The 72,089-nt window shown below is 39.5% G+C and overlaps 1 pseudogene; it reads right to left on the reverse strand.

Moving 5' to 3' along the window:
• Positions 1-30,945: 30,945 nt before the first annotated feature.
• On the reverse strand, positions 30,946-50,301 carry LOC125343108 (annotated as a pseudogene).
• Between the last annotated feature and the right edge of the window lie 21,788 nt (positions 50,302-72,089).

Genomic DNA, 72,089 nt, shown 5'->3' on the forward strand with positions numbered 1-72,089 from the left:
TAAATTTCCTTGGCTATTGAAAATGCACAAACAGAATCCATAATGACTGGATTGTATCCATGATACTGACAGAAGAATAAAAGCAGAATTAATGTCCAGCATAGTTGCAAGAGAAAACTTGACTGTATACAGAATGTTGAATCAGAAATTGAGAAGCTGCAAAATGACAGAGTGTTGGAGGAAAGAGACAATGTTTTGTCTGCTTGCATAAAACAAAAGCAAAACCTGACTGGATGTGGCCACAAAACAGCTGCTCTAAGTGAAGAACAAATCCAGATGTTATCCAGGTTCTCAACCTCAGATGCCTCCTTTTGGCTTCACTCTCTGTGAAGGGAAAATGTACTATGAAAAATCCACAATGAACTTTGACTAACATGAGTATTTGATTGCTCTGCCCCACCTTCAGCAGTACTGCCTCCCAGCTGAGGAGGATGCAAGCAGTGAAGCCAGTTACAAGCTCAAACTGAATGGAGCCTCAGCCAAGCTGTGTGAGCCACATGCACCTGTGAGCAGCTTGCCTAGCATTTCCTGCAGAACTATGTGACCTGACCTCCAAGTTAGCGGGTTGCTGGTAAATACACGGACTATTCAAGAGTTTTAGAATTATTTTGAAACCTTAATATAGCCATCATTTGCTTAATAATACTTCTGTTTCCCTAGCAGCTTCTGTTAAGGGAATTTCTAAGTCAACCCTGATGTCTCCTCTGTTTCTGTAAGAGACACCAAAATGACTTGCCTCCTGGGGACCAGAAAATCCACATGTAAAAGTGAAGCTGAAGTTGTGCTTTTAAGAATAACTGCTAGTGGGGCTGGGAATATGGCCTAGTGGCAAGAGTGCTTGCCTCGTATACATGAGGCCCTGGGTTTGATTCCTCAGCACCACATATACAGAAAATGGCCAGAAGTAGGCGCTGTGGTTCAAGTGGCCTTGAGCAAAAAGAAGCCAGGGACAGTGCTCAGGCCCTGAGTTCACGGCCCGGGAATGGTCAAAAAAAAAAAAAAAAAAAGAATAACTGCTAGTAACAACTTATATCTTGGTATTCCAAACAATGTAGTTCCAGTTTCACATATATACTTTGAAATAAATGGAGTTGGTAAGAAAGGAAGAGAACTATGGAAGTAGTGACATTAATGAAAATGCACTGTACTCATAAGCTGACATGAATTGAAACTCTTTTGTACAACTACTTAAAGAAAACTAGCCCCCACCCCTCCCCCAAACCACTGGCATATATCAAACATTCAGAACAGCTTGAAATAGCTGCACATAGTTCATAGGAAATAAGTGGCCTGCAGAAGCTTGATAATGTAATGTTTGAAAATAAAGATTCAAAAGAAATTTCTTCCCAAGCAATATAGTTCTAACCTACTCAAAAGTAGAGTGTCAGTACTGGGGATATTTTCCATAGAGCTGCAGTGTGAGAAATAAATCATCTCTCCTGGATCCTAGAGCTTTTCTCTACAGCATGTACTATACCCTGACATTGGTTGGACTCCAACATGACCCCTGGATTAACCTGGTAGCATTTAATGAACTGGCAAATGGTGGCCTCAAGTGGGAGACTTCTGCTCTTCTCCAGTACTGACTCTTAAAATTCTAGCAAATAAATAGTAGCTAAGTGTCATTTTTCCTCTTTTCTTCTTTGCCTCTTCAGTCTTTGCCACATTATGAACTTTCTGTATCCTGGCATCCTTGGCCATAAGAAGAAGAAAGGGAACTCAGAAGACAGTGGCCTGAGTGAACATGCTGACAGCATTAGGCCTCCTAGAATCTGAGAGCATATTCCAGCATGCACAACCATTCTTCCTTCCACCATAGGTTACTATGCCAGAAAAGCAGGCATGGGGATGGGGAAAAGAACATTTCTTACACTAACCAGGGATGTTGCTTATATTTTAAAGATATTTATGAACAGCTATAGAAACATGATTTTATATTCAATTTATATAAGTGAAAATGGAACTTGGAAAATTGAGAGGCTAAGTAGGGTTGGGAGAGATGGTTAAGAATGAAGAAAGAGGTGACATTGATCAAGACACATTGTCTCATAAACTGACATGGTGAAATGAAACCCTTTTATGTATCTGCTTAAGGATAATAAAATTTTAAAGTTTATCACGAAAAAATTAGATTGGAAAACACATATTGTGTAGTGTGCATGTTTGTCTACCTGTGTGCTTTACATCTTGCTAGTAAGCTTGATCATGAATAATGTATTAGTAAGTTTTCAAAAGCATTAATATTAAAACCATGAGTCAATAAATCTGTAAATAATTTTAAAAAGCATTATTTTAGATGAAAATATATTAATTCTGTAAGTTTTTGTAAAAGGATGACACTTGGTCTTATTCCACTAGGGGTTTGTATTTGAGAACCAAGTTTAATTCTTACTTTCTTTCTCATATATATTGTTATGTAAAGGTACACAGCTCATTTTCTCTTGGGCATTTCAAGTCAGCCTTCATGTTTAATTTCATCCTTTTAGAAAATGAATTTATAATGTGAGCATTTATCCCATAACATGCTGCAGTGACTCTTAGTCACTGTGGAATGACATGCTTGAGAGGCAAGTGTAAACTATAGAGCTTGACATTTATCTAACCCCTTCCTTTTATCCAACACCAGTCAAGAAATAATTCAGTTTCCTGGTACTCATTTTATTAAATTGCATGTTATTTGTTCACAGGAGTCATACCAGGGAATCTTGCTCTGATTATTTTTGAAACAGGATGTCACCACTTTTCCAAGGCCATCCTGGACTGTGAATCTCCTATTTTACAATTCATGCTGTAGCTGGGATTTAAGATGCACACTAATATTCTTAGCTATTTTACTTGGAATAGTGGTCTCCCAAACATTTCTGCCTATGTTAGCTTGGAACTGTAACTCTCCAGATCTTAAGCTCCCAAGTAACTAGAATGATAGTCACAGTCTCTGGGATTTTCACCTATGCTGGCCTCAAACTGTGATCCTCCTGATTTCTACCTTCTGGGTAGCTATGACTGCAGTTGTAAGCCATCAAAGCTCATCTTTACCTAGACTCCTTTTTCTCACATTTTCATTAGTATCAGTTAGATAAACAAAAGGGTTTGCATTATTTTGACATGTCCGTGTATGCATTTAATGTGCCTTGATCAGATTAATCCCCTCCATCACTTTCCCTGGTCTTCCCCAGGCCACTTACCAAGCAACACCAAAAGGCCTCAGTGATCCATTTTCATACATATGCATGAAATATTTTGCATTGGGATTTGAATATTTGAGGCCATTTTAGTGGTTGAAAATTTCATTCCTTTAAATTTAAAAAATTTTTATTGTTATTGTTAGGTAATGAGTATATTTCTTTTTGAACAGTGTCACCTCTTCCCTCTTTTTCTCCCAGTTTTTCCCTCCAGACTCTTCTCTCTCCCCCAAATTATATGTAATTTTCAACACAATATCTAGTATTACTGATTCATTTGTTCACCCTTTGTCCTCCTACCATTTCTGTACTCCCCTTTACCCTCCTCAAAACAGATAAACTTACATACTAGAAAAAAAATCAGAAATAAGAAGCATTGAAAAGGGAGAAAGAAAGCAAAATAAAAACATCCCTATTGTTTCCATTTCTTGGAGTTCATCTGGAGAAACATCATTTTATATTATCATATGCTCATAGCTATTGAGCCTTAGGATATTCTCCTAAGAATATCCTCCTTTGGTCTCACTACGTGAATGTCTAGAGACCTATATAATTTGTCATGTCCAAGTGTATTTTTTCTTTTACAATACACTGTGTGTACTTGCAGTTTTATAGGTGCATTGCAGTTACAACAAATGAGGGAAAACATGCAACCTATGTTTCTTTGGCTTACTTTGCTTACTATTTTTTCCAAGTCTTTCTGTTTCCTGGCAGGGGAGATTCCATGATCACCTGTACTCTTTTAGGCAAAACATTTCTAATGTTGAGTCAAACTTGAGGTACAATTTCTCACAACTGGGCTTGGTATATAGTTTAGTAGCCAAGCATTTTCTTTCATTATCAAACCACCAGGCCTGATTCCCATCTTTATTCAAATCAAAACAAACTAGCTGGGGTCTCTTGTGTTATGTCCATTATCTGATTCAGGATTGCTTTCTCTATAGAAATCCTGTCTCTGTGTTCTAGGAGCTAATGTTGGCCACAGGAAGCTTTATAAAAATATTTTAAAGATGATGTATAAAGGGGTTGCAGTTACTTAAGTCAGGTAATGAGCACATTTCTTTTTAAGCAAAGTCACTTTTCCCTCATTTTCTCCCAGATTTTTCCTCCCAACATCCTCCCCCACAAGTGTATAGTTCATTTTCAACATAGTGTCTAGTAAGTATCACTGCTGTATTTGTTCACCCTTTGTCCCACCATTTCTGTGCTTCCTCTTCCTCTCTCCAAATCAGGTAACATTACATACAAAACAAAAAGGGAAAAACAGGAAAACAGCACAAGAGGTAAAATAAAAAAAAAAAAAACCTCTTGTTCATAGCCTGTGGACCAAGCAAATTTTTACTGACTCCAAAAAAATCCTCAGATTTGTTTGTTTTTGTTTTTGCCAGTCCTGGGGCTTGAACTCAGGGCCTGAGCACTGTTCCTGGCTTCCTTTTGCTCAGGGCTAGCACTCTACCACTTGAGCCACAGTGCCACCTCCGGCTTTTTCTGTTTATGTGGTGCTGAGAATCAAACCCAGGGCTTCATGCATGCTACACAAGCATTTGACCACTAAGCCACATTCCCAGCTCCAGTCCTCAGATTTGTTTCTCCAGGGCAGCAAGAATTCAAGCTCCACATTGTTTAAGGCACATTGCATTCAAAAACTTCTTGGTTAATGGCAATTCCTTTGGCTAAATACTTAAAGATAATAAAAATATAAAAATGACCTCAAACCCAGTGGTATCTGAAGTCCATCAGAGAGCATGGGGACAGATATAGCACTGAGTTCTGCAATGACAGGCACTTCGCCTGCTGGTTTCAGGACTTTCAGGTGCTGCTCTGCAACTCATTGCTCTGTATGAGAGAGGATGCTGTAGAAATCATGGGGTCTGAAGGTTCTCAGCTCATGGCTTCCACTTTCACCCATTATAAAGCACAATCAGTTCCTGGAAGCAGGAATCAGGGCTTTTAGAGCCTATCCGGTATTTCATCTTCTGGTGAAGGGAAGAAACTATGGAAATTATTTGGTTTGGAGGGCCTGAACTCTGGGTTGTCAGCCCTCATTGGGATGCAGTTCCTATCAGTGGGTCTCAGAGAATTCAGAACTCATCCAGCAGTTTGCTTCCTCTTGAGAAGACAGTGTGAATCACGTGATTCGAAAGGCCTGAACTTGAGGCTTTCAGTCTTATATGTGAATCTCAGTTCTTCACACTCCATCAAGCAGTTCACATCCTTTTCTGAGGTAAAGTCACGTGATGGGGAAAGGGGGAGCAGGGTCTGGCCTTATGGCTTTTAGACCTGCCTGGCATCCAACACATATAACTATGATACAGGTACTAAAGGACAAGATACTAAGTCCAGGCTCAGGGCTTTGCTTCCATTGTGACTCTCAGGTGTTGTGACTTGGCTCCTTATTAGAGGCTATGTGTACTATGCCCACCTTGCCCTCCATTGCTTGAAGTTCTGGCAATTAAAAAAAATATGTTTTATTATTGTAGAAGTGATATACAGAGGGGTCACAATTACATGAGTCATATAATGAGTACATTTATTTTTAAATTATATCTTCTCTTCCCTAGCTCTCTCCCAATCTTTTACTCCCATCCTCCCCCACAAGATGTGCAGTTCATTTCCTGAGAGGTGTCTAGTGAGTTCCACTGCTATATTTGTTCACCTTTTGTCCTACCTTTTCTGTGCCCTCCCCCATCGTCCTCCCAATGACAAAAAAACTGACAAACAAGACAAAAGGAAAAGACAACAAAAACAGCAGCAACAACAAAAACTCTCTTATTTCCTTTTCTTGGAGTCCATTTCATTAAATATTATTTTATATGATCATATGCACATAGCTATTGAGCCTTTGTGATCCACTCCTACTCATATCCTCCTTTCGCCTCTAGACACTCATATAATTTATCATGCCCCAGTGTATTTTTAAAAAATCTTTCAGTGTATTTACTTGTAGATTTATAGGCACATTCTAGAAGTTTAAGCGTCTCAACAGGAAACACATCACACTTTTCCATTCTCCATGACTCCTTCTTGTGGCCATCTCCTACCCAGACACTCTCCCAGAACTCTACTTGTTCATTGTTTTTAAGTCCCCAGAAAAGCTCAACCTGAGTGGGCCCCCTTTAAGATGGAAACTTGCTGTAGCGTTCTGAGATAAGAAGAGTGACCATTTTTTTCATCCAAATTAACTCTTCCTATAGGTACATGTAAGGTTTATTAAAGTAGGTAGCCCATTAAGGAGAATACCACGTGGTATTCAGGGAGGAGAGAAAAATTCCCAAACTGCTAGCCTGTTGCCAAGGTGATGTGTGGCAGCCACAGAGAAGGGGAGACCCACCCCCCCCCCTGCCGCCGGGCCTTATCCAGGGCAGGGGCAGGGAGGTGTGGCCAGGTGGATTAGGATGTGACCTCAGAGAAGGGGGAAGTAACTGCCTCCAGGTATGCCAGTAACCCAGGTAACTGGGTGGAGACTTAACCAGGTGTGGGGCATCGGCATGGAGGCTTCCCAGGGTGGACCTTACATTCCAGCCTTTTATAATTATAAAAAAGGCCAAAGACTCTCTAGCTGCTTCCTGTTGGCAAGGGGCATCAACATTAAGGGTAAAGGGCAGAAATATGGCCCTTCAGGGACAAGGCCAGCAGCAGCTGTCATTTGGTGGTGGATGCCAATCCTTGAATGGAGCCTGGAAGAAGTCTCATGAAGAAGGGACTGGACAATAAAAAATATTAAGAAAAAGGAAGAGTTTAGGGCAGAAAATTAAAAATTGGATTACTTGGCTAATTTGACTAGTTCTTATACTCAGGTATGGACATTAGATGGAGAAGCTACTATCTCTTGATCCCCTGGCTCTGATTAATTTTGAAAGGGCAAGTGTAAAGTGACTCCTACCCCTTTATAATTTGATCTATTTGAATATAAAAGAGAAAATTACACATCTGCTGAACTTCAAAACAAGGAGCTTGGGGGGAAAAAAGTGAAGTGTCTCCTTAATCTTCTGAGGAAGACTGGTCTATTTACTGCTGTCTATCTTATTACTTTGTTTTTCCTCACTGTACTTTTCATACCTGAATTCCATATATTTTCCCTTTCATTCTTATATTACTTTTTTCTTTTACAGTATACCCGTTCAGGGTTGGGAAGATGGCCTAGTGGTAAAAGTGCTTGCCTCGTATACATGAAGCCCTGGGTTTGATTCCTCAGCACCACATATATAGAAAGAGCCGGAAGTGGCACTGTGGCTCAAGTGGCAGAGTGATAGCCTTGAGCAAAAAGAAGCCAGGGACACTGCTCAGACCCTGAGTTCAAGTCCCAGGACTGGCAAAAAATAAAAAAAAAACAAATAAACAGTCTACCCATTTACTAATAACTACTGATTTTATATTACTTTCCACTTCCTAATACATCCATGCAATTTTAGATCATTTATGTGTCTATATTTGGGATTTCATGATTGTGTGTAATTCTTTATTACTATTTAAAAATTTGGTTTATTTTTATTTTGTTGGCACTGTGATCTGCTTTCTCCTTGTTGAGTAATTACAAACTCACTGGGAATAAAATCAGGGAAACAATTCAATTTACAATGATCATTAAAAATCAAATATCCAATAAGAAATCTAACCAAAGAGGTAAAGAAAGCTCTACAAAGAAAACTGAAAACAATGAAGAAATAAGTTGAAGACTCCAGAAGTTAGAGCTATGTTCATGGATAAGAATTCATATTGCGGAAAGGTCCATAACATCCAAAGCATTCTACTGATTTACTGAAATCCCCACAAAAATCCAGTTGCATTCTTCGATGAACTAGAAGAAAAATGTAATGCTAAAATGCTTGTAGAAACATAAATTACTCTAAATATTCAACGCAATTTAGAACAAAGTGAGCATAACTGGACATATCACAATACCTGCTTCAAACTATACTACATAGCCCAAACTGAATCTTTCATGAGTTCACTGTCCAATTTCTGACATGCTCTAAAGATCTCTTTCCTATTTTACCAAACACAAAGTAGTTGGCTTGTTTTTAATGGTGATAATCTCTTTAGCAATCCCATAGCTCTTGTCCAAACTTTACACTGCTTCTTTTCTGCTCAAACTGAAAGCATTCTAAATCTTTCTTCTCTTTATGTAGCTCCCAATTCTTGCTGTTAATCTGGCTAAAAGCAGCTAGCAATATCCATGCTAAAGAGTGAATATTATACTGTCTTGAAATAACCTTAGTCTGGTTAATTAGTCTATGTTACACAAACTTAGCCTCAAGCAAAGTCTTATGACAAAAGCAAAATATAGAAAAGTTTTTAAGGTCATCTGTAACCCTAGTAACTCAGAAGGCTGAGCTCTGAGAATCTCAGACTTTTGACCCAGGAATGAAAGTCTGTGAGACTCTTATCTCCAATTAATCACCAAAAAGCCCAAAGTGGAGCTGTGGCTCAAATAGTGGAATACTACCCTTGAGAAAAAAGTTCAGGGAGAGTACCTATTTCATGAATTGAAGCTCCAGGAGTGGCACCTATCTCCTATCTATCTATCTATCTATCTATCGATCAATCGATCAATCATCTCTACTATTTTCCAGAATTCAACAGGAATAGCCTTTCTCCAATTCCCAGTAGAATTCTTGTTTTTATCTGAAATCTCATGAGCACAATCTTTACTACCTTATAGTCCCCTTGGCAATCTGATCCAGATTTATCAGTAAGCTCCAGTCAAAGCATTCTAAATTGTTTTCAGCCTGAATCCTCCAAACTTCCCAGTATCCAGGAATAAACCAGATTCAATTGCTTCTGAATGATGCCATCAGGTAAAATTATAACAGCAACCTAGTTTCGTTAATATTAGTTTTCTACATTAGTCAGACATCCAACAGTGTGACAAATATCTAAGAGATGCAATTTCAATGAGACAAGGTTCAATTAGGGTCAGTGTTTCAGAGGTTGCAGTTCACGATCAGCTGGATGAATTGTTTCTAAGTTGTGGTAAATTATAACATTCATGGCAGAGAAAGAATGGGAACAAAGCTCTTCATATTCTTGGAGACGGAGGCATGGAGCCAAGGGAAAGGAAGGGACAAAGAATATGAGAAACGAAGATGGTGGAGGAGCAGGAGAGCCCTAGATAGGCTCCCTCCGCCATCGCAGTTTTCCCACCCCAGAAAACTCCCACTCCTAGAAAGACAGCCCAAGTAAGTTATAACAGTACATGGATTCTGGCCAGGAAGGAAAAATCGACTTTGCTGGTCTGAAAACACAGATTTGAGCTCTGGGCAGTGACCTGCCTCCATGCCAGTGCCGGTGCCAGCACAGTTCCCCGCACTCCATGCAGCAAAAGCACACCGCGGCGACCAGGGAGAAATCCTCCAGAAGGCGGCAGACAGACGCAGATCGCAGGCTGAGCACAGGAGGGCTGAAATCACAGAGAAAGTGTGAGTACCCCACGAAAGACATTCTCACTCACGCCCACAGAGTAGCTTCTGAGAGGTAGCCCTTCCCCCACCACCAGAGCAAAGCGCCATCTTTCACACTGGCATAGGGTCAGACCAGACTGGAACTAAAGCATGACTGGGGAAAGCAAGGCCAAAGTGGCCATTTTTGAAAAGGGCAAGAGGGACCAGTGAGAGCCAGCTCTACCCAGGAGAACGACACCTGCCCAGGTGAGAGGCTAGTCCTGGGCCGTGGCTCAGCCAGCGGTGCACTGCCCTGCCTGCCGGAATTTCTAAATTAAAAGTGGCAAGCAGCTACTGGCAGCACGGAACAACCAGAGGGGAGAACAAACAGTTCCCGAGACAGATAAATGGTCCCGTCACAGAGAAAGCCCAATTCCCAGGCCAAAACAGAGCTGAATTCCATAGCCAGCTCTGCCCAGGAGGCCACCCTTCCCAGGAGGGAGGAACCTCTCCCAGGCAAGCAACTCTCAGCCAGGTAAACCAGGCCAGAGGCGCCCCACCCTGCTGAGTCAACAGCCTATTCAAAGCCAGGTGTTAAAGGCAGTGGCCCCACAGCAGACAAGAGGAGCCTTGGTTCCCGAGACTGTTCACTTGCCCCATCTACAGTGGATGCCCAAGTCTTACCTGCAAGCTGTGTCAAATATAGAGACCCAGGGTTTCACTAACAGGGCGGGGAGAGTCAGAACAGATCCACCCGCTGGGAACTGAAAGCATGGCAAACCAGCCAAGCAGCAAAATAAACTGCAGACCATCACAAGGAAACCAGAGACTGTAGAAAGCCCACAAAAACAAGGAAGACTCCATTTTTTTCTCAAACATTTTTTTAAGTTTTTTATTTATTTTTATTTTTTTTCACTTCTGAAAGGTCGTTGTTGTTTTTTTTTGTTGTTGTTGTTCTCCATTTTTACCTGGTTGTTATATCAAGTTTTTTTTTCTTGGTTTCTCTTTTCTGGTTTCTGTCATTTTCTGGTTTTTTTTTTTTGTTTTGTTTTTTTTTTTTTTACAGTTTTTCTCTGTTTTGTGCATCTGTCTTCCAGTATTTTTTCTTTATTTCTCTCTTTGCATTCTCTTTCTTTAAAAATTACTTTCCTATGAATAACACCCCCACTCTTTTCTGCTAACTCTCCATTGCCTATCATTTTAACCTTGTTCTTTCTACTGATTCCACTCTTCTCCATATTTCCACGTCACTGAAACTAAACCAAAACCATCACCGCCACCCCCATACATTTTAATCAACTCTCTTTACTACCTCTAACCTACCCTCCTGACTTACTTCCATGACCTGCAGATTCCACTAACTCCTGGTTAATGGATAGAGGGTATCCCTGCTTAATCTGAGTGAATCAAAGGGGTTCATAGAGAAAGCCAGTCCAAAAAGAACTTAATGTAAAACAAGAATTGCTCATAGGATTGTAACAATAAATAAGCAACTACTGAATACAGGGCTCAGGACCAGTTGTTATATTGAAATTGTGTTCTTTAGGAACACCAAATCTAATTTTATATACAGGTATACAAGGTATCTGTACATAATTGTGAAATTCTAAGATTTACACAACAGGGCTTGGTAAGGTCTGCTTTGGGTCTTAAATGGTGCTCACAGGTGCTTGTAGATTGGCATTCCCAATCCAAATGGGCAGAAGAAACACAAGAAAGATGGCAAGCAATGGAGTCTTATCTCCCACTCAAAACAAGCAGGAAGAAGAGCAGTCAATCAAAGACATAGACGAGAACCCTCAAAATGCTTTAAAAAGTCTCCTGATAAACATGATAAATGAAAAGTTTGAATCAATACAGCAATCCTTCCATAAAGTAATAGGCGATTTCATGCCCTCGACAAATAGAAAGATAAACGAAATTCAAGAGTCAAATGAAAAGATAGCTAGCCAGCTAAAAGATTTGAGAGACAGCACTCAAAACCAAATTAATGAAGTTAAGGAAGTAAAGAAGTCCATGAAGGACCTAAGATGACAAGGAAATCATCAGGAAAGACCGTTCAGAAGGAAAATAGATTCGAAATCAAGTAGCTAGCCTACAGTCCCGACTAACTGAAGCAGAGGATCGAATCTAAGGAGCTGAAGATTCCCCAGAATCTATGGAGAAAGAACAAAAATCAATAAAAACCCAATCCAAATGACAAAACAGATCAGTCCAGGAGCTCCAAGAAACAATCAGGAAGCCCAATTTAAGGATAATAGGTATGGAAAATCTGGAAAAAGAAGTTAATGGAAAAGGCAACTTATTTAACAGAATATTAGCCAAGAACTTCCCAAATATCCAGAAGGATAGGCCTATACAGATAAAAGAAGCATTTAGAACCTCAAACCAACCAGATCAGAATAGGACATCCCACAACACATTGTTATTGAAACAGGATAAATAGAGTCCAAGGAAAGAGTGCTTAAAGCAGTTAGGGAGAAGAAAAAAATTACATATAAAGGAAAAGTAATCAGAAATATGCCAGACTTCTCAGCAGAGACGATGAAAACAAGGAGAGCCTGGAACGAGGTATACCAAACCCTAAATAAAAATAACTACCAACCAAGAATAGTGTACCCAGGTAAACTCTCATTCATAGCGGAAGGTCAAATAAAAGTCTTCCACAGTAAGGAAAAACTGAAACAATATATCTCCACCATACCAGCTTTACAGAAAATCCTCAAAGATGTACTATACAGGGAAAATAATCAAGACCCCAATACTGACAGAGAAATGAACCATAAATAGAAAACCAGAACAGTCGATGAAGAAATGGGAAGACACGGCTTTTAATAAGACAGATATAGGGGCTGGGAATATGGCCTAGTGGCAAGAGCGCTTGTCTCGTATACATGAAGCCCTGGGTTCGATTCCCCAGCACCACATATATAGAAAATGGCCAGAAGAGGCTCTGTGGCTCAAGTGGCAGAGTGCTAGCCTTGAGTGGGAAGAAGCCAGGGACAGTGCTCAGGCCCTGAGTCCAAGGTCCAGGACCGGCAAAAAAAAAAAAAGGGAAACAAGACAGATATAATGAAAGTAACGAACAATCATATCTCTATCCTAAATCTCAACATTAATGGACTTAATTCTCCAATCAAACGACATAGGATCCTAAGTTGGATAAAAAATCAAGATCCATCTTTCTGCTGCCTCCAAGAGACACATCTATCCAGGAAAAGTAAACATCTTCTAAAAGTGAAAGGCTGGAATAAAATCTATCAAGCAAATGGCCCCCATAAGCAGGCAGGCGTTGCCATCCTTGTATCAGATAAAATTGACTTCAAATTAAAAATGGTAAGAAGACACAAAGAAGGTTACTACATCCTAATAAAGGGATCTCTCCCAAAGGAGGATATAACCATCCTAAATATCTACACAACAAATACAGGAGCACCTAACTTCATCAAACAAACACTACTGACTCTAAAAACACACATAGACCCAAACACATTGATAGCGGGGGACTTTTAACACTCCACTATCTCCTCTGGACAGATCAACACGCCAAAAACAGAACAAAGACACCACAGAACTAAACAACTGCATAGACCAACTAGACTTAAACGACATCTACAGAATATTCCATCCAGCAACAACAGAATACACATTCCTTTCAGCAGCACATGGAACATTCTCCAAAATATATCACATTTTAGGGCACAAAGAAAATCTGCACAAATTCAGAAGTTTCAAAGCCATTCCCTGCATTCTCTCAGACAACAATGGAATAAAATTAGAGCTCAACTCAAACAGCCACCACAGAAAATCCTACAATTCATGGAGACTAAACAACATACTGCTGAACCATCAGAGGGTCATTGAAGAAATTAAAACAGAAATTCAATGTTTATGGAATTCAACCAAGATGAGGATACAAAGTACCAGCTCCTTTGGGACACAGCAAAGGCAGTACTCAGAGGAAAGTTTATGTCTCTGAGTACATACACCAACAAACTGTAGAAACAGCAATTCAATAATTTAAGGAAACACCTTAATTTCCTTGAAAAAGAACAACAAACCAAACCCCAAGTCAATAGTTGGAAGCAAATAATTAAAATCAAATCAGAATTAAATCAATTAGAGATGAAAAAAAAACCATCGAAAGAATCAACAAAACAAAGAGTTGGTTCTTTGAAAAAATAAAAAACATAGACAGACCCCTAGCAAACCTGACCAAAAAACTAAGGCAGCACACTCAAATAAACAAGATAAGAGATGAAACAGGTAACATCACCACAGAAACAACCAAAATTCAGAACACAAAAGGGGACTATTTTGCAAACCTTTATGCCAACAAATTGAGAACTTGGAAGAAATGGATGATTTCCTAGAAAAAATTGGTATCCCCAAACTCCACCATGAAGGTTTAAACCTTTTAAACAGACCCATGTACAGCATTGAAATAGAAGTAGCAATAAGTGATCTCCCATCCAAGAAAAGCCCAGGTCCAGACGGATTCACAGCAGAATTCTACAAGGCATTCAAAACAGAACTCACACCAATATTTCTCAAAATCTTCAATGAAATTTAAAGAGAAGGTTTACTACCAGACACATTGTATGAAGCCAGTATAACCCTCATCCCCAAACAAGGCAGGGACTCATCACGGAAAAAGAACTATAGACTGATTTCCCTGATGAACATTGATGCAAAAATTCTCAGCAAAATTCTGGCTAATTGACTTCAACAGGTCATCAGAAAAATCATACAACACAATCAAACTGGATTCATCCCAGGGATGCAAAGGTGGTTCAATATATGCAAGTCAATTTATGTAATCCAGCACATCAACCACAGCAAGGTAAAGAACCACATGGTTATATCACTGGATGTGGAAAAAGCGTTTGATAAAATCGAGCACTCATTTATGCTAAAAGCCCTGGAAAAACTGGGATTCCAGGGAACATTCCTGAATATAAACAAGGCAGTTTATGACAAACCAACAGCAAGTATAACTCTAAATGATGAAAAAATAAAACCATTCCCTTTAAAAACAGAAACAAGACAGGGATGTCCTTTCTCTCCCCTCCTTTTCAACATAGTACTAGAATTGCTAGCCAGAGCAATTAGGTAAGAAGAAAATAAAAAGGGGATCCAAATTGGAAAAGATGAAGTTATACTTTCTCTCTTCGCAGATGACATGATCCTATACCTAAAGAACCCCATAGACTCTACCCCCAAGCTACTAGAGCTGATCCAAAACTTTGGCAAAGTTGCAGGATATAAAATAAACCCTCAAAAATCAATGACACATGTATATGCTAATGACCCGGACGAAAACGCTGAAATCAGGAAAGCAACACCTTTTGCAATAGCCTCAAAAAACATAATATACCTAGGAATAGCCTTAATCAAAGAAGTGAAAGTCCTTTATGATGAGAACTTTAAAAATATGAAAAACGAAATTAAGGCAGAACTAAGCAAATGGAAAAACCTCCCATGCTCCTGGATTGGGAGAATTAATATAATCAAAATGGCAATATTGCCAAAGGCTATCTACAAATTCAATGCAATACCCATTAATATCCCAACACCATTTTTTAATGAACTAGAGGAAGCATTCCAGAAATTCCTATGGAACAATAAAAGACCCAGAGTAGCAAAAACAATCCTAAGCAGAAAGAACAGTGCTGGAAGAATTACAATAGCCAACTTCAAGCTCTATTATAAAGCTATAATAATAAAAACAGCTTGGTATTGGCACCAGAACAGGCCTGAAGACCAATGGAACAGAATTGAAGACCCAGAAATGAACCCACAGAACTACGCCTACTTAATCTTTGATAAAAAAGCTAAAAAAATAGTCTGGAAGAAAGATAGCTACTTTAACAAATGGTGCTGGCAAAACTGGTTCAACACATGCAACAAACTAAAACTATATCCTTATATATCACCCACAACAAAATCAATTCCAAATGGATCAGAAACCTCGAAATCAAAACAGATACCCTGAAAACACTAAAAGAAGGAGTAGGAGAAACTCTTGGGCTCCTTGGAACAGGACGGAACTTCCTTAACAAAGAACCAGAAAGGCTACAAATCAAAGAAAGGATAGACAAATGGGACTGCATCAAACTGCAGAGCTTCTGTAGGGCAAAGGACATAGCTCACAAGATAAACAAAGCCCACAGATTAGGAAAAGATCTTTACAGTCCATACAAGGGACAAAGACCTCATATGTAAAATATATGCAGAACTAAAAAAATTACACTCCTCCAAATCAAAACCGCAAAGAACCAATAGCCCCCTCATCAAGTGGGCTAAAGACTTACAAAGAGACTTCTCTGACGAGGAAATGAGAATGGCCAAGAGACATATGAAAAAGTGTTCTACATCTCTGGCCATAAAAGAAATGCAAATCAAAACAACATTGAGATTCCATCTCACCCCAGTAAGAATGTCCTATATCAAGAAAACTAACAATAACTATTGTTGGAGGGGATGTGGCCAAAAGGGAACCCTACTTTATTGTTGGTGGGAATGTAAACTGGTTCTGCCACTCTGGAAAGCAGTATGGAGATTCCTCAGATGCTAAACATAGAGCTCCCCTATGACCCAGCAGCCCCACATTTGGGTATCTATCCAAAAGACCACAAACAAGAACACACTAAAACCACCAGCACAACAATGTTCATCGCAGAACAATTTGTCATAGCGATAATCTGAAACCAACCTACATGCCCTTCAGTAGACAAATGGATCAGGAAAATGTGGTACATATACACAATCGAATTTTATGCCTCCATCAGAAAGAATGACATTGCCCCATTTGTGAGGAAATGGAAGGACTTGGAAAAAATTATACTAAGTGAAGTGAGCCAGACCCAAAGAAACATGGACTCTATGGTCTCCCTCATAGGGAATAATTAGCACAGGTTTAGGCAAGTCACAGCAGAGGATCACAAGAGCCCAATAACTATAACCTTATGAACACATAAGATGATATTTAGTGAAATGAACTCCATGTTATGGAAACAATTGATATATCACTGTTGTAACTACTTTCAACATGCTATGTGTAATTGTACCTTCTATTATTGATGATCTTCTTGTATCCCCTTCCTGTGGTTGTACCTACACTATCTTTGTATCTTATCTGAGTATATTGGAAACCATGTATACTGCTATTAGAACTAGGATTTTGAAAGGGAAAACCAAAATCCAGAGATACAGGTTAAAAAAAGTTAAACAACTACAAAAGCAATACTTGCAAAACTTTTTGGTGTAAATGAACTGAAGAACTCATGGGGGGGAAGGGAAAGGGTGAGCGGGGAGGGGGGAATGAGGGATGAGGTAACAAACAGTACAAGAAATGTATCCAATGCCTAATGTATGAAACTGTAACCTCTCTGTACATCAGTTTGATAATAAAAATTTTAAAAAAATAGTAAAAAAAAAAGAAAAGAATGAGAGAAACTTGTCAAAATTATATCTCCACTGACTTTAACGAGAATCCTAATAAATTCTTACCTCTGGAATATCCTATGCAGTTATGAACTCATGATTCAATCATTTACACCACCCAGGGAAGCAAACTCTTCAATATATAATCCTTTTAAAGGGATACTTAGTAGCTAAGCCACAACACTAAGACCTACTTTGCTTTTACTGTTTTGTTTTTGTTTGGTTATAACTTATTATTTTTGACTTTGTTTAGTGTTAATACATAAAGCAAAATAAATTTAATGTAATTAATATGATATAAAACTTTAGTGTCTTAGTACTTTTTAAATGCTAGTACTGGAGGACTGGGGTTTGAATTTAGGACTTAAGCTCTCACTTGGATTTTCTACTCAAGACTGGCGCTCTTTTACTTGAAGCCACAGCTCTATTTCTGGCTTTTTGGTGGATAACTGGAGATAATAGTCTCAGAGACTTCCCTGCCTAGGCTGGCTTCAAACCAAAATCCTCAGATCTTAGCCTACCATGTAGTTAGGATTACAGGCATAAACCATTGGCACCCAACTGTAGTCTTCAATGCAGGACTGTACTATTTATGTTGTCATGACAGCTAGCCAAATACATCTTATAAATTAGTGAAATTTCCATAAATATGTTTATTCATAGGATTTTTTTGGGGGAGGGTGAGAAATTCAGTGACTAAGAAGGAGCAATCACAGGACTGAACACAGGGTTGTTCTCAAAACTAAGATTTATTACAGTAATAGGTTAAAAGCAAACTCAAGAGGAGAGGGAAGATGGCGCCACCACAGTAGGGAGGCACCCTGACTCACTCCAAATGAATAGCGAGCTGGGAACTCCAGCACCTAACACCCCATCAAGAACCCAGTAAAACCAGCAGCCAGAAGCAGTGGAGAAACGCAGGAAAACAAAAAGGAGCAAAAAAGAAGAGCCAAAAACCTACACAGAGCCGGAGAATCTAAGGGGCGCCCTCCTCCCACCAGCCGACCTTGGCCCGAACAGGGCCAGGCTAGGAAAGGGGATCGAGCTATCAGCAGACCGACTGCTGAAAACTCACATCGGGAGCACAGAGTCCAGACAGCGGGACTCCACGGACCCCAGGGAGAGCATGGAACAAGACACATGGCAACGGCGGCGATGGGAAGTTCGGGTCCACACCGGGAACAGACGTAAGTGGCTGGGGAACCCAGCGGTGCAGAAGGGGAGAGCCGGGGATGCCACCACGACCTTTTCCCACACCCAAAGGACCAACGGCAGCTCGGGACACACACAATCCAGGACCAGTGAGTCCCCCATTACTCCGTCGCCCAACGGGAGACCAGCTATCAGAGACCCAAACCCTACAAAGAAGCTAGATCTCCCTCCCTCCCCTCACCACCCCAAGGGAACAAAGAATCCCCAAATCAGGCGGCAAGGCCCCATCAGGCTCTGGGAAGTCACAGGAGTTTAGCAGGGGAAGGGCGGAGCAGCCGCAAGGCTGCCCAGGAGCCGGAACTGGCCAAACCAGCCCTGTCCCCTTCCCAACAGGAGCCGGGGGATGGCCGGGTGTGCAAGCCCCAACCGAAGTGCCTGGACCTTGCGGACTTTTACAACTAAAATCACAGGTGCTGGTGGGCAATACCAGCACAGCAGGGACACCAGGGCCTCATCAGGCCCCCCCTCACGGCGGAGGCGCAGTCTGAGGGCGCTAACCCACGCCTGGACAGTTGATCCCACTGGGCCCCACACATACCACCCCCACAGTGGACTCGCAGGCGGGAGCAGCAAAACCCAACAACCCAGGGCTCGCTCTGGTAGGCGTACCCCGCTCAGGTGGACGGGGCCATAGCAGAAGCCCCTGTCGTAGTGGGCACACAGCGCACAGCTGTGCAGGGCCCCCGTCAACAGTGCCCGCTCTGGTAGGCGTACCCCGCTCAGGTGGGCAGGGCCACAGCGGCAGCACCTGCTCTGGTAGGCGCACCTACACAGGAGGGCAGAGCTCTCCATCGGCCCATGCCCACTCAGTTTGGTGCATTTCGCACAAGTGGGTGGGCCACACCCCAACAACACCGGCCCCTGAACAGTCCACATAGGAAGACGAACTGCCTGAGAGGTGAGCTCCTCTGACCAAGATACAGAGTGGAAAAAAGAACCAAAGAAGAGATAAGCCTCTACGCCACGCTGAATTAGCGACAAACAAACCCCCACCAGGGTCACGCTAGGTTCAGCACAACACAGTGGCAGGACACTTTCCCGCAGAGAAAGACACAGAACCTACCAGCCCCCAAGTGCAGGGAGAGTGACCACCTCAGCAATAACTGAGAAGGTCACACTCACCCATTGGGAAGCAAGATTCAACAGCCAAACCCAAACCCAGAGCCAGGACACCAGGACACAAGGCTCCCACTGACAGACCAGCGGGAACCAGCACAAAGCCAAACCAGGGAAGCCACCCACAGATCTCCAGATGTGCAAATCACAAAGAAATATAACACAGTTCATCAAAGGGCAAGACAACTCGTCAGCTTCAAAAAGCAGCACGACTGAAGAGGAGATGGAGAATAAAAAAGCAAATGAGGCCATGTTAACAGAAATGATGGAAAGCGTCAGAAACAAAATCAGAAAACAATTCCAGGAGATTAGAGTGGAAGTCTTGAAGGACATCCAGGAAGCCAAGAAAGAAATGGAAGCAAAAATGGTTACAATGCAAACCTCCGTCAAAGAAGACCTTAACATCCTGAGAAGTGAAATACATGAAAAAATAGATTTAAAATACAACTCTTTAAAGGAAGAAATTTCCATGGTCAGAGCTGATCTGACAACCATAAATAGCTCTCTGACATCCATAAACTCCGCAACTGAATCCACAGCACAAAGAATTGACCATATGGAATCCAGAATCTCTCTCTTGGATGATGAAGCAGCCGACAACAACTAGAAAATTACCACACCCCAAGAAATGGTGAAGCTTCAGGGCAGACTAATCCAGGAACTAATGGACAAAGACAAGAGATATAATCTGCGCATAATTGGAATAGAAGAAGGAGCCAAATACCAGAGTAGAGGGCTTCATCATATTTTCAATAAAGTTATTGCAGAAAACTTCCCCAATCTCCCAAGGGACCCCATCCCGGTAATCGAATCCTATAGGACACCTGGCAGGCCAGACCCCAGAAAAGCCACCCAAAAGCACATAATATTCAAAACTTCAGATCTCAAGAATAAAGAGCAAATTCTGAATGCAGCCAAAATGAAGAAAGAAATTTTCTACAATGGAAAGAGGATCTGAATAACAGCAGACCTCTCCACACAAACCTACCAAGCGCGAAGTGAGTGAAAGAACACCATCCAAGTTCTACACGCCAACAATACACAACCTAGGATTAAATATCCAGCGAAACTGGAGTTCACATTCGAAGGGAAAACCAGATCTTTCCATCGCAAAGAGGATCTAAAGGAGTATGTGAATAAAAAGTCAGCCCTACAGCGAATTCTAAGAGAGGAATTCCACCCAACAGGGATCGTACAGGACACACAGACAGAAACAGAAACAGAAAGAGCAGCTCACTAAAGACAAGAAAAAAAAAGAGGAAAAAACAGCCCAACAAGACAATGGAAAGAGAAAAAACACTCTTATCCTTGATCTCTTTGAATATAAAAGTATAAACTCTCCGATAAAGAGGAGCAGACTGGCAGAATGTATCCGCAAACAAAAAGTTGGCATCTGTTGTCTACAAGAGAACCACCTTACAGCAAGGGACAAAAACAGGCTCCGAATGAAAGGATGGAGCTAGATCTTCCAAGCAAACGCACCTACCAAAATGGCAGGTGTAGCCATCCTGATCTCAGACAAGCTGGACTTTTCATTAAAATCAACTAAAAAAGACAAAGAAGGACACTACATTTTAAATACAAAGAAAAATCCAGAATCAAGACATCACGGTGATAAATGTATACTCACCGTACAAAAGAGGCCCTACATATGTCAAGCAAATTCTCACAAAATTACAGAACAAGATAGATGCAAACACAATTATAGTGGGAGACTTTAATATCCCACTCTCTCCGAGACAGATCCAACACCCAGAGGATCAGCAAGGGAGCTGATGAACTAGGTAACACCATATCCCAAATGGACCTGACAGATCCATACAGAATCTACCACACTAGAGAGACCCAAAACACCTTCTTAGCAGCCCATGGATCATACTCCAAAATAGACCATGTCCTAGCCCACACAAAGAACCTCAGCAAATACAAAAGTATTGACGTCATCCCATGTATTATATCTGATCACGATGGATTAAAGGTAACCCTCAATAACAATGGTTACCACAGAGGCTATAGACATTCTTGGAGGCTAATCCCTACAATGTTATCCAACACTTGGGCCACAGATCAAATTAAAGATGAAATCAACAAATTCATAAGCCACAATGACAAAGAAAGTACATCACAAAAAACCTATGGGACACAGTCAAGGCAGTACTGAGGGGCAAGATCATTGCCCTCAGCACTAACATGAAAAGAATGGAAGCAGAGCAGGTCAATAATTTCACAATGAAACTAAAACAACTGGAGAAACAAGAAATGATCGAATCTAAAATGACTAGGAGGAGAGAGATCACAAAGATTAAACAAGAGATAAATCTGATTGAAATTAGAAAGACCATTCAACAAATAAATAAGACTAAAAGCTGGTTCTTTGAGAAAATAAATAAAATTGACAGACCCCTTGCAAGACTTACAAAACAAAGAAGAGAAGAGACTCATATATGTAAAATCAGGGACTTCACCAGAAAAATTACAACAAACACACACGACATTCAAACAATCATAAGGAACTACTTCCAGAACCTCTACTCACTAAAAAACAATTTTACAGAAATGGATCAATTCTTAGAGAAGTATAAACTGCCCAAACTGAACCAAGAAGAAATAAATCAACTAAATAAACCAATAACTTACAGTGAGATACAGGGGGAAATCAGGAACCTCCTAACAAAGAAAAGCCTAGGTCCAGATGGATTCAACAATGAATTCTATAAAACCGTTAGTGAGGAGCTAATACCAATACTCCTCAAACTCTTCCGTGAAATAGAAACAGAGGGAGAAATCCCAAACTCATTCTATGAAGCTAATATTATGCTCATTCCCAAACCAGGCAAAGACCCAACAAAAAAAGAGAACTACAGAACAATATCACTAATGAACACAGACACAAAGCTCCTCAATAAAATATTAGCTAACAATATCCAGAAACTGATCAAGAAAATTATATATCATGACCGAGTAGGCTTCATCCCATAGTCACAAGCACGGTTCAACATCCATAAATCAATAAACATAATTCACCACATCAACAGAACTAAAATCAAGAATCACATTGTTATCTCAGTCGATGCCCAAAAAGCCTTTGACAAAATACAACATCCATACTTATTAAAAGCTTTGGAGAAAACAGGAATAAATGGAAAATTCCTCAAAACAATAAAATCCATATACAACAGACCAACTGCTAACATCATAGTAAATGGAGAGAAATTTAAATCATTCCCCCTAAACTCAGGAAGAAGACAAGGATGACCACTCTCCCCACTTCATTTCAACATAGTGCTGGAATCCCTAGCCATAGCAATAAGGCAAGAGGAGGACATCATAGGGATCCACATCGGAAAGGAAGAAATCAAGTTATCCCTATTTGCAGACGACATGATCTTATATCTGAAGGACCCAAAAAACTCAGTCCCCAAACTCCTATACCTAATAAACCATTTTGGAAAAGTAGCAGGATACAAAATCAATCCACAAAAGTCAGCAGCTTTTCTGTACACCAGCAATATACAAACAGAAATTGAAATTATGGAAACGATTCCATTTACAGTAGCCCAAAAAAGAATAAAGTACCTAGGGATCAACCTAACCAAGGACGTGACAGACCTATTTAATGAGAACAATAAAAATCTAATAAGGGAACTCAAAGAAGACACAAGGAGATGGAAAGACCTCCTATGCTCATGGGTAGGAAGAATCAATATAGTGAAAATGGCCATATTGCCCAAATTGTTATACAAATTCAATGCAATCTCCATCAAAATCCCAGTCACATTCTTCACTGAAATAGAGAAAGTAATCCATAAAATTCATATGGTACAGCAAAAGACCTAGAATAGCCAAAGCAATTCTAGGCAAAAAAAAAAAAAAAGCAGTGCAGGAGGTATCACAATACCAGACTTCAAGCTTGACTACAGGGCCATCATAAGAAAAACAACCTGGTATTGGTATAAAAACAGATCGGAAGAACAATGGATTTGAATTGAAGATCCAGAAATAAAACTGCACTCTTACAGTCAGCTGATATTCGACAAAGGAGCTAAAGACATACAATGGAATAAACATAGCCTCTTCAACTACTGGTGCTGTTAGAACTGGGCAGCTACATACAGAAAACTCAAAGTAGATCCAAGCCTATCACCATGCACCAAGATCAACTCAAAATCGATCAAGGACCTCAATATCAGACCTGAATCCTTGAAACTACTGAAGGACAGAGTAGGAAAGACGCTAGAACTTATAGGCACAGGAAGAAACTTCCTGAATAGAGTCCCAGGGGCACAACAAATAGGGGAGAGACTCGACAAATGGGACTACTACAAATTAAAAAGTTTCTTCACAGCTAAGGACATAGCCACCAAACTAGAAAGACAGCACAGCACAGCACAGACAACGGCCTAATATCTGTCGTCTACAGAGAACTGAAAAAACTAAGCCCCTCCAAGCCCAGTAAACCAATTAGGAAATGGGCAAAGAGCTAAAGAGAGACTTCACAACAGAAGAAATAAAAATGGCAAAGAAACATATGAGGAAATGCTCAACATCCCTGGTAGTAAACGAAATGCAAATAAAAACAACCCTGAGATACCACCTCACCCCAGTTAGAATGGCCTGTACTCTGAACTCAGGCAACAACCAATGCTGGAGGCTGTGCGGGGAAAGAGGAACCCTTCTCCATTGTTGGTGGGAGTGCAAATTAGTACAACCACTTTGGAGAACAGTATGGAGGTTTCTCAAAAAGCTCAATATAGACCTACCCTATGACCCAGCCATACACTCCTAGGCATCTATCCTAAACAGCAAGTCCCAAGATATCAAAAGGACATTTGTACTTCCATGTTTATCGCGGTACAATTCACAATACCCAAAATATGGAACCAACCCAGATGCCCCATCCACAGATGAATGGATCCAAGAAATATGGTACCTATACACAATGGACTACTACATAGCGATTAGGAATGGTGAAATATTGTTATTCGCAGGGAAATGGTCAGAACTCGAACAAATAATGTTGAGTGAGACAAGCCTAGAACACAGAATACAAAGGGGCATGATCTCCCTGATATATGACTGTTAAGAAAGGGAGACGGAGGGGCTGGGGATATAGCCTAGTGGCAAGAGTGCCTGCCTCGGATACACGAGGCCCTAGGTTCGATTCCCCAGCACCATATATACAGAAAACGGCCAGAAGCGGCGCTGTGGCTCAAGTGGCAGAGTGCTAGCCTTGAGCGGGAAGAAGCCAGGGACAGTGCTCAGGCCCTGAGTCCAAGGCCCAGGACTGGCCAAAACAAAAAAAAAAAAAAAGAAAAAAAGAAAGGGAGATGGAGAGACAGTAGAGACCAGGTCTGTGAAACCAAAAACTGCTTATCAAATGGTATTTCCCACAGGATTGGGGCAGCGACCCAACAGTGTGTAACTGAAACCAAACAACTACTCAACATTAAAAGGTCAAAAATCAACCTCTCAGTGGAATACAATAGCTCAAAAGCTATGTATGTACATTCATATAAGACTACTGTCGACATATTGTCTAATATCGACATTACATTTAAAGCTCTAGGCGAATTTTCTTGGGTTTGGCCACGTGGCTACTGTATATGTTCTTGATACATTGTATATTGTATATATGTCTACCTGACCTAGAGAAGGGAAAGAAAAACAGGGCATAAGATATCACAAGAAATGTACACACTTCCCTACTATGTAACTGTACCCTTTTTGCACAACACCTTGTCAAAAAAATTGTGCTCAATTAATAAATAAGTTAAATAATAAGAAAAAGCAAACTCAGGAAAAATGAAATCTCATTGTATGAAGCGTTTAAGAAGTAAGGCATAGGGCTGGGAATATGGCCTAGTGGCAAGAGTGCTTGCCTCGTATACATGAAGCTCTGGGTTCAATTCCCCAACACCACATATACCGAAAATGGCCAGAAGTGGCGCTGTGGCTCAAGTGGCAGAGTGCTAGCCTTGAGCAAAAAGAAGCCAGCGACAGTGTTCAGTCCCTGAGTTCAAGGCCCAGGGCTGGCAAAAAAAAAAAAAAAGAAAGAAAGACGGCATAAACTTCCAATAGTCTTTTTTTATTCAAGTCATACAGGCCATGCTTAATTTTTCCAGCATTTATTTGCTAGAAAACTCTCTCTGTCTCTCAGGAGATCTCATTAGAGTTTCAATGGTAGACCTTATTAAGATATAATCATGTACCCATTTCCTATCTATAATACACCATGATTCCAACTCCCTAGAAGGAAATCAAGTGCTGATAAATCATACTGTTTTACAATTTAGATATGGTGAGCCACTATCAGTTGGTTCTGTTTGGCCTCCGGAAATCCAATTTCTCATACTTCAATAAAGACCTAACTTTGGAAGGCTTTTCTACATTTACATATATACATACATATACATTTTTAGACATGTATACATTTACATATATTTCCTATATGGAAAAATAGCAAAAAAAACCAATTGTCCATTCTTCTTTTAAAATAATTTGAATACATTTTCCATAATGCTCCAAACCTAAGTATTATAAATGTATACAATACTTTTTTAAAAATCAAGTACCTGAGCTGGGCACTTGTGGCTTACATCTATAATACTAGCTATTCAGGAGGCTGAAATCTGAGGATTGTGGTTCGAAGCCAGCCTAGGCAGGAAAGTTTATGATACTCTTGTCTCCAATACACTACTCAGAAAAAGCCAGAAGTGGTGCTGTGGCTCAAGTGGTAGAGCAAAAGAAGCTCAGGGATAGTGCCAAAGCCCTGAGTTCAAGCCCCAGGACCTGGAAAAAAAATCAAGCGACTGCTTATTAAGCACACTTGAGACATACCTCCAGTTCTATATTAATATTGTGGTGCTACTAAACGTGCTTTATTCAGTATTTGTCAATATGTTTATGGTATCACAGCAAGTTCTAAAGAAGGCAAATTAGAAACATGAGTTTTGCTAACAAGAAAATTATTGAGATAATTTTCTTTTTATGTAAACTAATCATGGCTCTCCCTTGATCATTATTTCTTCTATATGGTAACATACTTGCCATCCAAACCTGTGTTATATTACTAGAATATTAGCTAGGTCATAGTACTTCCATCTGTCCTTTTTTTCCCTTGTAAAGTAGTTAAAAATAAGAATGTATGCTTTTTCTTCAAGAATAACTTCTACTGGGCACTGGTTGGTCATACCTGTAAGCCTAGCTACTTGGGAGACTGAGAGCAAAAGTGATAGTTCAAAGCCCACCCAGGCAGAGGAGTTGAAGAGATCTTATCTCAAAACTAAGCAGAAAAAATCAGGGATGGACATGTGATTCAAATGATAGAGCATTAGCCTAGCATCAAATGCAATTTGACTTCAAACCTAGTGTCACCACCAAAAAAAATTGTAAGAATAATTTCCCATACTTTTAAAGCAAAACATCCACTTTAGAATAAGATCGAGGTAATTAGGATTTTCATATGTCAATTAATATTTGAAAGAGATGATTCTGAGGTATATACAACTATGGTTACTTATGAAGCTATCTTTCATTTTTAATAGTTATAGCGTAGTGTTTGAAAATGGAACAAAAACTTATGAAACCTGGCCTGTGGGAATGTTTCCTACTTTTCTTCATCTTGTTTTTTTATTCTTTCTAACAATACACAAGGAAATTCATACCTTCATGATAGTTGTTGTACCATTTTTGCCACATGGAAAATACATCAGATTATAAGATCTCAATTGAATTTGGAGTGTAAGATTTCTCTAGCATTCCAAGTAGACACTTAAGATTTTTTTTGCCAGTCCTGGAGCTTGAACTCAGGGCCTGAGCACTGTCCCTGGCTTTTTTTTTTTCCTCAAAGTTAGCCCTCTAGCCCTTAAGTCACAGAACCACTTCTGGCTTATTCTATATATGTGGTGCTTAGGAATCGAACCCAGGGCTTCATGTATATGAGGCAAGCACTCTAGCACTAGGCCATATTCCCAGACCTGACACATAAGTTTTAATTATGTAGTGTAAACTTACCTGCCTTAGTTAGCTTGTCTGTGTCTTGTGTATAATATTATCCACCTGTACTGGGACAAATTGCACTAGAGATTTCTTTGTCTTGAATTCCAAATGCATTCCACTTAATATTCTGTTACTTTTATTCCCACAAATAGTGATTTCCACAAATATTTCACACTTTCTTAAGTTTTCCTTTGTCTTAAAACCATCCCTACAACACTTGCTTATTTCTGTTGGAGCTTTCCAAAGAGAACAAAAGGGTTTGGGGGCTTTAGGCCAGAATGATGTTCCTGCTGATACTCTCTGTCAGTTCTGCTAGGAGTATCTCTTACTTATGCATAACATCTAGCTCTACTTGTCAGTATCTATGTTTCGTGCTATGTCTTTAGCTGTATCTAAGACTTTGGTATAAATCAACAACAATGTATTTCTCTTTGAATTCCCATTTGAAATAAAAGTCCCTGCAATCAATGATGCACTAAACATCAACCTCATAGGTGTCTAAGCTTGCTTTGGCTAAATAGACCTAGAGATGAAGGCCTCAAAGAACTATTTAGCAGTATCAATATTCAAACCCCTCTTTAGGCATAATTATTAAGTATGTCAACATCTTAATGAGTTGTCAATTCCAAAATTTGAAAAAGAACTGTAAGGAAAAGAAGTGTTCCACACAATATTCCAATAAACTCTGGTATCCCAAAAAAGGTTGCCTACTAGGCCAACAGGTATTTCCATCCCATTTTACTCTAGTATCTTACTTGGTATTACACATGAGCAAAGGGAAATGATATCAATAAACAAGACTATTATGATCCATAATTATCCAAAGTAACCAAGGATCATTGCTTTATGTACTCTGTCAAATCCAAATTAAAATTATGTAAATTATATCTTACCCATACTGATCTATAAGTATCTATAAACCAAATGATGCTCATCCCCGATGGCCTAGTTATAATTAGAATTCCATTTCTCACTATTTGTTTTCACGAAGAACTGAGCTCTGTGTTAAGTGTTAAGCACCGGTAAGTGATTTCAAATGAAAGTAACACTCATTTTTCTAGAAGTGATAAAAATCTGAGTTTTCAGATTCTATACAATCTCCTTCATGTTTAGCATGCAAGAATAGTAGAAAAGGAAATGTGCAAGGAAACAAGTGTTTGTCCGAACAAACCTTAACCTAAAGCTCTTCATTTTTCCCTAAGGTACATGAGTCTACTTCTTCAATGTGAACGACAATTTACCCATATGAAATTGTTATGCAAATTCCAGTGAAAATACTTTCAAATTATCCTCCCAATTCAACGAAAGCAGGGATGTTCACTAGTAGTGAAGCTACTGCCAGGCCTTCATGATTCATGAGTACACAAAACACCTTGAAGATAAAAATTGAAAAATAGCCCGTGTTAAGAAAATTAAATTGCTCTTGACTTAGTGCTCAAGAAGTAAATGATATGATGAAATATATGTTTATAGAAAAGACAAACATTGACAATATCACAAATTGCATTTAAGATAGTGTAAAATATTTGAAATTTATAGCAGTCAGCTGAGCAGACTAGGCTTTCTCTTCCTAGCTCAAGAATTATTTGGAAGACTGCTTTTAAAAGGGATATTATGTATCCCATAGACTTTCTTTTTAAAGTAAATGTTATATTAAATGGTCTGAAGATGAAAATAATAAAGCCTACCAAAAATGAGAAATGAGAAGAATCTGTGGACCATTCTTCTCTTTGTGTCTCTATCTCGCTGTGTCTGTCTCTCGCTGATGTCTTTTTGTATCCATATTAAATTGAATTGTTTACTTAGAGTTGAATTCAGTTCTTTGTCTATTTTGAGTAATATTCCCTTCTATGGATGGATCTCAAATATTCCTTCAATTGATGGGATGTTTCTTCACACAGTTATCTATATTTGGAAACAGATAGTAGAAAGGTTATCAGACTCCGAGAGGGAAGGGAGAAGGAGAGATATTGATTAAATATGTTGATTAAAAGATGTTGATTAAAGTTTCAGCCTGAAAGACTAAATTTTAGCAGTCTATTGGACCATGCAGATGATCATGTATTATATATATTAAAAATGCCAAAATATGTGTGTGTGTATGTGAGCTGGTATTGGGGCTTGAATCCAAGGGCGTAAGTATTGTTCTTTAGCTTTATTGCTCAAGTCTGTCACTCTGCCATTTGACCTACTATGTGACTTCAAGACTTTTTTGGTGGTTAATTGGAGATAAGAGTCTCCCAGACTTTTCTGCCCAGACTGGAATTGAACTCCAATTCTCAGATCACAGCTGCCTAAGTAGCTAGAATTATGGGTGTGCCAGTGCCTGGCTCAATTGAGATTTTTTAACATTACTAATATAAAAATAAGTTGGTGAGGTGATATGTGAATTAGAGTCTGTCTACATTGTATACATGCAGTAAAACATTTATTCCATAAATATACACAATTATTTGTCAGCTAAAACTGAATTAAAAAGGAAAAGAAAGACTGATGTAAGCACAAATAGAGAAAATGAAGACTTCTTGAAATTACTCATATGTTGATATCAATATAGGGATGTTACAGCAATCCACTGTCATTTAGAGTTCTTATGTGCTTAGTCATTTAAAAAATTATCTTTATAGTTTCTTCATGTATAAATCTGAGTAATTATATACATAAAATATATGCATATATTTATGTAATATTTACTTGCATGGAATTATAAAATACATAAAATTATGTGACTATAAATAAGGTCATTATGCAGCGCAATAGATTACTGAGTTTATCCTCCAGTGTAACTGAAACTTTGTAATCAACACCTCTCCTTTCCTATTCCTCTCTCTTCCCTGTCCCAGATTCTAACAAACCACCTTTCTACTATGTGTCTATAAATAGAAGATTGTATGAAAACATCTTTCCATAGATTGAGAGAGGAAAAAATACATACATGCATATACATATGTAATATATATAGTAATGATAAAATAGTGTTATATTTACATCTATCTATCATCTATCTACCTATGATATCTGCATATATGTAGATAATCAGAAGTGCATGTTCTCTAGACCATACAAAAATAGGCTATGTAGAGGAAAACTGTAAACTATAAATGAATTACATAGAATGCAATGTTATAAATTCTGACATTGTTCAGTTATTTGAAACCATACATTATATATTCTGAAGGAGTACCTGATTGTAGATTCCACATAATGATGGACTCTTTTATGTAATATGCCACAATTAAAGCCACATTTGTGCATCAGTAGAAACAGAATTTTTTATTTTATCTCAATCTCAGCATTAGAGTTATTTCTCAAGGCTTTGGTTCTTTAGAAATATGATCTCTTATTTCCATTTGGAGCTTGACTGTTGAGAGTAAATGAAAATTAAAAGATGCCAGAATCAGTTTCTTCCAGATTTGACAAATACTTTATTGGATTCAATTTTTTTCTTCATAGATAATAGATGAAAAATATGAAAAGAGCCAATTATGATGTTACTACATTTGTAAGAATATTTCTTGTTTGTTATTGATCATCTTAATTGTATTTATGGCACAAAAGGGTGAGGCATCAAAACTTTCCAAAATGTTATTAAAGTCTAACTGGCAAGATTATCATTTTCCTGTATTTTCTGAAGATATGAATAGGAAGTTGCAAAATATATATAAAGGGAATTGCAGAGCTGTGCTATCCAGTCTCAATACTATTTGTTCCTCATCCTTTTCAAAGGTAATGATTTTATTACCTGTTGTTTTGCTGAAACTTAGGTTTCTAGTAGAATCAAAATTTATCAAAGTTAATCTGAATGCAATATGTTGTAGAACTGGTATACAGGTAGACCATTCATTCATCTGACTAAAATATTTTGCTTTAAAGTTATATATTGGTCAGTAAAGATGACATGTAATGGAAAGCCAAAATGGAAGCCTGACCATTTCCAGGTGTATTAACCATTTCTGATGTGCCTTTTACCACACCTCATGCTGCATCCTTCAAATTCTTTTACATTCAAGACTCAAGGCCTAATTTCCTTGTGTTTTTGTGCCTTAAGCAAAGTAAGCTATTGTTGTTTGTAGACTGATGATGACCACTCAAAAGGTACTAGACAATCTTTTTCAATAACTTCTGGAGGCCAAGTCACAGATAATATGCTGAAATCTCAATTTTTGAAACATTGGTTGAAATAGTCTTCTTTCTTCTGTTTCAAGAAAAATAACATTGCCAACACATTCCATCTTCCTGAAAAGCCAGTTGTTAGCATTAACTAAATGATGATTACTTGAGCCTTTCCAATCTGGATTAAGTTGAAGGAACATCCATTCTTTGAGTGTGGTGTATATATCCACTTCCTTTTGCATTACTAGTAAATTAGAAGAAGAAATGAGTAGATTCATGAGTTCTAGGCTGATTTCTTTGTAGTGTTGAATAGATGGGTGTGTCATCAAATTTCGAAGAAGCCATTCAAAACATAATCTAATCCATAAGTGTCTGCAACTATATAATATCCACACACAGTTTCACATTGTTCTTTCATGATGTCATTACATTGATAAATTAAGTCCTCCATTTGAATCAGGCAAGCTGTTGCCAAAACACCGGTAACTTGAGGGGGCTTTATTAAGAAGTCCTCATTCCCGTACAAGGAACCTAGTACAAAGTGCAAGGATTGCACATCTATATTTCAGTCATTAATTTCCTCAATAATACCTTTGTTGCTTTTTTCCATGAACCTCTAAACAGTTAGGTAAAGTATCCTGACTGACATAAAAATATTTTGTGCAAATACCATATTTTCTTCAGAGGACAGATTTTAATCTCTCTGATCATCCCATTCAAGAATAAAGTTTGGTAAGCAAATATTGATGAAATCTTAGCTTTTTTTCTTGTGGCTTGTGTGGCGTGTTATTGTGTCTAAATAGCACTCTCTGCTTTGTTTGTGCTTTTTCATTTTACTGTCAGCTATGTAATTGGGGCCAGCCAGGGAATCTGGCTGCTCTGTGCCTGGTTCCCTGTGTCCCAACACACGAAGGCCCCCATTGATGAAACCTCCCAGAGGTCCTAAGAGATACTCTTGTAGAAGCTTCCCTGCCATGGCATTTCATCAGTCTGTCATGACTGCCTCAGCCTTAGACTCACTGGATCTGAGAAGAACAGTCACAAATATCACAGAGAATGTTCAGAATTCTTGTTTGCGTTGTGACTCATGTCTGGGGCCCCGCCCCTTGACAGCCTTTTTTCCATTAAGCTTGACCCAGTCTGAGTTTCTGAATTTTCTTTTTCTTCCTTTCTCCTCCCTTCCTTTCTTTTCCTCCCTCCCTCCCTCCCTCCCTTCCTTTCTTTCTTCCTTCCTTCTTCTCTACCTCCTTCCCTCTGTCCCTCCCTTCCTTATTTCCCCTTTCCTTCTTTTTCTTCCAATTCTTCTTTCTGTTCCATCCTCTCCTCCCACCTTCCTTATTTTCCTTTTTTGGTTTGATTTAGTTTTAGTTTTAGAGAGAGTCATACTATGTTGCATAGTCTGGCCTCAATTTCTCAAATCTCTCAATTTAGTCAGATTTTACCATTTCATAATAGAAATGAGTAAGTTAAAACCTGTCTCAACAGTGTTTAAACATCCTCACATTCCCACCTCCTGGAATATGGCAGAATACCTATTCTCAACTGTCAACAGCACTGAATATATATAATCATATATCAACAAATCTTATCAGTTTAAGTGGTGAATAGTGTTCAGTTACTATAGAAGGCAAATACTGATTTAATATAGATGCACATATGTATATATATTATAGATTTTCTTCATATTCTTTGTCTATTTTTACATTCCAATATATCAAAGTAATATGTATACATATATATATACACACACATATAAAGCCTTGAGCTTAAACCCTAGTATAATTAAATTTGATTTTTTGTATAATGATTAAATCAAATCAATTTATCATTCTACTCAACATTTTATGGTGATATATTTGAAATATAGTCTCAGTTGTTGCGTTTGGTTTTTTATTGGTGCTAGTCTTGGGGCTTGAACTCAGGGCCTGTGAGTAGCCTCTTTGTGCTCAAGGCTAGTGCCCTCCCACTTGAGCCACAGTGTCACAGGTTTTTCCAAGTAGTTAATTGAAGATAACAGTCTCATGGTTTTTCCTGCGTAGGCTGGCTTCGAACCATGATCCTCGGATCTCAGCCTCCTAAGTAGCTAGGATTACAACTGTGAGCCAAAGCACCCGGCTAGTTATTTTGAATCAAGCAAACCATAATTGATGTTTCCATTTAAAAAATGTAAGATGATTTATATGTTGCTTCTCAGAAACATAATCCTCCCCTTACATCGTGATAATATTCCTTTAGTCTCTATACATCCTGAAAATTGTCTTTAAGTTTACCTTCACTCAGTATTCATTTCTCTTCCAAGACTTGCATGTCATTAGCTCTCCAAACTCACTAATTCTGTGATAAAAATTTACTTTATTCAAATATTTTGCCATGTGCTTCATTATCACTAATTTTAACTGCACCTAAGAAGCCTTGCTTTGATGCTCAATCTCACCACTCTTTCTACCCTTGCACTGATTTTATCCAATCACCATTTAATCTTTTGAAAATGTACCATATTATTAATATTTATTCTGCATATAAGGAGAAAATGTGATATTTGTCTTTTTGAGTTTGGCTTATTTGTGCAGCATGATCTTTTCTTTATTTATTCCCTGAGTACTCAAAGTTAGGTTTATTTATTTCCGTATATTTATGTTATTTCCCAAGTTCTTTTTTTCATTAAATTTTATTGACAAGGTGATGTACAGAGGGGTTACAGTTATATAATAAGGTAGTGAGTACATTTCTTGTCATATTTGTTGCACCCTCCCTCATTTTTCTTTCCCTTCCCTAGTTCAGATAAGCATATATACCATATCCAGTGTACCAAAATCATATCCAGTGACCACAGATTTCATAAGTTCTTGTAGCTCTTTGTAGCTATATCACATTGTAGTTAGAAAATATACTCAACCTGGTGTCAATTTTTAAATTAATTGAAACTGTTTTGTGACATCTTGCCTGGCCTGGAGAATATTCCATGGGCTGATGAGAAGAATATGTATGACTGTTCAATTGTGTAAATAAGCTCTGATGGTGCCTTCTTAATTTTCGTTCTTTCTCATATTACTGGTGTTTGAACTCAGGGCCTTGTACATGCTAAGCAAGTACTCTACCACTTAAGCCGTATTTTCAGCCCTTTTTGTTGTAGTTATTTATTTATTTTTAGAGAAAGGCCTCATTTTTCACTCAAATTGTCCTGGAAAATGATCTGCCTATTTACACTACTGCATAGCTGGAATGACAGGTACATGCCACTGAACTCACCTTTATTGATTTATCTTTGCTATCTTTGTTTTCTGTCTTCATGATTTGCCATTGCTGAAAGAAGGCTATTGTAGACCCTGGCTGTTACTGTATTGTAATTCTGCACTTAAAACTGTTAATATTTGTGCACTGGCATATTCAATGTATATATACTTAGCATTTATTCTGTTTATTCTGTTTTATTATTTATTATTATATGATGGTGTGCCTTTTCTTTTTTCCTAGATCATTTTTAACTTCATTTGTTTTTATGGCCATTTTTGCTTTTGGAGTCAATTCACAGGAAAGAACTTATTTTATCTCTTCATGTTCAGTGTATGAGTGTTCTTAAATACAATGTAAGTTTTCTGCAAACCAAACACAGTTGAGGCATTTCTTTCTGTATAATCATTAACTATGTATCTTTCAATTGGAGAAGTTCTAGATTTATATTCAAATAATTACTGATAAGCCTTACTGAAACCAAAATTTTATTTATGTTCTAGTTTTTACTGTAGTTCTTGTCATTGTGAGTGGATTACTTTAGTAATGTATTTTCATCCTAGTTTATTGGTTTGATTCATTTATTATAGCAAACTATTTTGAAATTAGCTTAATTCTAAAGGAAGAGATGCAAATAAATGAGTATGTAAATAACAAATCACAAAATTTGCAATCCACTCCTCCTTACATGTTATTATTATTAGTGTATATGAATTATACAAAATAAAATTGATGAATTGTGAAGCTTTGCATACATGCATATTATGGACTTTGATGATATCCATCCCCATTTCCCTCCATTATGCACTTCCTACTGATTCTCTTATAGCCAAATTTCTTGATAAGATTTCAGTGTACTAGCAAGAAAAGCAAAATTTTCAACTGGGATTAAACAAACTAAAATTATATATCTAGGATAGTCCCAGAAGAGGATCACAATAGCTTAATAGCTATGTACATGAGACCATATATTATGCTAAGCGAAATGAACTCCAAGATATGGAAAACAGGAGATTTTTCCTTGTTGCTGTTGTTTTTAACATGTGAAGTTATTTATTTAAAAAAAATTTTTTTTGCCAGTTCTGGGCCTTGGACTCAGGGCCTGAGTACTGTCCCTGGCTTCTTTTTGCTCAAGGCTAGCACTCTACCACTTGAGCCACAGCACCACTTCTGGCCATTTTCTGTATATGTAGTATATACTGTAGTATATACTACATATATATGTAGTATATACATATATATACATATATACATATATACATATATACATATATGTATATATACGTATATATACATATATACATATATATATACATATATACATATATACATATATATGTAGTATATACTGTAGTATATACTGGAAAAACTGGGATTCCAGGGAACATTCCTGAATATAATCAAGGCAGTTTATGACAAACCAACAGCAAACATAATTCTAAATGGTGAAAAACTAAAGCCATTCCCTTTAAAATCAGGAACAAGGCAGGGATGTCCACTCTCTCCCCTGCTCTTCAACATAGTACTAGAATTCCTAGCCAGAGCAATTAGGCAAGAAGAGAATATAAAGGGGATCCAAATAGGAAAAGATGAAGTTAAACTTTCTCTCTTCGCAGATGACATGATCCTATACCTAAAGAATCCCATAGACTCTACCCCCAAGCTACTAGAGCTGATACAAAACTTTGGCAAAGTTGCAGGATATAAAATAAACCTTCAAAAATCAACGGCCTTTCTCTATGCTAACAACCCGAAGACTGAGGCTGAAATCAGGAAAGCAACTCCTTTTGCAATAGCCCCCAAAAACATAAAATACCTAGGAATAACCTTAACCAAAGAAGTGAAAGACCTCTTTGAAGAGAACTTTAAAAGCTTGAAAAATGAAATTAAGTCAGAACTAAGAAAATGGAAAAACCTCCCATGCTCCTGGATTGGGAGGATTAATGTAATCAAAATGGCAATATTGCCAAAGGCTATCTACAAATTCAATGCAATACCCATTAATATCCCAACACCATTCTTTAATGAAATAGAGGAAGCAATCCAGAAATTCATATGGAACAATAAAAGACCTAGAATAGCAAAAACACTCCTAAGCAGAAAGAACAGTGCTGGAGGAATTACAATACCCAACTTCAAGCTGTATTATAAAGCTATAGTAATAAAAACAGCTTGGTATTGGCACCGGAACAGGCCTGAAGACCAATGGAACAGAATTGAAGACCCAGAATTAAACCCACAGAACTATGCCTACTTAATCTTTGATAAAGGAGCTAAAACAATAGTATGGAAGAAAGATAGCCTCTTTAACAAGTGGTGCTGGCAAAACTGGCTCAACACATGCAGCAAACTAAAACTAGATCCTTATATATCACCCTGCACCAAAATCAATTCCAAATGGATTAAAGACCTTGAAATCAAAACAGGCACCCTGAAGACATTAAAGGAAGGAGTAGGAGAAACACTTGGGCTCCTTGGCACAGGACAGAACTTCCTTAACAAAGACCCAGAAAGGCTACAAATCAAAGAAAGGTTGGACAAATGGGACTGCATCAAACTCCAGAGCTTCTGCACGGCAAAGGACATAGCTCTCAAGATAAACAGAAAGCCCACAGACTGGGAGAAGATCTTTACCGGACATTCAACAGACAAAGGCCTCATCTCTAAAATATATGCAGAACTAAAAAAATTACCTTCTTCCAAAACAAAACCGCAAAGAACCAATAGCCCCCTCATCAAGTGGGCTAACGACTTACAAAGAAACTTCTCTGATGAGGAAATGAGAATGGCCAATAGACATATGAAAAAATGCTCTACATCACTGGCCATAAAGGAAATGCAAATCAAAACAACATTGAGATTCCATCTCACCCCAGCAAGAATGTCATATATCAAGAAAACTAATAATAACAATTGTTGGAGGGGATGTGCCCAAAAGGGAACCCTACTTCATTGTTGGTGGGAATGTAAACTGGTTCAGCCACTCTGGCAAGCAGTATGGAGATTCCTCAGAAGGCTCAATATAGAACTCCCCTATGACCCAGCAGCCCCACTGTTGGGTATCTATCCAAAAGCCCACAAACAAAATCACAGTAATGCCACCAGCACAACAATGTTCATCGCAGCACAATTTGTCATAGCGAGAAGCTGGAACCAACCCAGATGCCCCTCCATAGATGAATGGATCAGGAAAATGTGGTACATTTACACAATGGAATTTTATGCCTCTATCAGAAAGAATGACATTGTTCCATTTGTAAGGAAATGGAAGGACTTGGAAAAAGTTATACTAAGTGAAGTGAGCCAGACCCAAAGAAACATGGACTCTATGGCCTCCCTTATTGGGAATAATTAGTACAGGTTTAGGCAAGCCATAGCAGAGCATCACAAGGCCCAATAGCTATACCCTTAGAAACACATAAGATGATGCTAATTGAAATGAACTCCATGTTATGGAAACAAGGGATATATCACAGTTGTAACTACTTTCAACGTCCTATGTGTATGTGTAGTTTCTATTATTGATGAAGTTCTTGTATCACCTTCCTATGATTGTACCTACACTATCTCTGTAATCTTATCTGAGTATATTGGAAACCGTGTTTACTGGTATTGGAAGTAGGAAATTCAAAGGCAATACCAAATTCGAGAGACACAGGGTAAAAAAAGAGAAATAACTACAAAAGCAATACTTGCAAAACTGTTTGGTGTAAGTGAACTGAACACCTAGGGGGGGGGAGGGAAAGGGGGGGAGGGAGGGGGGCATGAGGGACAAGGCAACAAACAGTACAAGAAATGTATCCAATGCCCAACGTATGATACTGTAACCTCTCTGTACGTCAGTTTGATAATAAAAATTTGAGGAAAAAAAATAAATAAAAAATAAATTAAGTAAAAAAAAAAAAGAAAAAAATTTTTTTTTTGCCAGTTCTGGGCCTTGGACTCAGGGCCTGAGTACTGTCCCTGGCTTCTTTTTGCTCAAGGCTAGCACTCTACCACTTGAGCCACAGCACCACTTCTGGCCATTTTCTGTATATGTAGTACTGGGGAATTGAGCCCAGGGCTTCATTTATACAAGACAAGCACTCTTGCCACTGGACCATATCCCCAGCCCTATTTAAAAAAAAATTTTCCCTACAGTTTATCCCCGGTTGTCACTGTGTTTGATTTTGGTACCCAGAGTACTGTATATATGTTTATCTGATGTATGCTTATCTGAATTAGGGAAGAGAAGGGAAGTAACAAAGGACAAAGGGCAAACCAATGTAAAAGTGATACTCATAAGACAATATGTTAGAAATTAACTGTACAACTTGGGAGGAAGGAGGAGGGAAGGGGGAAAATGAGGAATGGGGTAACAAGTTTGACAAGAAATGTACTCACTATCTTATGTATGTAACTGTAACCCCTCTGTATATCACCTTGACAATAAAATTAAATTTAAAAAAACAAAGATAAATTTATCTGCATAGCAAAAAAAATCCAACCAGGTGAGTAAAGACATAACATACAGAATAGAGGAAAAAAATTCAAAATTGTGTAACTGCAAGGAACTAATACTCAGAGTTTGTGAAGAATTCAAACATCTCAACAGAAATGAGCAAACTGTCCAATGACAAATTTCTCAAGAGAAATACAAATGGCTAACAGTTGTTTTTTTAAAGTCTCACATATCTGAGAGTCAGGGAAATGAAAATCAATAACATGGTGGAATACTGTCTCACCACAGTAGAATGGTTATCATAAAAAATGAAATGTAGTTGCAAGGCTGTGGGGAAAGCTACACCTTTATGCACAACTCGTGTGATATCCATAATATAGTTACTGCCCAATACAATATGGATATTCTTCAAAACTATAGAAAGAATTAGCTATGGTCCAGCTATCTTACAACTTTTCTTTTTGCCAGTCTTAGGGCTTGGACTCAGGGTGTGAGCACTGTCCCTGGCTTCTTTTTGCTCAAGGCTAGCACTCTACCACTTGAGCCATAGCTCCCACTTCTGGCCGTTTCTGCTTATGTGGTGCTAAAGAATCGAACCCAGGGATTCATGCATGCTAGGCAAGCACTCTACCACTAGGCCATATTCCCAGCCCCTCCTACAACTTTTATACACCCAAAGGCAATGAAATTTTATGTAACAGACATACCATCACTGCAGTACCATGATTACTGCACTAACACTGAAAATAAGCAAGATAAGCAATCAAGCTAAGTGTTCATTTATGGATAAATAAAAAAGGATGTTTGTCAGAGGCCGCACAGTCAGCAGTGCACCTCAAGGGCCCCCAAGGCCATTCAAGTTCTAATCCAAAAGGAAAACAAAAGGTTTGCATAGGCATGGCTGCACCAGGTGTTGTTGATATCTAAGGCAAATCAGAAACCCTCTGTTCATCCTGACCAATGGACTTCTCTGCCCTCACTCATGTGAGGAAATCTTGAACAGTTGTTCCAGCCTCAGGAAGTTAGCACAAGAGGCCCATGAATCTTACTATCAGTGTGAAGTAGCACTTCTTGGTTATCATAGAAATCACACTGCCATCCCAGTCACAAGGTCTTCATCCATCTCTAAGATATTTAAATTTATCTCTCACAGGGGAGCTTTAAGTCACACCTTACTTATTCACTTGACTCTGAATGAGAAATTGAATGACTTACTCAATGAATGAGTGAATGAGATCTTCAGAAAACATTAGAATCTAGACCAGAATAGGAGAAAGCTAAAGTTGAATATAATGTAGAACTCAGGAATAGGTACCACAGAAAAACAAAGGCATGTACTTGGGGTATAGATTAAAGCCCTCACAGAGCAGGAAGCTAATCTTTTCATCATAATTCCCAGGGATCAGAGGACATCACAGTGTTGAGGAAGGGGAGCCTGGGGGATTTGCTCTTCTGCAGGCAGAGGCCAAAGACAGAGAGGTCTCACCCCATAGTGATTATACAATTTATAAGGCTCATCTGCAAAAGTCCACAACATGAAGTAAGAATGCAAACATTTATTAAATTCAACACTTAAGTTTGTTATAAGCACCAAGATGACAAGAGCAACCATCATAATTTTCTGTTTGAGTTTTCTAGAGGTGAGTTATATATTTTCTTTTGTATGCTGCACCTGTGTTGAGGTAGTTATACTCCCTAGTACTGTGCAGCAAAAGTTCAAGGTGAAAGACACTTTGATTTTGTTGTGCATCTATACAACAACTTTGTAAATTGTATACAACTACCCACCAAGGAGACAAGTAGCACAACTTCATGAGAATAGTGATATTCTTCAACAGTTCCAAATACGTTGAGGCTTATGTAATGCTTCTTTTTCCATTGGAGTTTTTTAAATAAACAAGTTTTTCTTTTTTTCTCTCAAAAGTACATTTGTCAAGATAGAATCCAAATGCACAGGGTTCATTTCACATCATTTAAAAGTGTTTGCTTAATTATGTCTGGCCAGGAACAACACTGAAGGGAATGGAACTCTTTATGGAGCCCATGAAGACTATGGCCATGCACTGCAATTGTAGCCTCAGTGAGGAGTCTACATTTCTGATGACAAACCAGTATTGTGCCCATAACGAGGTTGAAACGAAAGTCTTAGGTGCCAAGAAGCAACAAGCCAACAAAGTTAAGGGCATTTTGGGTCCAGACAAAGAACCCAGTTCAAGGGTTTCTCAGAAAGCAGCTGGAGCTTCCTGGAGAGGGGTCGCTCCCCTTTAAACCTCCTTCAAAGACCACAAACCAGCACCTGTCCCTGTCAGAAAAGCCCTGAATTCATTGCAGGAGTACAGGATTCCAGGTATTTGAGAGTCAGAATAGCTGAGACTCACAGTAACAATTAGGATGGTCTGAGACGTGACATTAATGTCATTTTTCCTACTACTGGTGCTTGTTAGCCATGGCCTTTTTTGTTACTCCAGACTCCAACAGCAAACCAAGTTGGCATGTGACCTTCTGTAGGAGCTGTGGACCTGGTGTCTGTCCACCAGGCAAAGGGCAAGCACAGTCAGCCATATCCAGGTCTTCAGAGACGTTCCTGTGATCTAACATCGTAAATGTCTTCCAGAATCTTTCAGCAATGTCCCTGAGCTCTGGAATATTCTACCTTCTCCCTCCTCCCCATGACATTTTGAAGGTACATAACAATAGTACACCTACCCTAAGTCCTCATCTGCTGCAGAACTATTGTCATAAGCAGCCTCAACCACACCCTGGGTGACAATTTCTAGTTTGTTGGCCTTTTGGGGGTCCTCCCTGGTCTCACTTGGGTGTATGCATGTTCCTCTGCAAAGACAAGATCAGATAAGCAGCAAAACAGTAGAGTAGAAAAGACAGGACACTTTCTAAGGCTTGGGGTGGGGCCCCTGTTGAACCAGACTGGATTCTTGCCACTGAGGAGCAGATCAGGCACACTGAACCACCCTGGGGAATTTCATTCTCCCCTCTCTGCCGAGCCAGCTGGCAGTGAAAAGGGAATCCTGAATGAGGGGGGTGAAGATTAAAGAAAAGGAAAAATACAAGACAAGAGAAAAAAGACAAGAGGCAAAGATGGGGTACAGAAGGTGTGCATCTCGAGATTGTAACTCAAGACTGCAGCCCAGTTTATTCTTAACTCCCAGCTTATATGCAGTTTTGGAACCAGGGAATAGCATAAGGTTGCTAAAATTCAAGAACACAAAGAGGCTTTGAAGTTCACAACATTTGATTACAGTAAACACAGGATGAGGTTGATTAACATAGGAATGTACTTCAGTGGACATAGCAAGGCGCGGACATAGCAAAGGACATAGCAAAGCAATTCTGGATAGTGGCTGTGAACAAATGTCCTTGTATCTAGCATATCCTGGTGATAACAGCACAGCCAGAGGTCAGAATTAATTTAGCTGCAAGTTTGACTCCCGACATTTCCCCCATCTTTGTTTAAAGAAGAGAACCCGCCTGTCTTAGGTGGGTTGGGTCACCTAGCCTGCCTTACCCATCCTGGGGATCATCTTCAGAGCAATGCTGAAGGCCCTGTCTTAGGTAGGTCAAGCTGGCCCCGCCCTCATACCCGTCTCTGGCTGCAGTTCCTCTGGGGAAAATTCATTCACTTGGAGCCTGCACTGCTTTTATTGCCTAGAATTGCTTTGGCTATTCTAGGTCTTTTGCTGTTCCATTTGAATTTATGGGTTGCTTTCTCTAATTCAGTAAAGAATGTAGCTGGGGTCTTGATGGGGATCGCATTGGATTTGTATAAAAATTTGGGCAATATGGCCATTTTCACTATATTAATTCTTCCTACCCATGAGCATGGGAGGTCTTTCCATCTCTTTGTGTCTTCTTTGATTTCCTTTTTTAGGTTTTTATAGTTCTCATTAAATAGACCCTTCACATCTTTAGTTAGGTTGATCCCTAGGTAATTTATTCTTTTTTTTAGCTACTGTAAATGGAATTGCTTCCATAATTTCCTTTTCTGCTTGTACATTGCTGGTGCACAGAAAAGCTGCTGACTTTTGTGGATTGATTTTGTATGCTACGTTGCCAAAATGGTGTATTAGGTGTAGGAGTTTGGGGACTGAGTTTTTGGGTCATTCAGATATAAGATCATGTCATCTGCCAATAGGGATAGCTTGATTTCTTCTTTGCCGATGTGGATCCCTTTGATGTCCTCCTCTTGCCTTATTGCTATGGCTAGGGATTCCAGCACTATGTTGAAAAGAAGTGGGGAGAGTGGGCATCCTTGTCTTGTTCCTTAATTTTAGGGGGAATGATTTTAGTTTATACCCATTTAATATGATATTAGCAGTTGGTCGGTTGTATATGGCTTTTATTGTTTTAAGGAATTTTCCATCTATTCCTGTTCTCTCCAGAGATTTTAATAAGTATGGATGTTGTATTTTGTCAAAGGCTTTTTGGGTATCGACTGAGATAACAATGTGATTCTTGATTTTAGACATGTTGATGTGGTGAATTACATTGATTGATTTACGGATGTTGAACCATCCTTGTGTCTGTGGGATGAAGCCTACTTGGTCGGGATGTACAATTTTCTTGATCAGTTTCTGGATCCTGTTAGCTAATATTTTATTGAGGAGCTTTGCATCTGTGTTCATTAGTGATATTGGTCTGTAGTTCTCTTTTTTTGTTGGGTCTTTGCCTGGTTTGGGGATGAGCATAATATTAGCTTCATAGAATGAGTTTGTGATTTTTCCCTCTGTTTCTATTTTGCGAAAGAGTTTGGGGAGTATTGGTATTAGCTCTTCACTAAAGATTTTATAGAATTCATTGGTGAATCCATCTGGACCTGGGCTTTTCTTTGTTGTGAGGCTCTTGATTACCCCTGTATCTCGCTGTAAGTTATTGGTTTATTTAGTTGATTTATTTCTTCTTGATTCAGTTTGGGCAGTTTATATTTCTGTAAGAAGTGATCCATTTCTGTAAAATTATTGTTTTTTAGTGCGTAGAGGTTCTGGAAATAGTTCCTTATGATTGTTTGAATATCATGTGTATTTGTTGTAATTTTTCTGGTGCAGTCCCTGATTTTATGGATATGAGTCTCTTCTCTTCTTTGTTTTGTAAGTCTTGTGAGGGGTCTGTCAATTTTACTTATTTTCTCAAAGAACCAGCTTTTAGTCTGATTTATTAGTTGAATGGTCTTTCTGTTTTTCAATCAGATTTGTCTCTTGTTTAATCTTTGTGATCTCTCTCCTCCTAGTCATTTTAGATTTGATGAATTCTTGTTTCTCCAGTTTTTTCTTAAATTTAATTGTGAAATTATTGACCTGCTCTGCTTCCATTCTTTTCATGTTAGTGCTGAGGGCAATGATCTTGCCCCTCAATACTGCCTTAGCTGTATGCCATAGGTTTCTTTGTGATGTATTTTCATTGTCTTTGTGGCTTATGAATTCTTTAATTTCATCCTTAATTTGGTCTATAGCCCAAGTGTTAGATAACAGTGAGGGGTTCAGTCTCCATGTATTAGTATAGTCTCTGTGGCATCCTTTGTTATTGAGGGTTAACTTGATTCCACTGTGGTCACATGTAATACATGGGATGACATCAATACTTTTGTATTTGCTGAGGTTCTTTGTGTGGGCTATGACATGATCTATTTTGGAGTATGTTCCATGGGCTGCTGAGAAGAATGAGTATTGGGTCTCTGTAGGGTGAAAGACTCTGTACAGATCTATCAGATCCATTTGGGATATGATGTTACTTAGGTTCTAAGTTAATCCTCTGGGTGTTGGAATTGTCTCTTGAAGAGAGTGGGGTATTAAAGTCTCCCACTATGATTGTGTTTGGGTCTATCTTGCTATGTAGTTCTGTGAGAATTTGCTTGACATATGTAGGTCCTCTTTTGTACGGTGAGTATAAATTTATCACTGTGATGTCTTGATTCTGGATTTTTCCTTGTATTAAAATGTAGTGTCCTACTTTGTCTTGATTTGATTTGATTTTCTTTGTCTTGAGTTGATTTTAATGAGTAGTCCAGCTTGTCTGAGATCAGGATGGCTACTCCTGCCATTTTGGCAGGTGCGTTTGCTTGGAAGATCTAGCTCCATCCTTTCATTTGGAGCCTGTTTTTGACCCTTGCTGTAAGGTGGGTCTCTTGTAGACAACAGATGGCAACTTTGTGTTTGTGGATCCACTCTGCCAGTCTGCTCCTCTTTATCAGAGTTTATACCGTTTATATTCAAAGAGATCAAGGATAAGAGTGTTTTTTCCCCTTCCATTTTCCTGTTAGGCTGTTTTTCTTCTCCTTTTTTTTTCTCTAGTCTTTAATGAGCTGCTCTTTCTGTTGGGCTCTGGCTATGGTAGTTTCTTTCTGTTTCTGTCTGGGTGTCCTGTACGATTTCTGTTGGGTAGGGTTCCCCTCTTAGAATTCTCTGTAAGGCTGGTTTTTTATTCACATACTCCTTTAGATCCTCTTTGCTATGGAAAGATCTGGTTGTTCCCTCAAAGTTGAATTCTAGTTTTGCTGGATATCTAATTCTGGGTTGCCAATTATAGGCCTGTAGGACTTGGGTTGTGTTCTTCCATGCTCTTTGTGCATGGTAGGTTTGTGTGGAGAGGTCTGCTGTGATTTGGATCCTTTTCCCATTGTAGTATAGCTTTTTCTTCGCTTTGACTGAATTCAAAATTTGCTCTTTATTCTTGAGATCTGAAGTCTTGATTATTATGTGCCTGGGCGAGGATTTTCTAGGGTCTGGTCTGCCAGGTGTCCTATAGGATTCGGTTACTTGGGTGAGGTCCATTGTGAGATTGGGGAAGTTTACTGCAATAACTCTATTGAAAATATGTTGTAGTCCTCTGCTCTGGTATTAGGTTCCTTCTTCTATTCCAATTATGTGCAGATTATATCTCTTGTCTTTGTCCACTAGCTCCTGGATTAGTCTGCCCTGAAGCTTTAACGTTTCTTGGAGTGTGGTAATTTTCTGGTCCTTATCAGCTGCATCATCGTCCAAGAGAGAGATTCGGGATTCAATATGGTGAATTCTTTGTGCTCTGGATTCAAGTGTGGAGTTTATGGATGTCAGGGAGCTATTTATAGTTGCCAGATCTGCTTTCATCGTGGAAATTTCTTCCTTTAAAAAGTTGTATTTTAAATCTATTTTTTCATGCATTTCGCTTCTCAGTATGTTAAGGTCTTCTTTAACGGAGGTTTGCACTGTATCAATTCTTGCTTCCATTTCTTTCTTGACTTCCTGAAGGTCCTTCGAGACTTCCATTCTAAACTCCTGGAATTGTTTTCTGAGTTCATTCCTGAGGCTTTCCATCATTTCTGCTATCATAGTCTCACTTGTTTTTTTATTCTCCATCTCCTCTTCGGACATACAGCTTTTTGGCTGTATGAGTTGGCTTGAAATTTCATGAACTTTGTAATATTTCTTTGTGATTTGTGCATCTGGAGATCTGTAGGTGGCTTCCTTGGGTTGGCTTTGTGCTGGTTCCCGCTGGTCCGTCAGTGGAGACTTGTTTGTGTCCTGGCTCTGGGTTTGAGTTTGGCTGTTGAACCTTACTGCCCAATGGGTAAGTGTGACCATCTCGGTTGTTCCTGGGGTGGTCACTCTCACTGCACTTGGGGGTGAGTAGGTTCTGTGTCTTTCTTTGCAGTACTGTGTCCTGTTGCTGTGTTACTCTGACCCTAGTGTGCCCCTGATGGGGGTGTGTGGGTCGGTGATTCAGTGTGACGTGGAGACTTCTTTCTTCTTTGATTCTTTTCCCACTTGGTACCGTGGTCAGTGGAGCTCACCTCTCATATTGAGAGTTGCCGCTGAGAGTAGAGTCAGTTCTGAGTCCTGAACTCGGGTCCTAATTGCGTACGTTTTCCTGCTGAAAGCTGATACTGTAACACTTGAGCAACTACTCACCTTCAGTATTTTTGCTCTTAGGTGGAGATAATTGTCTCTAGTATTTATCATCCAAGCCTAGATTCAAACCACAATTTTTGTCTTAATCTCTTACTAGTTAGGGTTAAGACGTAAAACATTAGTGCTTGGCTACATTTTATTTTTGTACAAGACTGTGTTTGAATTTACTAGCTTGCTAAGCAGGTGCTGTAGCAGTTTGTGGCCCATTTCACCTCAAGGAATATATCTCAGTATAGCCCTACCCCTCCACTGACCCTCTCCCCCAGCCTGCTGGATACACTTCTGGATAAAGCTTATTTTCTGGTTTATTTTATATGCAATGGCCACTCAGTGCTGTCTGTCTGTCTCTCCCATCCTTCCTTCCTTCCTTCCTTCCTTCCTTCCTTCCTTCCCTTTCTTCTTTTTTTATTTTTCTCTTTCTTTATTTGTTTCTTTCTTTTTTTTCCTTTCTGATACCTGTTCTTAACCTTTTCAGTAGCTAGCTCTCTACCTAAAGAACCATGACTCCAACCCCTTTCAGTGTTTATTCTCAAATGCTTACTATATCAAGAACACTCTCCAGTAGGGACAATGGAATTACAAAGGCATTTGGATAAAGAAAATGGGTGATCATTTCTATTGGCTAATACACTGGAAGCATCTGGTGGATTGTCATGCTTTCAATTTAACAGTAGAAAAAAAGTGCCATGGTGGAGGATTACCACCAATGGATTCATTTCTCAGTGTCTCTCCTGATCAATTATTTCATTTTTCAAGAAAGCAAACTTTGACAAAATTAATATCTTACATGAGAAGAAAAAAGTACTTAGTTATGAAGTTTAATTCATATAAATTAACTAAAGCTCAGCTACAAGGAAACTGGACTGTGGCTTCACCCTTATTATAGCTTCAAAGCTTGGCTGGGCTGCTTGGTATTCAGTGATTTTGGCCATCTTAGGAGCCCAAGAGGATTCATGGAATAGGCATTGATGAGAAAGGAAGGTTAAGAGTTTTGTAGTGGTTTGGGGGCAGAAATATCAGAGGAGCTCATTACTAAATGCATGGGTGGAGATGACGCTTGGCTCACACTTGATCAAAGGCCATGGCTGGCAGTACACTGAACATGTGGTAGAAGTTCATGGAATTTTATAGAGGAGCTAAAGAGGTTTTGGCAAGCAACAGAGTTAGCCCAGGGCAAGATTACACCCAGTCAGCAAATTGTGCTTAGATAAAAAGACATAAACCTTGATCTGAAATTTATGAATGGAATTCAATTAAGGTTCCCTACCTCCTTGGGCAGTCTCATTTGTGAATAGAAAGACCTGGGTACCCAGTATATGTTGATTCCTGGTAGGATTGACAGCTAACCATGAACAGAAAAGCCTGGTCTTGAGTCAGTGATACAATCAGCAGGGGTGTTGAGAATGGGCCTGATAAGCCCATGAGCTCAGTGTGAGTGAATATTGGGGTTTTCACTTCACCCAAGCACACTTCACAACTCTACAGGTATCTCCCGGTTAGGCCTAGCAGAGGGGACCTTAAGAACCACACAGGATGAAAGAATATTCACAAACTCTTGATCTCTGGACCTGTGTGTGAGTTAAGGAGGGAGTGAATGAATGATTTATGGATGGAGAAATGGAATGGATAGGATCTACGAAAAAAAACTGGAACCTAAACTTGAATATAGGAAAGCTAATGTTGGGTATTATGTAGAACTCAGAAAACAGCTCCCACAGAGAATATAAAGCAGGCTGGTCTCCCACAGTAATTATTCAATTTGGAAGGCTCATCTGTAGAAATTCACAACATCAAGTAAGAATGGAAACATTTATTAAACAGAACAATGAAGTTTGTTATAAACATCAAAGTGGCAAGAGCAACCATCATAGTTTTCTAGATATGGGTTTTCTGGAGGAGATTTCATCCATTTACATTTTTATACTGCACAGAGGTTGCACTACAGTTATATTTCCCCATACTCTACAGCAAATATTCATCATTTTACATAAAAAAGTCCATTTGAAGGCATATAGTGTCCCTACAAACGCACCAGGGTGATGGGTTCCTCAGCAGGCAGTTGGGGTTCCCAAGGCTGGGTAGCCCCTGAGATCTGGAGGATTCAATGTGTAATTTGTGGGGAACAATGGCATTATGAACAGGATTGAGTCTGCTCCCAGGGATGTTGAGGGCCTGTGGCCCTGCAGGCCTCAAAAAGTTGTTCAGTCCTTGAAGATGGGCCTGCTCAGAGGTGGGGTTTTAGGACAGAGTGATCCTGCCATGGGCTGACAATGTGCGCTGACAAAGTGCGAAGTGCATGCTAATAATTCCCCTTGCCCTAGTAACACAGCAGGCCCATGTTCGGATGGACTTTAACAGTGGGTGCTTGAACATCGACTGGTTGCAAGGTTATCAAAGAAAAGATCTCTGTCCCTGGCTTCAAGATTCAGGACTATTTCCCCAAAATAGAGACAGGAATTACATTAGAGAGCCAACAATTTAGAGCACTTTTCTCTTTGGAAGAATGAAAGGTGAAATGGATGCTTTTGTAAAATTATTTATGATGTGTCACCTTCACTGTCAGTTAATCTCTGGAAATAGAGAGGTTGGGATCTATGGGTTGCATTATGAGAATCATTTGAGAACAAGTAATGTCAATTGAAGGGAATGATAGGCATAAAACAATTTGAACAAATGGAACATTTCATGTTGCTGAAATCTGGCATTTACAGAACTTCTGTGGATGCCATCACTGGGTAAAGCAACGTAACATACAGGTCTATGGAAGGAGGAGGGCCCGCCTCTCATGTAGAAATGCAGTAAGTGTCTTAAAGGACCAATTTGAGATAGTAAATCAGTTCTTCCACCTCTTCCTCCTCCTTATCCATCTCCTCATTATTCACCTTCTCCTCCAGATGTTTCTCTCCCTTTTTCCCTACCATCATCTCCTCCTCCATTTTCATCTTATCATCCTCCTCTCCCTTCTCTCCCTTCTCCTCCTCATCCTCTTCCTTCCTCTCCTCCTTCTTCAGGTTCTGCTCTTTCACATCCTCCTCCAGCTTTTCTTCCACCTCCTGTTTCTCTTCCGAATTCTTCTCTTCCTCCTCCTCCTTTTTGTACTTCTTGTCCTCTTCCATCTCACCCCTTTCCTTCTCCTCCCCCAATTCTTTCTCTTTCTTTTCCTCTTGCATTTCTTCTGCCCCCTTTTTCACCTCTTCCTTCGCCTCCTTCTCAAACAACTGATTCTTCTTGTCCCTCTCCTCACTTTCTGCCTCCTCCTCCTCCTCCTCCTCCTCCTCCTCCATTTTCTCCAAATCCTGTACCTCCTTCTCTAACTGCTTTTTTTCTTCAATTCTTTCTCTTTCTCCTCCTCCTTCTCCATATCCTCCTTCTCTTCTTCCTTCTCCCCACTTTCCTCTTCTTTCTCAGCCTTCTCCTCCTCCTTCTCAATGTTCTTAGCCTCTAATCCTTTCTCTTTCTTTTCTTCTTGTGTTTCTTCATCCTTATCTTCTGCCCCCCTTTTCTCCTCTTCCTTCTCCTCCTCCTTTCTCAACACAAACTGAGTCTTCCTGTCCCTATCCTCAGTTTGCTCATCCTTCTCCTTCTCCTCCATTTTCTCTAACTTCTCTTCCTCCCATTCAAACTTCTTTAGCTCCACCAATTCTTTTTCTTCTTCATCCTCCTCCTCTGGAACCTCCTCTGTCTCCATCTCCTCTTTCTCCTCTTCCTTCTCCCCACTTTCCTCTTCTTTCTCAACCTTCTCCTCCTCTTTCTCTAACTTCTCCTACTCCAATTCTGTCTCTTTTGTTGCCTGTTGCATTTCCTCCTCTTTTTCTTCTGCCCCCTTTTTCTTCTCCTCCCCCATTCTATCCCACAACTGGTTTTTTTTCTCCACTTCCTCATTCTCCTCCTGCTCCTCCTCCCTTTTCTCTAAATTCCCTTCCTCCTTCTCTAACTTGTTTTCCTCTTTTAGTTTTTTCTCTTCCTCCTTCTCTTCCTCCTTCTCCCCCTGAACCTCCTCTCTCTCCATCACCTCCTTCTCTTTCTTCTCCCCCCTTTCCTCCTTTTTCTCCAACTTCACCTCCTCCTTCTCTATCTCCTCCACCTTCAATTCTTTCTCTTGGGTTATATATTCATCTTCCTCATCCTTCCATTCAGCCCCAGTATGAGGTCCTGTCATATCCCCTGAGATTCCTCTCGGTGCTGCAGAGTCTAACACTAAATCTCTTTCCCCAAAGGCTGGCCTTGTGGTACAACCAACTACTGGATCTTTAACTGAGCAGTAGGGAAATGCTCGAGTTCGGATCTCCCGAAAGACCTCCAGAGACCAAGACCAATGCAAGCAGCAAAAAGGGCGTTTATTTTGAGCTAGCTCAGTCCTCTGCACACTCAGCATGCTGGTGACGCTAAGAGGCCCTGAGCCTGGGGCTTCCAGCTGTTTTATACATTCTTTGGGGAAGACAGGGACTTAGCATACATCACAGCATCTTTCAACAGATCAACACACACCACGGGAAAATTAAAAAATAATTCTAAAGCATGTTTGGCACATTTGGTGGTGGGAAGGAATCTGGAAAGGGTCATTGGTCAGATCAAGGGACTGGTGCATTTCAAATTGATTGGTTAATCCATAGGGGTGTAGCAAGGGGGATGTTTGTATAGCTGCAGGGTTTTGATTAGATATTGGAAATTGTAGTCACAGTTGGAAATCCCTCTCACAAATACTGGAAATCACACTCACGATTAGATACCGAAAATCCCACTCATAATTACTGGAAATCACACTCACAGTTGGATATGGTCTTTACCGGGAAGCGAGGGGTGGGGGGTAGGACTTACAGTAAGGTCAAGCAGGTACAGAATGGGGTCTTAGTACAATATGGAGTTACTCTGGTCCTTCACAATGGCTTTACAGTAGCAGTGGCTATCCTCTCAGGAACATGTTTGCCCATTCCTGACTCCACCAAAATCCGGTGACCTTTGTTCTGTCTCTGCAAACTGCACTCTCCTTCTCTCTTCAAAGAAGTAATGTGCTATGGAGGGGAAGAGATCTGAACCCACTAAGGCATGTTCCTGGGCATAGGACCAGCTATGAATCCCCAAATCATTCTGTGTCAACACCAACTTTATAACCATCTCCACTATCTCCAGTATAATGACAACACCACCACCATCATCATCCCTATTTCCACCTGAAACTGCCTCACCATCACCATCAATATCACAGTTATCACCATTACCATCATCACTATCATCATCTTCATCCTCACCATATTCACAAGGAACAAATGTCATTATCTATTTTCTGTGCCAATTCTCACCACAACCCAATGCCTTTCCTTGAAGTAGGAAACCAGGACCCAGGGATGTTTAGCAGTGCTCACTGTGACCAAAAATGGCATGAAGAAAAGGTGGCAGATGTGAGTCCCAGCTCAGTTCTGCCCAAGTTGGAAAACCAAACCTAGATTTGGAAGCTGGGAGACCCCCCCAATTTTCTCATGCTTGGGAAACATGAGCTTTCCAAACATCACAAGGAGTTTCTGGTGTCCTTGTGGCTCCAAATGCCCTCCCTTTTGGAGACCTGAAGCCTGTCCATGCTAATCATTCTGTGTGGAGGGGAGGGGGTGTGCTTGTGCTTGCATGAAGGAATAGGCACTATGGCAAGCTGTTTAACCATCTGTCCATAGCCCCACAAAAGTCCTGTCACTTTCAGAACAACAAATACTAAATTCATTCTATGACTGCAATACTACTGAAATTTGGGTATCAAAATCACTGAGAATTACAGTACAAATAAACGACATTGTAAAAATCTCTGAGTCATGTTTCCTAGTATTGGTGGGGTTTAGCCATGGCCTTTGTTTGAGTCCAGACTCCATCAGCAAACCAACTTGGTATGTGACTCCTGGAGGAGCCATGGACCTAGGGTCTGTCCACCAAGCAAAGGGCAAGCACACAGGGAGCCCAAGTGGCTCTCCCATTCCCCTCAGCATAGACAGCTCTTCAGTTTCACACTCCAGGGAGCTGGGCTCTCAGAAACACTGCTGGGCAGAATACCTCAGATCTGCAGAGGAAATCCTGGAAACAGGTGACACTCCTGTACTTCCCTAATCCATCATCACACACACTCCCAGCACAAGGACCACACACTCAAACTCACACAGACTACTCCTCTCAGCCACATACTCCATAAACACATGGGAACTCTGGCTCCCACATGTATACACACAATGCACTGTCTTAAGACCTTAGTTCTCAAATCTGCTAACCAGTTAGGGTACAGGGTCCCAAAGGAAAGGGAGGGGACGCCAAACAGTGAGTCTCAGGATACAGTTCAGAATCCAGCAGCCCTCCCCACAACACTGGTTATCACCAAGCCTTATTTACTCTGGCAAAATTAATGCCTGTATCTCACAAATGTAATCCTAGGTATGTAGGAAGCTGAGCTCTGCATATTATGTTTGAAATTTTTCCTAGGCAGAAATCTGTCTGTGCTTCTATCTCCAATGAAGGAGCAAAAATCCAGAGGTGAGGGCTGGGGATATGGCCTAGTGGCAAGAGTGCTTGCCTCTTATACCTGAAGCCCTGGGTTCGATTCCCCAGCACCACATATATAGAAAATGGCCAGAAGTGGCGCTGTGGCTCAAGTGGCAGAGTGCTAGCCTTGAGCAAGAAGAAGCCAGGGACAGTGCTCAGACCCTGAGTCCGAGCCCAGGACTGGCCAAAAAAAAAAAAAAAAATCCAGAGGTGAATGTGTGACTCAAATTTAGAAACTCCAGACCTGAAGGGAAAATCTAGTGTATAGTACACTGGTCCTGAGTTCAAGCCCAAGTTACAGAACAATATCAAAGGAAAAGAAAGCCAAAGAGAGACTGGATATACAAAGCAAAGAAGCAACATAAAAGAAAAGGAAAACAGAGAGGGAAAGTTGAATATGGGAGGTATGAGATTGTAATAGGAAAGAAGGGAGTACAGGGGAAGAGTAAAGGAGGAGAGAAGAGCAGTGGAGAGGAGAAACTAACTTTCCCATAATCCATCATGTGTTCTGAGTTTCATTCCTCTCTGCTTACTGCCAGTCCCATCTCCTACCTTAACAAGGATTTCTGTGGACCATGGGTTCCACTCTATCAGATATTCCAGTGGCAATGTGTCTTGATGAACAGGAAGCCCAGTCACAGTGGCTCAGATCAACCAATTCCAGAACAGCAGCACCCTGGGGTCAGGTCATCAGAGGCAGTTGCCTCAGGTCACAATATATGAAGCTCATAGTACTAAGCCAGAACCATGGAAAAGCAATGGACCCTGAAGTGTTGGATTATGTAGTAGGCACTCTGTAGAGGGGCACTGCAGGTCAAAATTAAGGGTACTGGGAGGAGCCTAGGAATGAGCAAGAATGGGGAGAGGTGTGATAGATAGAATTAACAGCCTAACTGAGGAGTAATGCCCTTACATCAGTCTTCTGTTGTAGAGTCTCCCAAGCAGGGGCTGCTAGGAAAATCCCTGTTCATGTTGGCACCCAAGATCTTCAGGGAGATCACCAGGTGCAAGGGCACTGTACGGGAAGCCTTTGTACAGGTGATGAATGGACTCAAGCCTAAGGGTGGTGAGCATGCCCACTACAGCTTATGTATATAAGAAAGAGGGAGAGGGAGAGAGAGATAGACACAGACAGAGACATACAGAGAGAGTGGGACAGACAGAGAAAGGCAGAGAGTGGGACAGAGACAGAGAAACACAGAGAGAGGAAGGAGAAAGGCAATGGGAGAGAATGAGTTATTCTCCTACCTGTCCAAGAGAGAGGGTGGAATGGGACAGACAACAGATGGAGAGAGATGTTAGAATAATCAGGTTCTTGCAATTGTGGGGTCTGCTGACTCACACAAAGAGATAATTGGTACCACAGAATATTCTGACATGTGGATCACAAATTCTGTCTGGGTGCCTATGAAAAGGGCTGCTTGGTACCCAATAACCTGGCAAGACCTAATTTAGGGTTACATGCCTTATTTAGGAATAAACAAAGCTACTAAAATGAAGATCATGCTATGAAGGTCATCTCCCTCCAGCTCACAATTCATTTAAGAGGAAGTAAAAACTATGGAGTGAATAAAACATTTGTTTGACTTTTAATAGAAGACATATACACTGAACTGTAAAAAGCCTTTTCCCTTGTGTGACTTAGAATGAGATCCTCATATCTGAGCCTTGTAGATATCTAGGATTAGCATCATGAGATACCAATGGCTGGTGCAGAAGCCAGCATTTTATAAAGCAGTTTTATTAATACAGCCCCAAATGAATTGCAGTAATTTCTCACTGTATTTTTGAACTGGGTGTGAGTAAAGGTTCTGTCTGTAAACCGTCCTCAGAGGAAGACTTCTAGTTACTACTTGGGATCATTTCTCCTAGGTTTGTGTTTGGGTATTTCACCAGAAATGCTGTTGCCCCTATTAAATCAAAGGAATGCCTTTGGTTTGGGATTGCAAAGGTCACCACAGACAAGCATATTTAAATTATGCTTGAACATCTGTAAGCTAGTGAAATTATAAAAGTTCTTTTTATATGTTAAAGTGAGCTTTATTCAAAAAATTGTAATCCAGGACTTCAGAATTTTTGACCTTGCAATGTCATTTCTAGAATGTATTAATATTTTTAATACTTGTGATTTTTCTTATTATAGGTTAGCATTTATTTTCCAGTCTTGGAGAGTCTGAAGAATGTTGTAGAAAAAATGAAACACATCAACAATCACATTGTAAGTTATGAGGGAAAGGAAAGAGCATTGGCTGAAGTCTAGCTTGCATGGGTTGCTTTCACGTGAAGGCAGCTTCTCTGTGGATAAAGGTGTTTGTACTATATCAAAGGTTTGGGCTCAGCCCCAGGTTCTGTTCTTCTGAATAGCTCCCAGGGGATGCCAGTGATTGAGGCATGAAGAGAGGACAGTTACTGGAGAGAAGTGAGGGAGACGTAGTGGCTCAGTCTCCTCCCCAACTGTAATGTGCCCAATGGAGCTGAATGGGAAAACATTGCAGCTGCTGAATCCTGAGAGCACCTGAGACCTTTCTGAACGTGGAAATATCATTTTATAACACAAAAGTATACTTCTAAATAATTGACTTTGTGTTAAATATAGTACTATTACAGATAGTTCAGTGCTCTTCTAGAAATAAGACTATATTTCTCTATAGAACATTTGAATGTTTCTGAGTGTGCATTTGATGCTACTACGTTTACTTTATTCCACAGTACCTTTTGGTATGATTCAGTCACAGTCCAATACTGAATTTTTTTCAGAACTTTCAGCTGGTGGTTACATTGTAGATTTGGTAATAGACCAAGAAAAGTTTCTAAATTCATAATTTCTTTATACTATCTGAATCCCAATTATGAAGTCACTCAGCCTCTTTTGGAGTCACGGAACTGGGACTTTTGGACAGTCATTCTTTGTCCGTTTTATAAATTTCCTTCCCTGAACTCTCAGTGTATCTGTCCTGTTCACTGGGCGCCTTTTCATGGCTCTGTGCCTGTAGAGCACTCATTTGTCTCATATTCTCCACGGAAAGAGGCTCCCACTCCTGTGGTTCACATTTTTCTGTTGAGTTTTGCATTGGGGGCACTCTCTCTGCCTGTGTTGGATTTGAGAGATTCCTGAGTTGTGAGTGTTCATGCATTATCATCCCTTTCTTCTTGACACAGAGGTACCTTGATGGCCTCTGAGGTGTCTAGGTCTGAAGGGGTACCTTTGCATTTGGCTTGTGGAACTAATCCATATATTTTTCTAGTTTGTGTTTATTTTTTTCCTCTAAGACCATTTTATAATACTTAATTTAAAGGTTCTTAAAGCAAACCAAAATGGAGAATTGAACCTGAAGATGGAAAATGAATTACTAAGTGTTACTACTTACTTTCCGCTTTTGGAAATCCTTCTTTAGGTAAGTTTTCTTGTGGTTTATTTTTGTTTAATTATTTTATTTTTAATTTTTGTCAGTCATAGTCTTGAATTCAGGGCCTGGGCACTGTCCCTAAGCCTTTATGCTCAAGGATAGCACTCTACTACTTTGAGCCACAGCTCCATTTCCAGTTTTCTGGTGGTTAATTGGCATGGCCTTCCTTGTCTAGGCTGGCTTTGAACCTTGATCCTCAGATCTCAGCCTTGTGAGTAGCTAGGATTAAGGCATGAGTCACTGGAGCCCAGCTCTGGTATATATATATATATATATATATATATATATATATATATATATATATATATATATATATATATATATATATATTGCTTTTGATAACTAATTCAGAAAATGGACACATACACAGAATAATCTTAATGTAGAAATGCTCAAATTTAGTGGTCTCTGTTTGGTGCATGGGAAGAAACTGAGCTCAGATTACCTGTCCCTGTGGCATATTAAATAGCTGGCCACTAAGGCAAGGTCCTGAGCCCTTGAAGCACCTGAACAGGAGTCTTTAACCTCTAGAATTCTTCTTGTCCTAAATGACTCCCCATATCATTTCTCTTTATACAGTACTTGTTCTCTGAAAGATTTCAGTTTCTCACCCAAAATGAGTTCAGAAGAATAGATATATTTCTTAGATTTTCTTCATCAATCACTTTAATACCTAAAAATTAGATTGACTTGTGTACAGAGTGACACAGATATACTTTCTCAAAATTGTCATCTCTTACAGTGGAAGTAAGGCCTGTGGATTCAGTTCACTCAGCATAGAGAATGGGGCAATTGCACAACTGGTAGGGGGAGGTGTAGAGACAAGAACAGAATCATGGAAATAGAATTGAGAAAAAAAGTCTCGGAGGTGGGAAAACCATCTTTTGATGCTTCTGTCTTCTTGGATGCATGAAATGTTTCCAGACAACTTTAAGATTCAGAATTGTTACTAAAAGTTTGAATGTAGATACAACTGAGAATATTCTCTTGCAAATAATTTTTACTTTGTAGCCAAGGGCTTAGTAAATCCATCTCATTAAGGCTTTGACTAGAATGTATTAATTTAGTGGCATACATTTTGATAGGTTTATTTTATTTCTTATTTATTGTCAAAGTGATATACACAGAGGTTACAGTTTCATACTTTAGGCCTTGAGCACATTTCTTGTACTGTTTGTTACCTCCTCCCTCATTCCCCCTCCCCCTTTCCCTCTTCCCCCATGAGGTGTTAAGTTGGTTTATACCAAATGGTTTTGCAAGTATTGCTTTTGTAGTCATTTGTCTTTTCATCATTTGTCTCTCAATATTGATATTCCCTTTCACTTCCCTAGTTCTAATACCAGTATATACAGTATCCAGTGTACTCAGATGAGATACAGTGATAGTGCGGGTACAACCACAGGAAGGAGATACAAAGGATCATCAACAATAGGAGCTACGGTTTCACATGGCATGTTGAAAGTAATTACAAAAGTGATATAACAGTCATTTCCATAACATGGAGTTCACTTCACTTAGCATATTCTTATGCATTCATAAGGGCACATAGCTATAAGACTCTTGTGATCTTCTGCGGTGACTAGCCTAAACCTGTTCTAATTATTCCCTATGAGGGAGACCATAGAGTCCATGTTTCTATGGGTCTGGCTCACTTCACTTAGTATAGTTTTTTCCAAGTCCTTCCATTTCCTTACAAATGGGGCAATGTCATTCTTTCTGATAGAGGCATAAAATTCCATTGTGTATATGTACCACATTTTCCTAATCCATTCGTCTACTCAAAGGCATCTGGGTTGGTTCCATATTTTAGCTATGACAAATTGTGCTGCAATGAACATTACTGTGCTGGTGGCTTTAGTATATTCTTGTTGTTTGTGGTCTGTTGGGTAGATGCCCAAAAGTGGGGCTGCTGGGTCATAGGGGAGCTCTATGTGTACCCTTCTGATGAATCTTCATACTGCTTTCCAGAGTGGCTGAACCAGTTTACATTCCCACCAACAATGAAGTAGGGTTCCCTTTTGGCCCCTCCAAAATTTATTATTATTAGTTTTCTTTTTTGTGTTGTTGTTTTTTGGTGTCTTTTTTTTTATGCCAGTGTTGGGTCTTGGACTAAGGGCCTGAGCACTGTCTCTGGCTTCTTTTCTCTCAAGGCTAGCACTCTACCACTTGAGCCACAGCTCCGATTATGGCTTTTTTTCTGTATATGTGGTGCTGGGGAATTGAACCCAGGGCTTCATGTATACGAGGCGCGCACTCTTGCTGCTAGGCCATATTCCCAGCCCTATTATTAGTTTTCTTGACAAAGGACATTCTTACTGGGGTGAGATGGAATCTCAACGTTGTTTTGGTTGGCATTTCTTTTATGGCCAGTGATGTAGAGAACTTTTTCCTATGTCTCTTGGCCATTCTAATTTCCTCATCAGAGAAGTCTCTTTTTAAGTCTTTAGCCCGCTTGTTGAGGAGGTTGTTGGTTCTTTGCGGTTTTGTTTTGGAGGAATGTAATTTTTTTTAGTTCTGCATATATTTTAGAGATGAGGCCTTTGTCCGTCGTATGGCCGGTAAAGATCTTTTCCCAATCTGTGGGCTTTCTGTTTATCTTGTGAGCTATGTCATTTGCCCTGCAGAAGCTCTGCAGTTTGATGCAGTCCCATTTATCCATCCTTTCTTTGAGTTGAAGCATTTCTGGGCCTTTGTAAAGGAAGTTTTGTTCTGTGCCAAGAAGCCCAAGTGTTTCTCCTACTCCTTCTTTTAGTGTTTTCAGGGTGTCTGTTTTGATTTCGCCGTCTTTGATCCATTTGGAATTGATTTTGGTGCAGGGTGATATATAAGGATGTAGTTTTAGTTTTTTGCAGGTGTTGAACCAGTTTTGCCAGCACCATTTGTTAAAATCATTCTTCCATTCTATTTTTTTAGCTCGATTATCAAAGATTAAGTAGGCATAGTTCTGTGGGTTCATTTCTCGGTCTTCAATTCTGTTCCATTGGTCTTCTGGCCTGTTCCAGTGCCAATACCAAGCTGTTTTTATTACTATAGCTTTATAATACAGCTTGAAGTTTGGTGTTGTAATTCCTCCAACACTGTTCTTTCTGCTTAGGATTGTTTTTGCTATTCTGGGTCTTTTATTGTTCCATATGAATTTCTGGATTGCTTCCTCTATTTCATTAAAAAATGGTGTTGGGATATTAATGGGTATTGCATTGAATTTGTAGATCGCCTTTAGCAATATTGTCATTTTGACTCTCTTAATCCTCCGAAACCAGGAGCATGGGAGGTTTTTCCATTTCCTTAGTTCTGACTTAATTTCGTTTTTTATGTTTTTAAAGTTCTCATCATAGTGGTACTTCACTTCTTTGGTTAAGGTTATTCCTAGGTATTTTATGTTTTTGGAGGCTATTGCAAAAGAGTTGCTTTCCTGATTTCGGCCTCAGTCTTCAGGTCATTAGCATATAGAAAGGCCGTTGATTTTTGAGGGTTTATTTTATATCCTGCTACTTTGCCAAAGTTTTGGATCAGCTCTAGTCGCTTGGGAGTAGAGTCTATGGGGTTCTTTAGGTATAGAATCATGTCATCTGAGAAGAGAGAACGTTTAACTGCATCTTTTCCTATTTGGATCCCCTTTATGATTTCTTCTTGCCTAATTGCTCTGGGTAGGAATTCTAGTACTATGTTGAAGAGGATGGGAGAGAGCGGACTGCCTGTCGTGGTCCTGATTTTAGGGGAAATGGCTTTAACTTTTCCCCATTAAGAATTATGCTTGCTATTGGTTTGTCATAGACTGCCTTTATTATATTCAGGAGTGTTCCCTGGAATCCCAATTTTTCCAGGGCTTTTATCATCTTATCGAACACCTTTTCCACATCTAGACATACTACTATATGATTCTTTACCTTGCTCCAGTTGATGTGGTGGTTTACATTAATTGACTTGTGTATATTGAACCAACTTTGCCTCTCTGGGATGAATCCAATTTGATTGTAGTGTATGATTTTTTTGATGATCTGTTGAAGTCAAATGGTCAGAATTTTGTTGAGAATTTTTGTGTCTATGTTCATCAGGGAAAATAGTCTATAGTCCTTTTTCTGAGATGAGTCCATGCCTGGTTTGGGAATGAGGGTTACAATGGCTTCATAGAATGTGTCTGGTAGTGAACATTCTCTTTCAATTTCATTGAAGAGTTTTAGAAATATTGGTGTGAGTTCTGTTTTGAAGGCCTTGTAGAATTCTGCTGTGAATTCGTCTGGACCTGGGCTTTGCTTGGATGGGAGATCTCTTATTGCCTTTTCTATCTCAATGCTGAATATGGTTCTGTTTAGAAGGTGTAAATCTTCATGGTTGAGTTTGGGGATGTCATTTTTTTTTCTAGAAAATTGTCCATTTCTTCCAGGTTCTCGAATTTGTTGGCATAAAGGTTACAAAATAGTCCCTTATTGTGTTCTCAATTTTGGTTGTTTCTCTGGTGATGTGACCTGTTTCATCTCTGATCTTGTTTGTCTGGGTGTTCTGCCATTGTTTTATGGTCACGTTTGCTAGTGTTCTTTCTATCTTGTTAATTTTTTTCAAAGAACCAACTCTTTGTTTTGTTGATTCTTTCCATGGTTTTTTTTGTCTCTAATTCATTTAATTCTGATTTGATTTTAATTATTTGCTTCCATCTATTTGTTTGGGGTTTGGCTTGTTGTTCTCTTTTGAGGAGCTTAAGGCCCATCCTTAAGTTGTCGAATTGCTGTTTCTCTAGTTTGTTTGTGTTGTCACTCAGAGATATAAATTTTCCTCTGAGTACTGCCTTTGCTGTGTCCCAAAGGAGCTGGTACTTTGTATATTCATGTTGGTTTAATTCCATAAACATTTGAATTTCTGTTCTAATTTCTTCAATGACATACTGATGGTTCAGCAGAGTGTTGTGTAGTCTCCATGAATTGTAGGATTTTCTGCGGTGGCTGTTTGAGTTGAGCTCTACTTTTATTCCATTGTGGTCTGAGAGAATGCAAGGAATGATTTTGATACTACTGAATTTGTACAGATTTTCTTTGTGCCCTAAAATGTGATCTATTTTGGAGAATGTTCTATATGCTGCTGAAAAGAATGTGTATTATGGTGTTGCTGGATGGAATATTCTGTAGATGTCAGTTAAGTCTAGTTGGTGTATGCAGTTGTTTAGTTCTGTGGTTTCTTTGTTCAGTTTTTGTCGTGTTGATCTGTCCAGAGGTGACAGTGGAATGTTAAATTCTCCAACTATCCATGTGTTTGGGTTTATGAGTGTTTTTAGAGTCAGTAGTGTTTTTTTGATGAAGTTAGGTGCTCCTGTATTTGTTGTGTAGATATTTAGGATGTTTATAGCCTCCTGTAGGAGTGATCAATTTATTAGTATGTAGTAACCTTCTTTGTCTCTTCTTACAATTTTTAATATTAAGTCAGTTTTATCTGATACTAGGATTGCAACTCCATCCTGTTATGTGGGCTGTTTGCTTGGTAGATTTTATTCCAGCCATTTACTTTTAGATGTTTGCTTTTGCTGGATAGACGTCTCTCTTGGAGGCAGCAGAGAGATGGATCTTGATTTTTGATCCAACTTATGAGCCTATGTCGTTTGATTGGCGAGTTAAGTCCATTAATGTTGAGGGTTAGGATTGAGACATGATCCTTTGTTCCTTTTATTATAGCTATCTTGTTAAGAGCTGTGTCTTCCCAGTTCTTGATCTACTATTCTGGTTTTCTATTTAGGGTTCATTTCTCTGTTTGTATTGTGAACTTGATTATTTTCCCTGTGTAGTACATCTTTCAGGATTTTCTGTAAAACTGATTTGGTAGAGATATATTGTTTCCGTTTTTCCTTACTGTGGAAGACTTTTATTTGACCTTCGGTTATGAATGAGAGTTTAGCTGGGTACTGTATTCTTGGTTGATAGTTATCTTTCTTTAGGGTGTGGAATACCTCATTTCAGGCTCTCCTTGCTTTCATGGTCTCTGCTGAGAAGTCTGGGGTAATTCTTCCTGCCACCATTACTGCTATATAAGCTCCACCCTAAAAATAATACCTCGGATTTTCAGCGCGACGGATCCCCGAAGCGCCTGGTATCCTGATTCCTTATTTAAACGTAAGGGAGCTGGGTGGGCGTTATTAGCGACTTACACACTTCCCTGCTTCTCATATTAGGGCACGCTCCACCCTTTCCCCAGCAGGTAGGTAGAGAGCACGCGAGGGCCGAGGGCCCTACACTGACTGGTCTTTCTTGATGATTTCCATGTCTTTGCTATAACTTTCTCTTAGGTCCTGCATAGACTTCTTTACTTCATTAGTTTGGTTCTGAGTGCTGTGTCTCAGATCTTTTAGCTGGGTATCTATCTTTTCATTTGCCTCTTGAAGTTCATTTACCTTTCTATTTGTGGAGGCCATGAAATTCTCTATTAATTTTTGGTTCACCTCCTCACGCTTTAGAATAGTTGACTGAAGAGATTCAAACTTTTCATTTAACATTTTTATCAATAGAATTTCTAGAGCATTTTGAGGGCTCTCTTCTAGGTCTTTGATTGACTGCTTTTCTTCCTGCTTGTTTTGAGTGGGAGATGAGTCTCCATTGTTTTCCTTCTTTCTTGTGCTTCTTCTGCTCATTTGGATTGGGAATACCAATCTACAAGCACCTGTGAGCCCTGTTTAAGACCCAAAGCAGACCTTACCAAGCACTGTTGTATAAATCTTAGATGTTCCCAATTATATACACATATCTTCCCTGTCTTTTTTGTATATAAAATCAGATTTGGTATCCCTAAAGAATACAATTTCAATATAACAACCAACCCTGAGTCCTGCATTCAGTAGTTACTTATTTACCGTTACAACCCTATGAGCAATTTTTGTTCTTATATTAAGTTCTTTTTGGACTGGTGATATTTCTCTATGAACCCCTTTGATTCACTCAGATTGAACAGGGATACCCTCTATCCCATAACCAGCAGTTAATGGAGTCTGGAGGTCCTTGAAGTAAATCAGAAGGGTAAGATAGGGGTAGTGAAGAGAATAGAGTAAAAGGTAGGTGGGTGATGATTTTGGTTTAGTTTCAGTGAAGTGGAAATATGGAGAAGAGTAGAATCTGTAGAAACAAGGAGGTTAAAATGATCGACAATGGTGAGTCAGCAGAAAAGATAAAGGTGTTAGTCATAGCAAAGTAATTTTAACGAAAGAGAATGTGAAAAAATACTGGAAAACAAACACACAGAACACCAAAAAAATTACCAAAAAAAACCCCCCAAAACAACAAAAAAAAACAATAAAACAAACAAATGAAAATGCAAAACAAAAAACAAAAGACATCTCAAAAATGAAAAATAGAAAATAAAAAAGGTTTTAAAATGTTAAAAAAATGGAGTCTTCCTTGTTTGGGTGGGCTCTCTCCATTCTCTGGCTTCCTTGGGATAGTCTACAGTCTATTTTCCTGCTGCTTGGCTGGTTTGCCTTGCTTTCAGTTTGCAGGGGGTGAATCTGCTCTGCCCCTCCTCCTCTGTTAGTTAAATCCTGGGGCTCTGTGGTTCACACAGCTTACAGGTAGGACTTGGGTGTCCTCTGTAGGTGGGGGACACTGAACAGTCTTGGGAACCATGGTTCCTCCTGTCTGCTGTGGGGCTGCTGCCTTTAAAGTCTGGCTCTGAATAGGCTGCAGACTCAGCAGGGCGGGGCGCCTCTGGCCTGGTTTACCTGGCTGAGAATTGCTTGCCCGGTGGATGTTCCTCCCTCTGGGCAGGGCGACGTTCTCCTGGGTGGAGCTGGCCGTGTAATTCTTTTTTTTTTTTTTTTTTTTAGCAATTTATTTTGCAAAACAATCACTATACAGCAACAAATACATTTGCAAATTTGATTGAAAAAAAAAAACATGAGCTAACTACAACTGGCCATTGAATAAATGCCTTCCTATTGTAACAGGCTCTAGAATTATCAGAAGAGCGAGCCCCCCTTCCCACAGATTTGTAGTAGTGTATAGGAACCTTGGAATCCCAGCATACAGAGTTTACTTTTTTGTTGATTTTTGTTTTCTTGTTGCTAAAGTTATGATGGACACTTTTTTGAGATAGAAAATAATCTTTTTCTTGTAGAGGGACTTGGTCTGAACCTGGGCTAAAAAATTCTAGGTGTAAAAAACAAAATCAGTGTTGTTCCTTCTGCACATCCATCTTTGAAGGAGTGTCTGGAATTTGCTTTCCCAACCCGTGAATCTTTCTTTGCTACTTCTACCATGAATAATTTACTTTCCTTCCTGTGACATGAACATGAGTAGAAAAAGATGGCGCTTTGCTCTAGCAGTGGGGGAAGGGATAGCTTCCAGAAGCTGCTCTGTGGGCACGAGTGAGAGTGTCTTTTGTGGGGTACTCACGCTTTCTCTACGATTTCGGCCTGTCTGTGTTCAGCCTCCAATCCATGTCTGTCTGCTGCCGTCTGGAGGATTTCTTCCTGGACACCACTGTGTGCTTTAGGTGCTTGGAATGCCAGGCGCTATGCCGGTGCCGGCACTGGTGTGGTGGTGAGACACCGCCCAGGACTCAAATCTGTGTTTTCAGGCCAGCAAAGTCGATTTTTCCTTTCTGGCCAGAATGCCTATACTGTTATAACTTAACTTGTGCTGTCTTTCTAGGAGTAAAAGTTTCTCTGGAGTGGTAAAACTGGGATGTCGGAGGGAGCTTAGCTAGGGCTCTGCTGCTCCTCCACCATCTTCCCCAAATGCCCATTTTAGTAGGTTTAAAAAACACAGAGTGAGACTTTATTCTGTATCTTTACCAGAAGTTGAAAGGCGGGGCTGGGAATATGGCCTAGTGGCAAGAGTGCTTGCCTCCTACACATGAAGCTCTCAGTTCGATTCCCCAGCACCACATATATGGAAAACGGCCAGAAGGGGCGCTGTGGCTTAGGTGGCAGAGTGCTAGCCTTGAGCGGGAAGAAGCCAGGGACGGTGCTCAGGCCCTGAGTCCAAGGCCCAGGACTGGCCAAAAAAAAAAAAAAAGAAGTGAAAGGCCAATTTATTTTTTCATTCTACATATGTATAAGAAGTCTTACCTTAGCTATGCATATGTTAACCTATAAAACTGTAGTGATTAACAAGTAAAATTTTCTTTGTCCTGGAGATGAAATTGAGGCCTTTGTCAAGTCCCAGTGGATGAATTTAAGGTCGATGTTGAGTGAAGATCCATTGGAAATGCCATACAATGTTAATAACCTAGCATATATCAAATGTGTACATAATGATAACATTTAAAAATTCAATATTTCTCAGTGTTCTGAAGGCAGGAGTGAGGTTAATTATTTAGGTAAATGTGTGTTGTCTCTCTGGGATTCCTGTTATATAGAGAGAATTCCTTAAAATCATTTATATCACTCAGTTCTGAAAATGCTCCTGAAGACAGGCACCAAGAAGAGATGGCTGAGATGAACATGTGTCCGACAATTCTCCACTTCCTTAGAGGAGTGCAAGAGATTACTACAAAGGCCACATTCAGTAAGTTTGCTTCACTGTATTCTTTTGCATGTATCAGAGAGGTAAGACATAAGTTTCATAAATGCAAAATAAGATGTTTTGACTACCAAATCTTTCTTGAGAAGTCTTTTAAAGTTTTATAGATTCAGAAGTGCTTAGACATGGCAACAGAAGAGCAAACATGGGGTGCTTGATAAGTAACTGAGAGACACTAACCACTACCTCTGGTTGTCAGGGAGCTGCCTCGCTTTACTGTGTGGCTTTAGCTGTGCCTTCAGAGACACTGTCAAGAGGAGAGCTAGATCATCAGTGTTCCCCGGGTTTGTCAGATTCTGCACACTCAGAGTCAAACAGACAGTATTGTTTAGGTCTGAGATTCTTCTTCTGTGGTCTTACTTATTTTTGTTCACATCTGGCCTGAGCTTATTGCTGAATCTATTTGGACTCTGATTCTTAGTGGTTGTAAGTCCAGTCTGCCTTGGTCACCACATTCCCTGGCCTCATCATCTACAGACTACCTTGGAGCAAGGCATCTTGTCTGGAGCTTTCCAAGGTGTTTTTAGTCTCTTTCTCCAAAGCCTATGCCACCAGAAGGAAACTGGCCAGGTTTTTTTATGTCCTCCCTGTGTAGGGTGTCTCTACAACTAATTTCATAGCCATCAGTGAGCCAAGCTGAGGAAGAGGATGGTCTGAAATTGCGCCTCCGTACTTTATTACATCATGGAATGGAAGGAGAATCTTGTTGGCTCTGTGAACCACCAGGCATTCTATAAGAGAAAGAAAAGAGAAAGCATGGAAGGGAACAGAGATGCGAGTCCATGGAAAAGCCATGGTGTCAGGACTTGGGCAGTGTTAGATGTGCATGTCCCTGTATCCAAGTTCTCACATCTAATGCACTCCTCTCTGCACACTTCCATCTTGCACTGGAAAAGAATAGATATTTGAGGAAATGTTTTTCCAAGGAGCTGTTTTTTCTGTATGGCCTTGGCCACTTCATTCATCTTTGTTAATCCTTTCCTCTGGGAGTTTTCAGTTCTCTGTTATGTGACTTCTTCAATGACCAAACAAAATACTTATCACAGGATGGTTCTAGGGTGGCAATACTGTTTTGAAGGGTGGGATTCATATATGTGTGTCACAATAGGTCTTTAACTTAATGGATTTTTCTCCTCTGCAGATATTGTGAGGAACAGAATTTCCTATTTTGAACTCCTCTATGAAATCTTCTCTGTCAAGTATTATATTCCAGCCTTACGCTAACAGAATGTGACAAGGTTTGCAAGGGAAGCCATGGGAAACACGTGCCTTGATGTGTTCCTCCTCCTTGTCTGACCTCACAGCACCACAGAGCTCTGCATCATACTTCTTTTCCCTTTAAGTGTTCTTATTAAAAATGAAATTGATTAAACAGTTGAATAGACTTGTAACTTTTCAGTTTACACATGTCTATAGGGGTTTTTGTGCTATTCTCTTATTGCAGAAAGAGTAGCTAGAATTTTTCACGCCTTATTTCCTTTTGTATTGGTTTGTTGGAGTGTAGTTTTTCATTTATTCTTGTGGAAATCCTTGAAAATATGTTACCTTTTACTTAATCCTCTTATGCAAAGAGTATAATCAGAGATCGTCTAGAAATGTGTATGGTACAAATGCAGAAGGTCCTAAATATTAAATAATGATGAGTTGGTTAGCTGATCTGTGTGGCTTAATATATGTCATATGCATTGGTATAGAACCAAAATATACTATTATGAAAAGATGTAAAAGCATTGATATGAAATTTTAAATGAAAATTTGATGTTGCTGGTGTGTGATCAAAGGACCTTGACAATATCCACCAGTCTATGTACATTTCAGTCTATTTCAGTCTATGTACATTTGTGAATTTCTGAACAATTATATAACAAATTCTGTGATAAAGCATGTTTTACATGACCTCATAATAAAAAGATTTATGTTAATATATTTTTTGAGTATTACTTTTATGACATATACAACTGACAATTGTAATTTCTTAAATATCACATGTTAAGCTACTGGGGCTGCCATTGAACCATGATGCTCAGACCTCAACCTCCTGAGTAGCTAGAATTACAAACAGCCAACATTGTTGACACATTTACAATTATTTTTAATTGAATCAAATATGTGTACAAGTAATTTCATTTTTTATTTATGAATTTATTCATTTATTTCATATATAAATAAGATATAACTTGATAAGAATCAGCCTTTCTGTCACTCTCCTTCTCCTGTCCTGTTCACAAACAAATCTCAATAGTCTACACTGTTCCATTTTCACACATGTATAAGTAGGATTTCCTTATTCTCCCATCTTCCCCCTCTGCATCCCTCCATTTGTTCCATTAGTGCCCATATTATAGACATAACAGTTTGAAATTCCTAAAGTTTATTTATGTTAAAGTGTATATCACTTATTCCTAGGGACTTCAGCATATACATGGTATTCATCATGGTATTCCATACACATAAACACCATACTTTAATCAGACATCCTCACCAACTCTCATTTTTTCCCAATTGCCCAACTTCTATTATACATCAGCTTTCAAGTGAATTCATGTTTTCCATCTTCATTAACAGATGTAGTGTGATGATATTGTTTGTCCTCTCATGCTCTTCTTCCCATCTGCTAGTTCTCCAATTCTCACAAAATTGCTTCCTTTCTCTCTCATGTTCATTCTTTTCCCCCCATAAATATGCTTTTCAAAGACTTTGTCAAGTCCTTCCCTCTTTTCTGTATGTTATTCTCCCAGTTGGAGCTTCCCCAAATGAGAAATGTGAGAAAGCTGTGGCTTGTTTTTGTTTCTTTGATTTTTTGTATTTTTTTGTTTAGTGCAAATGAGTTATCTTTCTGCTCATTTTACAAACTTCAGTTGGTCATACACCAACCCTTCTTGTGTGTCTACTGACTAAAATTCAACAACTGTGTGGGATAAGGAAGATAGCAGTAATTCTGAAAGTGGAATGTGGCCTAAGTTCTCTGGACAACTGCCACTTAGAGGAGCCATTATTCTTTCTGCCTTGATCACTAAAAAAAAAAGTCATAGTCCAGAGATAGACAATACGTTATAACTGTAAGCCAAGACAAGGTTGTTCACCCAGTTCACAATATGGAGATCAAGATGTTTTGGCATAATGCTACATGCTGTGTGGATGATCAATGAGATGATATGCAGGGTGCAGCTAGGGGTTGTGCTTACAAATGGCAAATGATGTTAACTTGTGATATGCTCAGAATTCCATAATATGTTAGTGCTGGCTTAGAGAAATGTTACAGGCCTTTGTATATGGCAAGATTATAACAGTAATCTATTTCTATTTTAATAGATTCACACTAAATCGTAGAGCCTTAGTACACACTGATGAATTTAGTTCACAGTAGTTTGGGCCTATGTTGGTCTCTGTGTACTCATTCATAGATGAGTCCAGAGATGGTTTCTAGATGGTTATTTGGAATATTCTTGCTGGAAGTAGTTGACCCTTTGGAAAAATTCAGTCATGTATGTCTTTTCCTTTAACAGTAGGCCAGGATATTTCACATAGGAGCCACGAGAAGTTTCAAGGTAAGAAAGGGTGGGCAATCCCAGATATATAAGCACTTTGTAAATCCATTGTCCATATGAGTAGCACCTCTTCAGAAACAGGCTCCACCACTTGTGAGAGGAGCTACAAGGACATATATGAAGGAGAAAACTGGGTAAGGGTTTGGAGCCATTTTTTAAATTGTCATCATCCTTTAATGTATCTCATTTGGCTAATGTTATGGGGTTTTCCATAGCTGTGAGATGATCAATACCTATTTTCATGCTGTCAGTATTTTTTCACTACACAAGATAGGACACATCAATTTCAGGGCCCAGTGGAAGTGAAGACCCATTGCTTAAAATTCTTGTGAAGAATTTCACCACAGTAGAACATAAAACCACTTGTTGAGTATGGAACTCGGGGCACTATATTGTAACAGACCCTGGAAATGGCCTTGCTGAATAGTCACCACAATGTCACCATTCTGATAATGTTATCTGTCAACATTTCCTAAGGTATTCACTCTTTCTTTATTTATCAGAAGGTGTTTATAATTTTTATGGTTGTTATCTTTTAGTTTCCTGGAACTAAATTGCAAGTTGGGCCCCATCATGAGGAAATTGTCACTGGGCCTATGTTTGTGTTCAAGAATTCTCCTAATAGTTAACTGCAGTTGATTCCTTTTGCTTTGATGGCTTTAACCTGAAACAGAAAAGGAAAACCCTTGTAAGGAGGTGAAATAATAAGATCTCAGCTCTAATGAAGCCTCTATCTCTATGTCTGTCTATCTGTCCCTCTCCTTCTCTTCCCCTTACTTTAGTTTAGAGTGGTTAATCTATATCTCAAACTGATGTTCCCTCTTGTACTACACCTTCAGGCCCTAAGATTACTGCAATTGGGCCATTTGTCAGGAAACTTTCTCCATAGCAGTTCATTGGGTATCACACAAATGGTTGGGGCCAGGTCACCAGGGCAGGCCTGGATCTCTGTATATGGATAAATTTTCAGGCCCTGTTCTCTGGAGTAGTGCATCTGTCTCTCAATATGAGGTCCCACCTTATACCTGAGGACCAGATCTCTGTAACTGGGTACCAGTATTTGCCCTGTTCTCCTTGACAATGCATCTTGGTCCTATCTATGTTGCAGGCAATCTAGGCAGGCCCATATCTCCCAAACTGGGCCACTTTGCCTGGGCCAGTTTCCTGTAGCAATGTATAAATGTTCTCTTCTGATAAAATTGATCCCACCACCCAGGTAAACCACAATCTAAACCACTTGCTCACCATGGCAAGTTCTTATCTCCAGGTTCTTGACAATCTAGAAATACAGGAACTTCTCAAACTGGCCACTGCACAACATTTCAACATAGCAGTGCATCACTGTTTGGCAGTGATTGCTATGGACATATCAACTGAACAAGCCAAAATACCTACATCAGGGCCATTCAATGTGGCCTGGTTCTGCAGCATAGTGCATCTGGGTCCAAATATGTTGTGTGTTGCTTTACTATACATAAAGGCCCAAATTTCTGCACTTGAGTCACATTGCCTGGCCCCTTTCTAAGCAACAGTGCATCTGGGTTCCACCATGATATGTTGGGCAAGGCTACCTTGGAAGGCCTGGAACTCCCAACTGAGCCACTTTGCCTTGTCCCATTCTCTGGAGAACTTCATCTAGGTCACACCCTGATACTCAACCCTTGCTACTCCTGCAGGCCCAGATCTTCAAAACTGAGTCACTCATTAGGCCCTGTTCTCGGCAGCAGTGCATGAAGACACTCCTCTGCTTTTACTGTTTGTACCACTAGGCAGACCCGGATATAAACATTATAGCATTTTTCAGGGCAGAGAAAGAGATGTAATGTTTGAAAAAAAAGTAAAATAAAAAAATGGGGTATAGTAAAAAAGAAAATAAGAGATTGTAGGGACCGTGGTAGCTGACATTTTTAAAGTAGAATAAGATAATATGCACTAATTTAATACCTCTGAAATAGATTTCTACCCAGAATATTAGTACATTGAATATATTAATATATATGTATATATGAGTATATGAATACATATGTATTCATGTATAAGCATATGTATACATATTTGTGTGTATGTATGTATGTGTTATGTATACATATGTATATATGTCACATCT

The sequence above is a fragment of the Perognathus longimembris genome, chromosome 28, assembly GCF_023159225.1.
Source record: "Perognathus longimembris pacificus isolate PPM17 chromosome 28, ASM2315922v1, whole genome shotgun sequence".
Taxonomy (NCBI): Eukaryota; Metazoa; Chordata; class Mammalia; order Rodentia; family Heteromyidae; genus Perognathus; species Perognathus longimembris.